At 40.5% G+C, this 60,948-nt stretch overlaps 1 long non-coding RNA gene across 4 annotated transcripts; it reads left to right on the top strand.

Moving 5' to 3' along the window:
* Nucleotides 1-2,443: 2,443 nt before the first annotated feature.
* Nucleotides 2,444-43,631, top strand: LOC116579648. 4 transcript variants are annotated; one of them, XR_004281360.1, is made up of 10 exons: nucleotides 2,444-2,548; nucleotides 2,646-2,825; nucleotides 14,634-14,784; nucleotides 16,466-16,599; nucleotides 19,894-20,006; nucleotides 22,442-22,562; nucleotides 25,565-25,682; nucleotides 30,842-30,995; nucleotides 34,320-34,432; nucleotides 37,435-41,314. It is a non-coding gene; the product is annotated as an uncharacterized LOC116579648 (long non-coding RNA). The 4 variants fall into 4 exon arrangements; XR_004281362.1 differs by lacking the exons at nucleotides 2,444-2,548; nucleotides 37,435-41,314 and adding an exon at nucleotides 43,478-43,631 and having other exon boundaries at nucleotides 2,583-2,825; XR_004281359.1 differs by lacking the exon at nucleotides 2,444-2,548 and having other exon boundaries at nucleotides 2,583-2,825.
* The last annotated feature ends 17,317 nt before the right edge of the window (nucleotides 43,632-60,948 follow it).

Genomic DNA, 60,948 nt, shown 5'->3' with positions numbered 1-60,948 from the left:
CAAGAGCTAGCGTAAAAAGCAGTCTGATCCTGCAATTAATTCCATGATTTTCGTGACATTCCTGTTCTTTCAAGAAGGCCTTTTGTCACCATGACCTCTAATGGGGAAATTTCTGTCTCTGAAAACTGAATGACCGCAATTAATCTTTTAGCATCTCAAGATAATTCTGATGTTCCCTCTCAGCTTTACCTCAAAGCATTGGCCCAATCTGTACCTGTGTATTTATTTCTGTGCACACCATGTAAACTTAGCCTTTTTGTAGTCTGTGGAATTTTCATGACTTTTGAGTGTTCTCATCATATGCATCTGGTCTTAGAACCTGACTGATGGAAATTACTCCGGTCTCTTTGAAAAGACTTTACTTATAAACAAAATACTTGAAACTGGTCATGAAATAGGCTATTCAGAATCTTCTAATAGGATGACTTTCCAAGAACATTTTTCACAAAATATCTGAGAAATCTCTCTTTTATCTCTTGTATATTCTCTTTGATGGTCTATAAATATTACTAGCAACATGAATCGGTGGGGGGGAATCTGTTTTTCATGTACTAGTGTCGAGTGAAACTTCTCTTTCTCTATGGTTTACCCTGATGGTCCTTTTTGAATTTTCAATGATTAATAATGTTGAAAAATATCAATATTCGTCTGAAAGTGAAGAAAACCTCAAAATGTCTATAGCCTCTTCAGAGTCCCTTGGTAGGAGGGTAAGAGTGAGAGGAGAAACTGAACTGGATGGAGAAGCCAGTCTTCAGCCATTGTGATTAGAATGTCTTCTATGAATTTTATGGAAACATATGATTATCTCAGATCATTCCCAGCATTTTAAAAGTTGCGTTTACACCCGAGGCATCCAAAATCTCAGGTATCGGTGAATCTCAACCCTAGTCTTATCTTCTTACTCTTAAAAAATAAAAATTCCCGTGGCTCCCGTAAATTATAACAAATAGCCTTCATTTATTGACTACAAGTATCTAGCCAAAAATATACATCAACACTCCCACTGTCACTGAGTCCTTCCTCCAGGTGGGCTGAGAGAAAGGGCAGTCTGTCACATGGGAGAGAGAGAGTGGCAGCTTCTCTCTGTGACACACACCCTCACACACGCCCCCCTCCCAGACCCTCACGCTCATTCGCTCACACTGAGAAGCCACCACGTCTAATGGCGTCTCTCTGATGGAACTGAGGGAGGAGAGAAATGGGTGGTAGAAAAGTTCTTCTTTACCTGGACCTGTTGTACATTGGCTTTACCCTCTCTGCACCTGGAACATCTTCAAAGCAGGTGCTCTGTCTCACATGGGTGTTTTCATCACTTCTTCAGAGCCCTCTGACCCGTCAGCCTGCCGGTTGCCCCAAATTGCAGTCTGGGTGATGTCTTCTGTGATACGACTGCCTCTCCTCTCTCAACCCCTAATTTTCAGAACCTTCAAAGGAGGCAGATTCTCTGTTGGAGTTCTGTCTTCTTCCCAGGTGGTTTACTTGTTCAGGTGTCCAAACAGGGCCGGGCTGACTCTTAGTGTCTCACAGATCTCATCTGGTTCATGAAAAACATCAACTGCCCTAGGTCCCTGCTCAGCCTAAGTCCAGAGCAGTCCCTGTGTGGTCACCTTTGTGATGGTTTTTCTGCTTTATTTATAACTTTTTTTAATTAAACTTTTTATTATTAAAAAAAAAAAAGTTTGTTCTGTAGACCTGTAAGCTTCAATGGCAAGAGTCAGTTTCCATTTTACCATGTTTACCCCTTCCAGGAAGTAAGAAGCAAACTTTTCTTCAGGCTCCACTGGAACCTGGCCTACTTTCTCTCAAGATAAAGGAGGGAGATGTTGTGCCTCACAATCCCCTACACACACACACACACACACACACACACATACACATACACACACATAAACTTACACCAAATCAACTGTCCTCTTGTATGTTGGGGGGGGGGTAGAATGAATGGTGCAGAGTTCACTGAAGAAACCACCTTCATAAAACTCCTCTCTCTCTAACTAAAAATCCTAGCCATTTTCTACCCTCCAGCTAAGTGAGTATCAGTTCCTAGCATTTCCTTTTGATATCTACGTCGTGAACGACCCCTGACACACGTCAGCACACGGTGTCTTTTTTATATCTGTGTACCTCAACCAAAACGTACAGCACCCACCATTTGCTTTTTCAGGAGGCTGAAGTCAGAAAATCTACTAAATTACATTGATTTGGGTTGGAAGAGATTCGCACAAAGGTAGCCCTTGCTGATCCAGACTTGCATTCATCACTGAATTTGAAAATACAGTTATGAGTGGGGGGGGGGGTCATTAAACCAACCTTTCAATTAAACAAAGACTATCTTCCTAGACTAGCTCCTTATACACAGAAGTAGAAAATGAAAAGTCGTCCTTTTCCTTTTTCTTTTTTTTTTTCACAGTTTGATCAAAATAATCTCAGGAGCTTGCTGGCTGTGGCAGCACTTATACGAAAATTGGAAATACAGAGAGTTTGGGCATGGTCCCTGCACAAGGGTGATGTACACATTCATAAAGAATAATTTCAGGAGCTAGATCAGGTCTAAATTTTTACTTATTTTCAGATAGGAAGATTCTGTATCTTATTTTCCACAGATCCCTTCAGAGACTGTCCTTTCTTCTGGTGCTCTGTTTCAGCTAGAAGATGGCTAACTGCCGGGGGAAGATGCAGAGCGAGACTGGCACTCAGTGATCCGAAGGCTCTGCTCACCCTTGTCCATCCGTTTTCTCCAGAGTACCTTCGTGCTTTGTAGAAAAGGCAGACCTGATTAGTATAAGTCACAAGTAACACAACAAAATCATCATTTCCAGACTTCGGTGAGTCTTTAAAAGATCACATTAAAAAGCTAGTGTTCTCTGCAGTAACTTAAGGCAAAAAAGACTTGATTATTTATTTAGTGTTTTCCTCTCGATCTAAGCTAATTTATCTATTGTCACCAACAGCCCTGACATATCGGTGAGGTAAGTACAGTAATTCAAACGTGTAAGCTGGGTTTGATACAGTAAACCAACTTTGTAATCCAGAAATGTCTAAACAAAAACCTATCTCCTGGCTAAGACTTTCAGGAATCACATTGGCCCTTTTATCCCCTAATAAAAGAACCCAATATTTAGACGTGTCCCCTGCCTTCTTGCCAGTCAGGTACAAGCTCCAATAATATGTTCTTTTCCGGATGTAGGGAGAAATTCTGTGTGGTAATGGCAAAAAGAGCAAACATCTTTCTTTTCTTTTCTCTTTTTTTTTTTTTTAAGAACAAACATCTTCAGGGGCGCCTGGGCGGCTCAGTGGGTTAAGCCGCTGCCTTCGGCTCAGGTCATGATCTCGGGGTCCTGGGATCGAGTCCCGCATCGGGCTCTCTGCTCAGCAGGGAGCCTGCTTTCCTCTCTCTCTCTCTGCCTGCCTCTACATCTACTTGTGATTTCTCTCTGTCAATAAATAAATTAAAAAAAAAAAGAACAAACATCTTCAGTGGGGAAGTTTATATTCAAATTTGGAACGAGCTAGCAAATACTTGCATAGAAGATTCAAGAGGGTCTTGGGTACCTTCGTATTCATTGTCGTGCTGTTTATGATAGCAGGCATTCGACAGCCTAAACGTCTAGCAGAAAGAGAGGTTAATTAAATTGCTGTACAACCACGGCAGTGGCGGATATTGCACATCAAGTTTTTCAAGGACACTCAAAACTATAGGAACATATCTCGTTGTTTACATGCTGTGCAAGGATTAAGTCAAGCATATTTTCCATATGATGGAAAATTATGCAGCCTTAAATATCATTTCTCAAGATTACTTAACATGGGGAGATGTTTGTGACATTATGTGAAACAAAAAAGCATAATGTTCACTTGCACAGAATGTCAAGACGTGCGTAGAAGAAATCTCGGAAAGAATACGTGAGAGCATGAAACACTGCTCTACCATGAGTGGCGAGGACATGCGCAGATTTCCTCTGCTCCTTTTTATGTGGTTGAAAGAGTCTACAATAGAAAAGTATATTCCTGGTAATAGAAATGCGCTTATAACTTGTATTTCTACAAATAAAGCCAAGCCCTGTAGAGACGTCAGTAACAGGAGGATTGGGGAGGGCTCCTTGGCTTTGGCATTTGGAAGGTAATTGAAGAACTTAGCCAGACCATTTTCTGCAGAGTTGTTGGGGGTAGAAGTCCGGTTGCTGCAGATTAAAAATTTTAAATGGGAAGCTAAATGTGTTCCTGAATGGAAGCCCTATTTCCAAGGGCTTTGAAAGGAGGGGGGAAGATAAAGGAGAAGCTCAAGAGGGACATTCGATGAGGAAAGGACCGTATCTGTGTGTTTAATAAGGAGATATTGGAGGATATCCGTAGAGAAGCAAACGTTTTGAATATAGGTTAAAAGCCTCAATTACCTCCATGAGGGAAGAGAAATTATCAGCAGAGAAAAGTGGCTGGTGGCAGGTTTTGGGAGGAGGTTCATAAAGAATTAAAAACGGGGGTGCCTAGGTGGCTCAGTGGGTTAAAGCCTCTGCCTTTGGCTCAGGTCATGATCCCAGGGTCCTGGAATCGAGCCCCGCATTGGGCTCTCTGCTCAGCAGGGAGCCTGCTTCCTCCTTTCTCTCTGCCTGCTTCTCAGCCTACTTGTAATCTCTGCCTGTCAAATAAATGAATAAAATCTTAAAAAAAAAAAAAAAAGAATTAAAAACGGTTGCTGAGATGACCAGGGCAGGGAGCTGACCAGTGGGCGTGAAAATATTGCGGAGCGGCGCTGGAGTCCAGCGGCCACTGTGTTTCTGGAAAGCGTGATGACACCAATCTGCTCCAAGGGGTGATTTAATCTAACAGCCCGCGGGAGGCTGGGGGGCGGGGCGGCAGAGGTGAATAATGGGACGGATTGAGAAGGGAGAGGTGACGCGTGCAGGGAGCAGACAGGGACCAGAAGTAGAAGTCCTAGGCCAGTTCGGTGACGTGGCAGCCAAAGGAGTTGGGGTGGGAATTAGGAGTTGTAAAGCGGTCGAGGGGCGGCACTCGACCCCATCGGGAAGCAGACGGTGTCCTCGGGAACCGTCGGGTGAACTCGGGTCATTATACAGTCTCGAGTCTCTTTGTTGCTGGTGGGTCTGGTCAGTCATCCTTTCTTTGGCAGGTTTTGCTGTCAACGTGACCTAACTGGGGAACATTTTCGAAGCTTACTTTCTTGTTATTTCTTTGTCTTCAATTTCAAATTTTTTGAATAGTCAAGCCCCAGCTAATAGCAGGTGTCCTGGAGAAATGAGCGCTCCTTGACTACTGAGAACAGAGCTGCTCGTCAGAGCTGGTGAGTGTCCCCTGTGGTATTTGCCCATAAAGGAGGCTTCTAGAAAGAGACAGCCCCAAGGCTCTGCGTCTTGCTGGGTCCTAGGCCCCTCAACTTTGCTTGCTTGAGCATCATCTCTGACAATCAGAGTTTGTGTCAGCCGTGAGTTTAATTATATGTAAAGGCTGGAAGGTGCTATTTCTCTCTCTCATTGGACGAAATAAGTTAGGAGAGTATCTTTGTTTTTAGTTATAATTTAATTTATGTGTATATAATATAATTTAATTATAATACATAGTTTCTCATTAGTGTGATAAAAAAAATTCACATGAATTGTCATCTCTTATGTCCCAAGACATCAGATGGGATTTTTCTTCTATATCATCAAGAAAATCATTTTTAATCATTGCTGCCATGGCATCTCTGAGACTGTCTCGTTCTTTCTGATCACATGATCAAAGGGATATAGGAGATTCATGGTAAGCTACTGTATCTATAGAACCATGTCCAGATAGACTGTGGGATAGGTTATGGCCTCAAAGTATGGGAGGGACTACTGTAGCATGTCTAATGATTAATACGGATTATTTCTTCCACATCTACTTATGGGGCTCCTTTGCACGTATCCTGTGATATAACTAGTAATAGACCCTGTGGATTGGAAAATTTAGCTGTGTTCTGCGAATAAAAATTTTTAAAGATTTTATTTATTTGAGAGAAGGAACGAGCAGGCTCAAGGGAGAGGGGGAGGGAGAGAGAACCTGAGGCAGACTCCACACTGAGCACAGAGCCCAAAGGGGGACAGATCTCATAGCCCTGAGATCATGACCTGAACCCAAACCAAGAGTCCGTCACTTAAACGACCGCACCACCGAGGCACCCATCCTGTGAATAAATTTAATAAATGTTTCATAATCAAGCGGAGAGAAAAGGAAAATACCATGCACACTTTAATGTACTCAAATCCATATTCGTGCTAAATTTCCACAAATAGCTAGAATGTGTCTTAGAAAATACCCCTAAAAGTAAGTACTTATTAAGACCATTTTTTTTAAGGTATTTATTTATTTGAGAGAGAGAGTAAGTGAGAAAGAGATCATGAGCAGGGAGACAGGCAGAGGGAGAAGCAGACTCCCGCTGAGCAGGGAGCCCAATGTGGGACTCGATCCCGGGACTCCGGGGTCATGACCTAAGCCGAAGGCAGACCCTTAACCAACTGGGCCACCCAGGTGCCACGAAGAGAGTTTAATAATGATGATAACATATAATCTGTAACTGGCACTATTAGAAGTGCTTTATATGTATTGTCTCATTTGATCTTTTGCTTAAACCCATCAGATAAATAGTACTATAGTCACTATTTTAGAGGAAAATTGATGTCCGCCACCATGCTAGAGATCATACACCCACCACCAACTGCCCATCCCTACCCTGTGCAGGTGTACTATGCCGTTCTCTGTATTACTCACAATAGGGTAAAGTTAATAAATTTCAGGGTTTCTCAGAATTATCAGGGCTTTTTTCCACTTACCTGGTGGGATTCATTATTTTTGCTCTCTAGTGTGGTGGTAATACTCCGAGCTTCTTTTCTATCGAGGGGTATACTCTTTCAAAAACCAAATTGATACAGACAGTAAAATCTAATGACTGTGTGTCAGTGCCATTCATTGAATGGTAAAGTTAACCTGATGCATCTCTCCGTACAGAACAAGAACCTATACCAAAATCTGTTAATGCTAAATATTAAAAATTTAACCATTCATACATTCCAACATTAACCGTACGGTGTTATGTTTGATTCTGATTTTTCCTATTTAGGTCCATCTTACCTTTAAAGGTTCATTGAATTTTAAGGTACATCAATATAATGAAATGCACACATCATTTTCCATGCACCATTGAACATAGCAGTTGGAATTTTTTAAATGCATTTGCAAGGAGAAACTTAAAGAAATTTGTGTTCTAGTTTATTTTTATTAAAACTCTGCATGCACACGTAAATTACTCTCCTGAGCAGCACGTGGCAACTATCTAACAATTTAGGCTTAAAAGAAGTTTTGCAAGTACAAATTAAATAGCATCTCAGGCAGGCTAATGGAGTTTTTATCAAGATTCTCTAGTGGTGTTGGGAGGGGCAGTAGAGTTGGTCTAACTGGGGGAGAATAGCCGATTGGAACTCGAAAGCCAGAACTGGCCCACTACTGGAAAACACTGAATGATTTTTGTCAAATTTTATGAATTAAACCTGTACCCTTTCCTGACCTCGCCCAGCATGTCTTCCCTGTAGCGGCTCCCCACTGAAAGATTCGTAATAGGATTCCCTAATACATTTAGTCTCTGCATTTATCCTAAGAGGGGAAAAAGATGTCTAAAAAGGAAACTTTTCTCCAGAGGTCATTTCACTATGGCCGTGACTTTCTTCCCTTTTCTCATCTGCTCATGTCATCAAAAATTACAGCCATCCCTCAACTCCCGGTGACCACTCAAGTTGTCCAGTCCAAATAGTTACTCTTACTGTTGTGCCTCTCCTTGATACGACAGAGTTCAAGTGATCCTTCGGGAGACTGGAGGTTCAACATCTCCTGTGCCCCAACCCAGGCTTCCCGAGCTAATGGCTCCCACACAACCCTTCCAGCTCGGCTGCCTGACTACATCACTAGCCTGCTGGTCAGCTGACCTCGGTTTAGATCCTAGATCTGTCACCATCCCTTGTGGGATTTGGGACAAATCACTATTTCTCTGAACTTCAATACGTCCATCAAAGTAGTGTTTAATTAAGGAGGATGATTGTGAGGATTAAAGCAAATATTGCGAATGAAGAGTCTTGATACATTATAATAGAAGCCCATGTAATTAGGGAGGACAGAAAATAAACCCAAATTGGAAAGGATAGAAATGCGAAGTTGTGGTATGTAGGAGAAACATTCTATTGAGATAAAAAGAAATCGACAAGGGAAAAATGAGAAACAGTGACTTCTACCATGAGGCTGTCATAAACCATCATATTTTTAAAAACAGTGTGTTAGAGTTTGCTTTCACTGCACAATGACAGTTCAAAATGAGGGCGTGATACTCTCTGAGCTTTGACAACCTGGAATTGATAGGTATTTCACGTTCAAGTCAGTGATAATTTATTCTTAAGAGCAGCCTATAATTAACAGAAGTAAAATTACAGACATACCTCTGGTGAAAACAGTAAAAAATGTCACAGCTCTAATTCTCATGATAATAATGAAGCCTTACATGTATGGACAAGAAATACTGTTTGAGAAATTACCCTCTGTCAGACGTTCTAACCATTTTCACATACATCAGCTCATTTCATTATTATTATACCAAGTTTATGATGTTAGTCATGTCAAAAGCTCCACTTTCGGGATAACAAAGCCGGGGCTCACTGAGGGTGCGGGGCTTGCCCACAGTGGCAAGGCAAATAAGCAGCAAAACCAGGATTGGAGGGACGCCTGGGTGGCTCAGTCGTTAAGGGTCTGCCTTCTGCTCAGGTTATGATCCCAGGGTCTTGGGATCGAGGCCTGCATCAGGCTCTCTGCTCAGCGGGAGGCCTGCTTCTCCTTCTCCTATTCCCCTTACTTGTGTTCTCTCTCTCACTGTGTGTCTCTCTGCCAAATAAATAAATAAATAAATACAAACAAACAAAAAGGAAAAAAACAACAAAAAAACAAAAACAAAAAACCAAACCCAGGATTGGAATGTCCCTCCCTAACTACAAAGCGTGGATCACCAGTCCCTAGAAGGACCCCTCGCTCTGCTCCCCCGGCCTCGGCTGTGCCAGAGAGAGCTGGGGCTCGAGCTCGAGTGGCTTGCAAATCAGTTGTTAAATTATGAGCAATCCTCTGTGATGGCTGTTAAACACAGTTGGCATTTTGTTTTGTTTTGTTTTAAATGATTATTACAAAGTACGGTTGACATACAATGTTATATCAGCTTCAGGTGTACAGCGGAAGGATTCAGCAGGTCTGTGCATCACTCAGTGCTCGCCGGCCGCCTAGTCCCCATACAGTGTTACTACGATATGACTGACTCTGTTCCCTCTGCGGTACTTTCCAGTTTTTGTGACTTACTAATCTCATGACTGGAAGCTTGTCCCTCTGAATCCCCTTTATGTCTTTTGCCCATTCTACCCGCCCCCCCCAAACCCCCTCAAGCCCGTAAGCATCAGTTAGTTGTCTAAGTCTCCTCCTGGTTTATTTGCTCATTTGTTGTTGTTGTTTTTAGGTTTTTTTTTTTTTAATTCTACATTTAAGTGAAATCCTATGATATTTGTCTTTATCTTATTTATTTCACTTAGCATATGTTCTATCCATGTTGTTGCAAATGGCAAGATCTCTTTCTTTTTTCTTTTAAGATTTATTTATTTATTGGACAGAGATCACAAGTAGGCAGACAGGCAGGCAGAGAGAGAGAGAGAGAGAGAGAGAGAGAGAAAGGCAGGCTCCCCCCTGAGCAGAGAGCCTGATGTGGGGCTCCATCCCAGGACCCTGAGATCACCACCTGAGCTGAAGGCAGAGGCTTTAACCCACTGAGCCACCCAGGTGCCCCAAGATCTCTTTCTTTTTTAAGTCACAAGAATAAAAGGTACAGCCTGGGGAATAAACTCGTCTTAATGGGAGTATTTATACCACAAGTGTTGGCCAATATTACAAGTCAGAGACCCCTCCCTGCCACCAAAGTCAGTGAAACATTTCCCTCCTAGCACCGAGTTAAAGTTGTTGATGTCCTTCTAGCTTCTATTTGTGGCTCATTATAAACGCCTTTTATATCCCCTCATAAGCAAGAGAGAAAACTCATCAAAATGACCCCTAAAATATTTTCATCAGAAAAGTCAGATGTCCATCAGGCAGGTGGGATTACACCCTGTTAATGTTCGATAACCTTCATAGAAATAGGACAGTTTTTAATGTCTAAAGTTTTCATATAGACTTTCATCTTTGAGAATTTTTCTCTCAGTAGAACCGATTACTTCCAACGAATGGAAATATTCCTACTTTGCACGCAGAATGAGATGTAGTGCTTTACCTTTACAGTATTATAAAGAAAAAAGATTTTATCGCGGGAGTTATTGTCCTGCTATATGAATGGAAGTACATTGATTGACTTCTCTCTCATGCACAATGAATATGTCATCCCTCGATAGTTTCATCCAGTGTGTCCAAAACTGATTCAAAATGTTTTTCCTCTAAGTTTAACAAATATTTGAAATTTCAGGTAGAATAATGATTTCACGTTCAGCTAAAATTATTCTATTGAGGGATTGGATTTGTCACTAATAGAGGATGATTGATAACTGATTTAAATAAATCTCAAATACAAATGCTATGTGTTTATTAATTTGCATTCATGATTTTAACCTTATTGATTTAATAAATGTTATGCAAATGGAATTATTCTGCAAGTATTTTAACTCAAGAGTATCGAAATATTCAGTCTAAAAAATTATCTCTACAATTATGGCATTTTAACTCATTAATATCAATTTGGTCCAGAAACATTTGCCAAGAAAATTACCATGATACTCATGAATTAGTGGTTTTTTGTTACCTCGCTTGAGAACTCTGTCTTAACATTGCATTGTTCATGGTTTTCGAACACCTCAGGGAAAAATATCCTGATCATAGCTGACAAAGTGTATCATGGCCGACAGAGTGTGTCACCGACTGACCCTTTCTTCTGTGAACAGGTGTTTTTCTTTATTTCTCATCAACATATGGAGAGGCTTATCATTTCTGTACCTTTCCATAACATCTAAACCTTTGCCTGAAAGAATCATAATTATTATTTTACAGATCTTGTCCATCTTGGACATGTTAAATTAACAAAGTCACCGTTAATTTAAAGGTTGACCCAAAGCTATAGTAACTCTCCTTGGACTACGTCCATGTCTTTGTGAGAACCCCATAACATTCCTACTGCACTTGGGTGAGCCTTTCCATCTCTTCTGTTGGAGTGTAAGCCCCTGCAGTTTATGATGTACAAGGTCTGTGAGTGTTGGAGTGCTTCGGATGGATTGATGATTCTTTACAGCATTTATCATTGAAGAACAAGACTGGGGCACCTGGGTGGCTCACCCAGGTAAGCGGCTGACTCTTGGTTTCAGCTCAGGTTGTGATCAGAGTCATGAGATCGAGCCCCACAGCGGGCTCTGTGCTTCATGCAGAGTTGGCTTGGGAATCTCTCTCTTTGCTTCTCCCCCTGCCCCTCTCCCCTGCGCTCTCTCTCTCTCTCTCAAATAACTAAGTAAATCTTTGAAGAAAGAAAGAGCAAGACTCTTAGGTTTATTTGCTATTTTAAGATACTAAACATTGATAAATATGTGAATAATGAAAACAGTAAATCAAGAGTCGGTAGTTGAGGGACTGTGGAGCTGTATTAACCTAAATATTTTGGGCACAGTAGGACTTACTGCAAAGGTGATAACTTCCCGGGACAGGGCCTTCCACACACAAGCTGGTAAAGCCACTCTATTTTTAGAATCACTAAAATCATTTTTTGAAATAATTGGACGTCTCGATTCCAATTATCCCTTTTAAATAACCTAATTTTTTTTTAAAATAACCTAAATATTTTAAAGCATTTTCTAGGAAAAGCCAGTGCATGTCTTTAACCTCTAGGTAAAGCCATTTTTATATGAAGTCTTTTTATAAAAGATCATAAATCTAGTATTTTCAAACATCTGGTTGTCTCTCAGTTGAATCTGCTAGATCATTCTCAACCCTGATTCACGAGCAGACTGATGTATTTTTATATTCTGCCTTACGTAGTAGAGATTATGGACACTTTGGTATCACATGGTATCAAATTGTTTCATTGATAACATAGACCCACTCAAATGAGAGAATCTGTGTAATCATGTCTTTTCATTATACTAGTGTTTCTTTTTCTCTGGATGATATATAATCTATAAGTTATATATAAACATATGTAACTATATGTTAAGTATAGTGATATATAATAAATAAGTATATATATTTCATATAAATATATATGTGTGTATATTATAGATTGTAGATGTATACATTATGTGTTGTATATATATATACACATTTAGATTATAATACATATACATCTACATATAAATTTTGCCTTATTGCTTTAAGTTCTTTGCAAGTCAAGGAAATAAATCTTTTCTCATATGGGTTGCAAATTTTTCCCAATTTATTATTTCTCGGTTTAATTTTTATAGTTTTTCATTTGGCATTTAATATATATGTGTATGGAAAACAAAAATTATGCATGGATTTGGATTTTTAAAATATTTTACATAAGTTTGATTTTATTCTTAGTGCGGCTTTTATCACATTCCCTAACATTTTAGAATTTTGAACAAGTCTGATTTTGTAAACTAATTATGTAACTATCTTTTTTTACAGTTTGAAATGTCCCTCTCGGAAATGATTCTGGCTAGATATTCAAGAGGAGACAGAAGAATCCTAGCTCCATGAATATATTAATTTCTAAAGTCATAAATGTTCATTTTTTTGTTTTACATCGCAGTCTTTGGCATAAAAATTAAATCCAAACCTTAAAAAGTAGGATAAAAATCCTAAAAATAAAGGGAAATAAAAGTAGTGAAATGCTACAAGAATAGAATTTAAGACGTGTTTTCTTTAGTGTCAAGGGAGGTTCGTGATGCGTTGACCTCAAAAGCTCATCTGCTAACTACATCATGGCAAGGACATCACTTAAGTGGCTGGTCTTCCGTTCTCCCCCGATGAAATGAGAGTAGGACTGACTTCCTGGTTTCCAGGCAATGTGTGGAGGACTCTGGAGAGCAGGAAAACACTGAGACAAGGAATACACTTTGTTTTCCACTCTATGTATCACTAGCAGCTCGGGTTAACTCTTTGACAGCTGAAAAATAGAAAACCAAACAAAATTATTAGATCTCCTCTTTCTGCCCAGTATAAGCCAGCTGCAAGTAAGTAGACCGTGAGATGTGCTTCTGTTCATGTGTGTGTAAATGGATAACAGTCTTCACGAACATCGAATGGTGGTATTGAACATGTCTTAAATTGCACACCTGTGTGAAAGTCGGAAAAGGCCTTTGATACTGGTAATTATTTTTATAAAGGAACAGATTCGTTTTGCTGAATGCACTGATTTCTAAACTCTGTCCCTTTAAGTTTGCTGCTCTTCAAGGCTGTCTTGATGAAGATATAGGAGGGAATTAAATCGATTCAAGTTGGATTAATAAGGCGCTGATTTGAATGGAGTGTTATCCTATGATATTTGGAATTTCCTGGCTTTTCCTTCACTTTTTAAAAATTCTTTTTCCTTACTCCTTGAGTTTAAATATATGATTATTATACAGAAAATGCCCATATAGAGTGTTTTAGCCCCACACATGTGGCCATTTTATATTGGCTGCAGGATCCGGAAATTATAGTTTCATTATCTCCTGGCCCGTTTTTCAGAGAGAAAAATATGTGTATCCCCACCATTATAAGCTTTCGAGGCTTTGGAACACTATTGAGATTGAAGTGCTGTGCTTGCAAAAAAAAAAAAAAAAATTGATTCTAACAAATGGTGTGCTTTGAATTTTCCTTTCTACTGCATTTTTATTCATTTTTTAATTCTCACATAGTGTTCTGAAGCAGTTACAATGAATCACGGGGCTGAATTCAGCTTTGCAAATATGTTAAAAGAAATTATCAGGCACTTCACTTCATCTAGAAATATCACCCAAGGAAAAAATAATAAGCCTTTGCCAGCTAGTGTTGCACAACAAGCAAAAAGAATTGAATCAGTATTATTGCTTTCCATTTGACAAGCACAACACTGTACTATCGTGAGAGAGGAACTATTTGTAAACTTCTCTGAACGTAGTTACCGTCATGTGCATTACTTACTAAGATCCGGAAGGCGCCTCGGTAATTTTGGGGAAATGCCCCTATATTAGAACATATATCTTGTCCCTTGTTTAAACTTGTCTGCGTGAGACATGGATGGTGATTAAGCACTTGCTGCCTGCAGGCAGTAGAGTGGCCTGCGAGTACCTTCACCCAGATCCAAAGGTGGTAGAAACTGCTACATACATTTAGGGCCCACTGTCCCTGTTGGACAGAATGAACTGTGTTGGCTTCGGGAAGTCTTTCTAGTGCAACCTCCTGGATCGCGAGAACAGCGTCCCCAATGGTGATTCCTAACATCTTTGTCTGTGGTTTACCAGTCACTCTTGCATGGTGTTTCAGTTTCTGAATGTTACTAATCAACTTGTAACTAAGAAGAGCCTTCGGCTGGTGGGCTCTTCCTGATGGTGTGTTCTACAATAATGATGAAATTTACCAAGCTGGCTTTTACTTATCCAGAGACTGGTTTTTCTTTGTGTTTTTTCTAGGCAGGATATTTGCTTTCCCGTCATTTTCCTATCAACCGTCACACTGAACTTCGGTTTTTGAGTCAAAGAATGTTGATAAAGGGAAAAGAAAACAGAAGTTACATAAAATCGTTTGGAGTCTTGGGTTCGTGATGTACAAATTCACGAGATGGTAGGTTTCTCAGTGGCTTTGTGAGTTTCAGGAATTGTCCAGTAGCCTAGCCATATTTTCATTGCCGTGGGTAATACAACACCATATTTTATGCTACTCTGAAACAGTGGAAAACCTTTTATTTATTTGTTTGTTTTTGTTGTTATTTTAGGGAGTGTGCAAGGTGAGGAGGGAGAGGCAGAGGGAGAGAGAGGGAGAGAATCTTAAGCAGCCTCCACACCCAACATGGAGCCCTACACAGGACTTGATCCTGCAACCTTGAGATCATGACCTGACTTGAAATCAAGTCAGATGCTTAACTGACTGAGCCACCCAGGTGCCCCTGGAAAACCTTTTAAATCTGAGTTACCATAGAATCTGTCTGTATCCTACGTATTTCCTCAGATCCCTGCTGTTAAGACTTATCAGTGTCTTCCTTTTACATAAATTATTAACAAACTAGGCATTTTCAGAGATCATATTGATGTAAGTAAATTCGAAGTTTTCTTCACCTCTTGATATATGAACTAAACACTTTTTGTATTCTATTTCCATTAAGAGGCCCAAATGTCAAGTACAAAAAAAAAATGCAGAAATTGGTTTCCTTTTATATTGCAAAATAATTTCTTAGACATGGACACAGACAGGTATAGACGCAGATGGGCATTCGTGTATACCTGCGGAAGAGTGTACTTAGCCAGTTTGAGACCTGTTTTAAAGCTGAAACTGTTCAGGCTTTTATGGCTGTTAGATCAGCTCTGAAAACCACCTTCTTTGTGATTTGAGTTCCTCTGATTTCTCTGTAGAGGCTACAAATGTCAAGACTTCAGAAGGACTCCAAATGTGCTCCTCTCTTTCCTTCAGGATGTTTTAGTGATGACAACATGATTATAGATACTCTGTTTTCTTCCACCACCCCCCCCCAAGAAGTAGGGGGAGATTAAAGCAAACAGGCAACTGACGTGAAATTGCCAAGGTAAAGGTAAAATTTGGCACATCTTAAATAGTATTTTTTAACATAAATTTGAATTCATTAAGAAAAAGCTCCTTTTAAAAAAAAATGGGTCCTTAAATGGTATGCTTCCATGTCATTAAACATTTATTTGTTTCAAATACATCAAGAAGGTCATTCATACAAAGCTTTATGTTATCTTTAATCATAAAATACAACTAGGCTTAGTGAATAGAAGTACATTCTGTAGTTTGATGCATTCTAAAATGCTGTCCTCTGCTCTTTCAGGGGAAAAAGAAATCTCCTTTTCATTGTAAGTTTGGCTTATGAATATTGTAACGGTTCTCTTCTGCTCACAGTCAGTGAACCGAGACAACCTTCCTTCTAGTATTTGGGGTGTCTTTCCATGCTTTTGTCTTACAAGGATGCATATTCAGTGGTTAAGTATTTCTGAAGAAAAAACTCTGGAGACCTCATCATCCTTATGGGTACTCTAGGTTTTGTTTTTATTTTTCGGTATCTCACAGGCAAGAATTTTTATTGGTTTACTTTTCAAAGAAAGGTTAAACAGATGTCACAATCAGAATAGATAACACCACTGTTTTTCCCACCAGGACAGTTTTATTTTGGCATGTAACATACCTAGCAATTATCTCCCTCAATTAACAGCCCATTCAGGGTATCATCATCACTTAGGTTAGACACCAATTTGCCGTCTGAATGCTTCAAATATATATATTTTTTTCCTAGAACCTACTCAAAGGCTGTCTTTGAAATCTCAGAATAAAAAGTGTTATCTTGTGCCATTAAAATCTGAATTTAGAGACCGCAAATCAGAGAACACTCAAATGATAGACAGTCTTGGGAAGTCTAGGACAGTAAAGGTAAGAACTGTTATTATGGTTGGAGAAATCTTTTCCTACCTCTTTTTTGTCACTTGATAGTAACAGTGTCCCTTGATAGTAACAGTGTCTATATGCTAAGTATGTAGTCAGCAAAAAAGGAGCTAATAACCCATTAACAAGCTTCAACTGGGACAAAATATTTCACATTTAGGAAAACAGGTAAAAAGTAAAATGGCATCTGGGCTTAAGCCGGGAGGGATGGGGCCTCTCAAGGAATGTGCCATGAGCTCTTAGCAGCTAATATTCCCATCAGTGGGGCCCAGTGACAGATATCTGCTGGAGCACCACAATATCCCCTCTGGCCTCCGTGAATCCTTCATTTGTGTGGCTGGAGGAGCCAATTGTAGCAAGAACAAGCCAACAGGCTTCACGGGGCATTCAGTGATCCTCCAAAGACCATCCCCCATGGCACGTGGATTCCTGCTAAGTGGAAAGAGGAGTCCGTGGTCGGTTGTCTTCAGTTCTGCGCATCACTTGCAGGAGGAAGTGCCCGCGAGGCTGGAAGGCTACAGGCCTTCCAGAAGTGTATCTGCCACGCTGAGCCAAGACTTCAGATCTCCACTCCCCTGGCCGGGCCCCTCATTTCGGGTATGATAACCTTAACATTTTTAGCTAAAGCCTCTTCTTTCAGCATCACAGGTGATTTATGGGGGGAGACTTTTTTTATATGGACATATTGAAGAACTGTCAGATTGTGTTGACAAAGTACTCAGACTCCAGAGGCAGATTGCCAAGGTTAAAAACAAGGTGGTAAAGCATACTACCGTGGGGTCTCTCGGCAGCTTCTCTACGCTTGAACTTAGTTTCCTAATAAATAAACCAGGAACAATGGTGGTAGTGATAGCAGTAATGAGAGGAGTACCTACCCTACAGGATTGTTTCCAGTTTTATATGAAAATAATCTATATTATTATGTATTCAGGGACATGGCAAACAGACCATTAGCTACTAGGTTACTCCAAGTAGATTGAGGTAAAGTTCTATTCTAAAAGTAACTTTTATTTTCACACAGTAACCAGTCTTCATACTCAATGTATTTTTGTAGCATCTCTGCACTAGAAGTGCAGCCCTCAGAGATCCAAGAGATTAAAGGTTGGCACCTGAGATAAGTAAGGGTTTGTCCTCAAGCTTCTTTTAATTTTTTTATTTTTATATATTTTTCCAGATTTTATTTAGTTGTCAGAGAGAGAGGCAAAGGGGCAGGCAGAGGCGGAGAAAGAGGCAGGCTCCCTGCCCAGCAAGGAGCCCAATGTGGGACTCGATCCCAGCACCCTGGGACCATGACCTGAGCCGAAGGCAGCAGCTCAACCGACTGAGCCACCCAGGCGTCCCTGTCCTCAAGCTTCTTTCTGGCCACTCCACCAAAAGAAACCAACACAGGGTGGGGTGGGGGCCTTAGAGCTCAAAGGAGGCCCCCAGACCAGCCTGGTAAGGTAGGGCTTGTAGGGGAGACAACTGGTCGCCCGGCTTTCTGAGTTGGTATACTCACTCTCCCTGTCAAATCATCCCATTGTAGTGGCACCAAACGATATAAGTGTATTGTCTTAGATTTGTGGAGGTGAGAAGTCTATAATGGGTCTCAGTGAACAGAAATCACCATGTTGCCGGGGTTGTGTTCCTTTTGGAGGTTCTAGGCGAGAATCCGTTCCCCTGCCTTTTGCTGGTGAAAGACCAGCCGCATTCTTGGATTTGTGGCCTCGCGCTTCATCGTCAAAGCCAGCAACTGGAGGTAGACCCCTCTCACGTCCCAGGACACCATTCTCACCTGTGTTATTCCCGAATAATCTCACATTACAAAGTCAGCTGGCGCACAACCCACATTCCCTCCGCAACGTAAATTTCCCTTTGACACGAAAGGTAACAGAGCCACAGGATCTGGGCATCAGGACGCGGCCGTCCTTGGGAGGCCTTCATTCTGCTTCCCACTGAAGGCTATGTGTCACACTAGGAAGTAAAACGGAGTTGGAAGGAAGAAATGCAGCACTGGGGATTGCAAATGTTCTTTAATATACGAGGATCCAGAGGGAACACATACCGCACACATTCAAACACACACAAAGGAACTCTGCAGAGCAAGGCCTTCCAAGATCAGTTGCTTCAATTTTCTCCAGAAAGTCGGTATTACCGATTGCCACCTTGTTTCTTACGGTGAGAGAAACACGCAGGGTATAATGAGAGCATCTGATCGTCAGATTGTTTGCGGAATGAATGGAAATTGAGGGATGATTTCATCTTTGCCCTGCACAGATTTGGCTCACATTTTATTAGCATTAATCTGCCAGCCTGTGTCCTCCTTTTACTGTCCATCATTCTTATCAGGGGAAAAATTTAAAAAAAAAAAGTCCCTCAGCTTCCAGGTCATCAGTGAAGTGAATCTACACAGAGAAAAAAAAAAAAAAAGAAAGAAAGCAAGGTGGAGGAAAAAGGTATTATTGGTTATATTTGAGCTTATACTACTTCTCCTTTTGCTTTAATATAAAAGTTTAAGGTAAAAACAGAGTTTTCAAAAAAATCAAGCATGACACGAAGCGTGTTAAATCCTAGTTCACAAGTCTACCAGAATTCCCAATTCTGGTCCCGATTCGGTTTTTTTTTTTTTTTAAAGATTTTATTTATTTATTTGACAGACAGAGATCACATGTAGGCAGAGAGGCAGGCAGAGAGAGAGGAGGAAGCAGGCTCCCCGCTGAGCAGAGAGCCTATGTGGGACTCGATCCCAGGACCCTGGGATCATAACCTGAGCCGAAAGCAGAGGCTTTAACCCACTGAGCCAGCCAGGCACCCCTCTGGTCCCAGTCTTAAATTGTCATGAATATTTGGCATACATCTATTCCAGACATTTCTCACGCACACACATGTACACATTCAACAGTGAGGATGAAGAGCTAGATTGTTTCCCAGCGTGGTGTGTGGGTGTGGACCCTGCGGCTGGTCTGAGGTGATGTCGGTTGACTGGGAAACATTTATGTCTTTGATGTATTCAGTGTGCCTTTCCAGGAAGAAGAGATGTCTCTATGCTATTGTAGAATCTCTTTTTTGGGCCTTCCTTATCTAGGAGAGTTGTAAAGCTTTCTACACAAGAACCAGACCTTCTTTGGAGACTCATTCTTGGCACACTCTATTTTTCTTCTCCTTCCTTTTGCTTTTTTGTTGATGGGCTCCTCTCATAGAAGGTGAATGACTGACCTACAGGCATTACCTACTACCTTCCTTCCTTTTGGAAACATCACATCCTTGAATACATTGTTTCCTTGATCTGTTCTCTGTTTCAAGGATACTGGTCATCTGCACCTGGTCTCTTAACCATCCTCTGTGGCTTTCCCAAGCCCACGAGTGAGGCTCTCACACCTGCGATTCCTGTGACAGAACCAGAAGGATCCAAGAAGGTACTGTAGATTACTTTTGTGGATTAGATATAAAATAACTGTGAAATTTGCCTTAAATTAAATTAAGCCAAATCCTCATTTACTGTTTACTTCCATTACAAAAACATGGAAAAATGTGTGTGAGTCTCTGCATTTCAGTTGATTCAACTGCTTTTCATCCCATATTTGTATTATCAAAAAGCCAATACATTTGGGGGCACCTGGGTGGCTCAGTAGGCTAAAGCCTCTGCCTTCGGCTCGGGTCATGATCCCAGGGTCCTGGGATAGAGCCCCATATCGGGCTCTCTGCTCAGCAGGGAGCCTGCTTCCTCCTCTGTCTCTGCCTGCCTCTCTGCCTACGTGTGATCTCTGTCTGTCAAATAAATAAATAAAATCTTAAAAAAAAAAAGCCAACACATTTGAAAACATTTTACAACTGAGCACATTTTCATCACCATAAAAATTTTTATCTCTTTAACAACTCTGTGTTGTTTTTTCTATCAACTACCTCCCAACCCACTCTACTTGACCAAACATTAATTTCTCCCAGTCATGGAAATCTACCAGCTCAAAACTCCCACAGCTAAATTTCTATATTTATTTTATAATTACTTTCAGTTGTACTAGACTAGGGATGGTGGAGAAAAAAAAAACTAGAGGTTAATTATCAAGAATGTAAGTAGCTGTATCTTTTGGCTCTGTGTGTGTACGTGTGTGTGTGTTCCTTGTCTTGCTGCTGTGGCTGTGGCTTGGGGAGTTAATTAATCTCCATGTATCTCTTTTTTTCAGAATCTCTAAAATGCTGCTATGAGAGTTAAATGTTAGAGTTTACATCTTAATCACTTGTCACAGTGCCTAGCACATAGTAAACTGCAATTGGCTGATAACATTGAATTATAGGATTTCTCTGTCTGCCCAGGAACGTGCCATCCAGTGCCAAACAAAAAAAAAATTATATATATATATATATATATATATATATATATGCACGTGCACGCGCATGTGTGTGTATATGTTTTATTATCATTATTAAAAGAGTAACTTGGAACTATTGAGGTATTTCTACCTCCTATATTTTAAATGAATTTTTTAAAAATTCATGAAAGTGTATGATCTCATTGTTTAATCATAGAATATATAATCCAAACAAAATAGAATTTATATAAAGAATACCATGGAGCAGATAATGCAGTATTTTGGGGATACCAAAGCAGAGAGAAAAAATATAGAGTAACAGGAGCCAAAACACCTGTCTAGCCCCCAGAGCAGACATTGCTGAAATGATAGAGCCCTTCTTTTGAGATATGCAGAATTATCTTACTAGGGTGATTGACTGCACGCGCACAGAGTCAGATCTACCAGAAATGCATGAGGGGTGAGTCCTATTTATCACCCCATTCTAACGTAATGTTATGAAGAAGGGCTCAAAATACATAAAGAATGTCAAGGGATTGATTTCCTTTAAATAAAAATAATAAAGCATAAAAGCAACAAGTAGTAAACTAAAAGATGTTCATACAATGAAAACATCTTTAGGAAAATATTCCTAAAATGAATAGTCAATCTGCTAAAAGAAGAAAACTGGAAAATAAATGAGATATGGAGCTTATTTTTTAAATCTATGATTTCAAAGAATAATTTTTACCGCAATAGAGGATAATTATGAAGCAATGAAGACTCCGTAAAATACATATTAATCAAACACTGAATTTGAATGTACATGTGAATTTATAACCAGTGTGGAGTGAACTTACTTCATATTCAAAGATACAAAGTAAATTCCTAAATATTGCCGTTTTATTTAATTTCTCTCAAGTCCTGAAAACAATTCTTGTAAAGTATATTCTGATTTAAATAAATTCAGAATATAATTTCCTTTAAAGATGCATTTTTACAGCACATTTATCAAGTCACTGGATGCTGTACTGGAAAAGCATGAAAACAAGAGGCCCAGTAAAACTCCTGTAAAATAAATCACATACTCATTTTCAAATACAGCATCCCAGAATATTAGAACTAAGCACATTTTTAAGGATTAACTGATCCAATCTTCCTCACCTTGCTTTCAATTTTTTAATCTTTGTAATAACATTTTCCCTTTATTTATATTTTTATCTTCTATGTGAGATTCCTATTCTATGTAAGATAAATATTTTTATATGTAAAACTATGGATTTCTAGAAATTCCCTGGGATTCATTTTCAAACATGGTAAGATATAATGTCTTCTATCCCTCTTTTGCTTGTAAAAATTAGATCAACTGACTCAGGCAAGCAGTTAGACCATCAGAAATTAGGAGAAGCTCCAAAGACCCAGGGATCTTTTTACACTCGTCTCCTGTTGGTACATTTCAATCAGCAGGAAACTGCAGCCCATTAACTATATGCAGAATCTGTTCATATATAAAGTCAATACATAATATTGTATATAATTTGTATTTATGTTTCTTTTTAAAGATTTGATAGAAAGCACACCTGCGCACATGTGCAGGGGGGAGGGGCTGAGCGAGAGAATCTTCAGCCTCCCCCGAGCCCAGAGCCCCACACAGCTGGACCCCATGACCCTTGAGATCATGAGGTGAGTTGAAACCCAGAGTCCAAAGCTCAAACAACTGAGGCACCCAGGCTCCTCTAACATTACATTTTAATACAGGATGTGCTACATTATATGCATAAGCTCATGTATATACAAAGGTGCACTTTTCAATGGAAAAATACATGCAAAGATTATTATACTGACATCCATTCTGACTAAATATGGGAAGATTCATCTTAGGTAAGGCTGCCCCAAACTTAGGAAAATACAGGAAACTCTGTAAGTCATGGCCATTGCATTTGAATCAGTATTGAAATGAATACTGTAACTTTAAAAAATGAATGGAGCTTTCTGTGATAGCTTTTGCCAAATTGTGTTCCTTGGACTATTAGTCCTAGAGCAGGTTAACAAGCGTTTCAATGGAAAGGAGAATTTTGGTCGAAATACATTTGTAAACTCTTTCGTGAGACACCAGTATCCACTTTCCACTGTTGCATAGGAGTTCAGTTGCCTTAAGGTGCAGACATGCTCAGTGCCTTTCCCAAAGGGAAATTGGACAGCAGTTCCCTGTTCCATACGACCATGGGACTCTTACGTAACAGGGGATCCTCACCAGAGTTGTGTTCCTTGGAAGATCTGTTGGGGCTGTTTTACACTATATTGTCTGTAACTGTCACTTATTACATGGTTTGTGTGATCTCTGCATGTAATTCCTTAAGACTTGAGTGGACATATTTCATATACATATAGAAGTATATATGTATATTTTTCAATAGAACATATGTGTATATATAGTTAAGTACAGTTTCTAGACAGAACCTTTATTTTTCTCTATAGGAACGAATCCTTTGAGTCCAGACTTAACAATAAAAATTTAATTTCAACTTGCTCTGTCTAGAATAGACATTCCATAAGGATGAATCAGATCATAAATGACAGTAAAACGGTGCCGCTTATTCCAGGGACTCCTCTTTTTTATTGCCATGTTTTCTACCAGGTGAAGATTTGTAGGTGTATGAAAGGTAAGTCAATGGATTACTTGTACTTTGAGGTCTTGATTCCCACCTCACCGAGAAGTATTGTTTCTTACACGAGGGTCTGTGGGAAAGTTAGTGATTCTGCTTAAGAACGCTGTGCACATCTTAAATCACCATAGAAAAGGAGGCTGGTCTGGGGAGACAATATTTTAATGAGCTAACCTCCAGGAATGAGCAAATTCAGGCAGACTGTCGAAAATCCGCCACTGAGCTCCCCAGGTGGTGGTCTCCAAATGCAAGTCATTTTAGATTTTGCTTCTTTGAAAATAATTTAACACCAGTGTTCCGGTTTACCTGCAGCGAGCATCACGGAGGAGGTGTCCACGTAGCGCTTCCGCTTCCACAAGCTGTACGTGCTGAAATTGATCCCCCCAGCAGGCTGTGTGTGATGACACATATGAGAGTCAGGAATCACACACAGGCCAATTAGACCGCTTCTTCAGAGTCCGTGGGTTTGCTGTCTTTGCGGTTGTATTGTGTCCTCTGTAATTCACACTGTATCACAGACTATTAACTCAAGCTGCCTCTCATAAAATGTTGAGATAAATAAAACTAAGATGATTTTTTTTTTTAATGACTGGTATAGCTATCGACTTCCAGATTGAGGTGAAAAGGACTTTCTGTTAGGGCAGCCCCGAGTCACAGATGGCTATTGAGGTTTAAATTAATTACAATCAGGGGGCTCCCGGGTGGCATCCAACTCTCGATTTCTCATCAGCTCAGGTCCTGATCTCAGGGTCATGAGACAAGGCTCCGTGTCTGGTTCCAAGCTGGACATGGAACCTGCTTCAGACTCTCACGCTCCCTTTCCTTCTGCCCCTCCCCACTCCTAAAAAGGTAAGAAAAATAAATTAAAATTAGATGTTGCAAACTGTTTGGTTTCCCAGCTCAGCAGCTCTCGTTCAGCATGCAGTAACAACATGGAGTTTTGGACTGTTGTATTGGATAGGTACAGAACATTGACATCATCACAGAAAGTTCTGTCAACAGCCCCACGGGTCCTGTTGTTCCTAGATGAGATCCCAAGGTGTGTGACGATCACATTTCTCGTCCAAACACATCAGTGATTTGTTCAAGTTCACTAAGTTACCAAATTTAAAAGGAATCTGGCTGTGTTTATGAGTGAAGATATTCTTGAATGTGGTTGTAAAATGATTGGGGATTATCACTAGTCTTAAAATTTTCTGAGGGGCTCCTGCTTGGTTCAGTCAGTACAGCTTGGCGACTCTTGATCTCACGGCTGTGAGTTCAAGCCCCACGTTGGGCATAGAGATTATTGAAAAATAAACTTTTCTGAATTTTCTGAAATGCACTGGGATATCATTTACTTAATATATCCATGCTAAGTGTAGATGTCCATGAATTAAAAAAATACACATACTAAGGACTCCTGGCTGGCTCAGTTGGTCGAACATGTGACTCTTGGTCTCAAGGTTGTGAGTTCAGGCCCCACACGGCCAAGGATCCTAGCTTAAAAAAATAATAAAATGAGTTTTAAAAAATATACATGCTAATACAAGCACCAACACCTCAAGATACAGAACATTTCGTCACCTCAAGGGGTCCTTTTGTGACCCTGCCCAATTACACCTACACCGAGGTCCAGCAACCACTTGTATTGAATGTGCTCTTTTTTGTTTGGTTCACTTTCTGTATCCTTGCTAAACTCACTTTCTTTGGTAGATTTTTAAGTAGATGCTAGAAATTTCTATGTAGTTGATCACGCTATTCGTAAAGACAGTTAGATACCTTCATTTCCAGTAGTGTGCCTTGTATTTGTTTATCCAGACATATTTCTTTGGCTAGAAGCTCCAGCGGAACGCTGACTAGAAATGACAGGAGTGAACATTTTATATGGTTCTTGAGATTAGAGGGAAATGTCCAATCTTTCATCATTAAGCATGAAGTGGTCTCTAGGTTGCCTGTTTGGCTGTCTCAGGGATTTGAGCTTATCCAATTGTGGGAACCAGTAAACAGTCTCTAAGTCTGTTGTTTTTGATGCTTCAGGTTGAAGTCAACATGACCGACAGTTAAATGAGGAAGAAGAATGTAAAATGGCATCATCATGGACAAGACAGAACCCGCAGACAAGAGCCGGCACCTAGGAGGATGGGCAGGAACCTGTGTAAGTCTGTGATGTCCTCAACCTTGATGATGTGAGTATCTTGCCGGAGGAGCTGGTGCCCTTGTGTGATGGGGATAAGCAGGCATCTGGCCTGAAAGTCAAAGGAACTAGAAGGTTCTGGGATGGGGGGCGGGGGGTGCTGAGTGGCAACTGCAGGTCTGTCCGCTGCTTGGTGAAGGGGAAGAATCACATTCCCCGTAAACACTCCTTTCGCTGCATCCTACAGATTACGGTAAGTTGTGTTTGCACTTTCATTTAGTTCAAAATATTTTAAAATTTCTCTCTTGGGATCTCTTCTTTGACCCATGTGTTACAAGCATCTTTTTTAATTTCCAAGCGTTTGGGGATTTCTCTGCTATCTTTCTGGTACTAATTCTAGTTAATTCCATCATGGTCAGAGTGCAGATATTGTATAGTTTCTATTCTTTCAAATTTGTGAAGGTGTGTTAGGGCCCAAAATGTTCTCTGTGAGCTTGAGAAGCTGTTGTTGAACAAAGTGGCCTTTGTGTATGTTGACTTCAGTATGTCCGTACTCGCTTTTTGCCTCCTGGATCTTTCCATTTCCAACACAGGAATGTTGAGGTATCCAACTCTGACAGCAGATTCATCTCTTCCTCCTTGCATTTCTGTCCGTGTTTGCCTCATGTAGTTTCATGCTCTGTTATAGGCCCTTCGCAAGTAGTGCAAGTACCTTGTAATAGTTAATCTATTAATTTAGAATAGGAAAATTAAACTTTTTTCTGCCTTCTCCTATTCCTTTATGTGCATCTGAGTTTCAGACTTAGATCATTTTACCTCTCTCTGAAGAACTTTTGGTATATTTTGATACCTTCCCACCCTGCTGTATATTTCATCCCTGTGACTTATTTCTTTTCTAACTGGAAGTTTGTACCTCTTGATCCCCTTCGCTTGACTTACTTCAGCTGCTCCCAGCTCCTTCCCTCTGGTAACTTACAGCTTGTTTCTTCTATGAGTCTGTTTCTGTTTTGTTTGATTTTAGTTACATGTAGAACCTAAAAAACAAAATGAACAAATGGTATTTGTCTGACTTATTTAACCTAGATAATACCCTCTAGTTTCATCTACGTTGTCACAAATCCTAAGATTTCATTCTTTTCTAGGTAATATTAGTAATATTCCACCGCATGCACAAGTGTGTGCGTGTGTGTGTGTGTGTGTGTGTGTGTGTACTCCGCATTTTCTTTATCTATTTATCTATTGACAAACACTTAGATTGCTTCCATATCTTGGCTGTTCTCAGTAAAGCTGCAGTGAACATAGGGGTGCATCTGTCATTTTAATTGGTGTTTTCATTTTCTTCAGATAAATGCCCAGCAGTGGAATTGCTGGCTCATAGGGTAATTCTATTTTTAACTCTTTTGAGGAACATCCATACTGTTTTCCATGGTGACTGCACCAATTTACATTCCTCTCAACAGTGTACAAGAGGTCCCTTGTCTCCACATCCTGGCCAACACTTATGTTTTGTCCTTTTGATAAAAGCTAATCTGACAAATATGAGGTGGTATCTCACTGAGGTTTTGATTTGTGCTTCCCTAACGACGAGTGATGTTGAGCATCTTTTCATGTGTCTCTTGGCCAGCTGGATGTCTTCTTGGGGGAAAATGTCTTCAAGTCATCTTCCCATTTTTTAATTGGATTGTGGGGTTTGTTTTAAATTGTGCAAGTTGTTTATATATTTTGGATAGCATCCCTTTGTGAGATGTATGATTTGCAAATATCTTCTCCTATTCAGTAGGTGGCCTTTTCATTTTGTTGATGGTTTCCTCCCCTGTGCAAAAGCGTCTTAGTTTGATCTAATCTCCTTTGTTTGTTTTAGCCATTTTTGCCCTTGCCTGAGGGGAGTGATCAGAAAAAAAGAAAGAAAATGCTAAGACTAATGTAGAAGAGCTTACTGCCTATGGTTTCTTCTAGGAATTTTATGGTTTTAGGTCTTACATGCAAGTCTTTAAACCATTTTGAATTTATTGTTGCATACAGTATAAGATAGTGGTTCAGTCTTTCCAGCACCATTTATTGAAGAGATGGTCTTTTCTCCATTATATATTCTTGCCTCGTTTGTCCTAGACACTAACTGACCATATAATTGTGAGTTTCTCTGTGGGCTCTCTAGTCTATTCCACTGATCTGTGTGTCTGTTTTCGTGCAGTACCATACTTTGATTACTACAGCTTCATAGTATAGTTTGAAAGCAGACAGCATGCTCCCTCCAGCTCTGTTCTTCTTTCTCAAGATTACTTTGGCTGTTCAGGGTCTTTCGTGGTTCCATACGAACTTTAGGATTCTCTCTTCTAGTTCTGTGAAAAATACCACCGAAATTTGACAGGGATTGATTGCATTGAATCTATAGATTATTTCGTGTAGTATGGACATTTTAAGACTATTCTTTCAATTCATGAGCATGGTATATCTTTGCATTTGTGCTCTGTTCGGTTTCTTTCGTCAGTGTCTCAGAACTTGCAGAGTACAGGTCTTTTACTCCCTTGCTTAAATTTATTCCTAGGTATTTTATTCTGTTTGATACAATTATAAAGGGAATTGTTTCCCTAATTTCTCATTCTGATTGCTTATTTTTAGTATATAGAAATGTAACCAGTTTCTGTATGTGATTTTTATATCCTGTGACTCTACTGAATTCATTTAATAGTTTTTTTGGTGGTCTTAAGGGTGTTTTTTATATATAGTATCATGTCATCTGCAAACAGTGACAGTTTTACTTCTCCAATTTCAGGGCCTTTTGTTTTTCTTTCTTAATTGCTGTGACTGGGATTTCCAATACTATATTAAATAAAAGTGGTGGGAATCGACATCACTCCTTTGTTCCTGATCTTAGAGAAAAATCCTCCAGTTTTACCCCATTGAGTAGGATGTTAACTGTGGATTTGTCATATATGTTCTTTATTACATTGGCATACATTGCTTCTATACTCACTTTGCTGAGAATTCAACATTTTTTTTCAAAGATTTTATTTTTTTTAATTTGACAGAGAAATCACAAGTAGGCAGAGAGAGGGGAAGCAGGCTCCCCACTGAGCAGAGAGCCCAATGCAGGACTCAATCCCAGGACTCTGGGATCATGACCTGAGTTGAAGGCAGAGGCTTAACTCCCTGAGCCACCCAGGTGCCCCAGAATTCAACATTCCTTGCAAAGCAAATCCACTGGCAACAAATTTGCTCAAATTTTGCTTGTGTGAGAAAGTATTTCTCCTTACATGCAGGGTACAGAATTCTAGATTGGTGACTTTTTTTTTTACCCTCTCATCACTTTAAATGCTTCATTGCTTGTGTGGTTTCTGAAAGTGTTTATCTTTGATTTTCTGAAGTTTGGATAGGATATACTTTGGTGTAAGTTGTTTGTTTTTGTTTTTACATTTATTGTTCTTGGTATTTGCTGGGCTTCCTCGATTTGTGGTTGGGTATCCAGCATTAACTGGTGGAAATTCTCAAACTTTATTGGTTCAGATATTTCTTCTGTTTCCTTTTTTTCTATGGTATTCCCATTATGTGTATATTATACCTTTTGTACTTGCCTCAGGGTTCTTGCATATTCTGTGAGAGGTGTGTGGTTTTTTGAGTTTTTTCCTTTGCTTTTTAGTTTTGAAAGACTCGATTGAGAGGTCCTCAAGTTCGGAGACTGTTTCCTCAGTTGGTCATTTTGTTCCAGTGTTATTGATCATTCATATTTCTTTTTCGGTTCATTCTAAGAATCTCCATCTCTCTTCACAAGGTACATCTATTCTTGCATACTCTCTACTTTATCCATAAATGCCCTTAGCATATCAATCAGTTGTTTTGAATTCTGGTCTTCTAATTTTAACATCCCTGAAACAGGAGTCTGGTTCTTATACATCATCTATTTCTTCAAACTAAGATTTTTTTCTTTCTTGCTCTTAGGACATGAGGTACTGGGTAAAAGGAACCCAGCTCTGGTTCCAACCAAGGTTTCTGCTTGTGAGTTTCACTCTGTTAAGTTGTGATTCTGTTTCCACCTTTGTCTCCAAATTTGGCACTGCAGTTTCCCCAGCGACCTCACATCTCTGACAGATCTGAGATGAATTTTTGATTTTCTTATGTGTTCCATTATTTCTACTTATTGTTAAGATAGAGTAATGACTTCCAAGCTCTTTATATGTAAGACTGGAATATGGAATCCTGTATTATAAGATGTTAAAAAATAATTCAGAACCCATATGATAACAGGGAAATACTTTTCAAAAATCTGTTTAGTTAAAAAGGGAAAAACTTCTTTTCCTATGAAATACCATTTTATATTAACTTTGGATAGCAATTTCTATATTTGCCTCAAATATCCCATCCAAAACAAAATGTAGGGTCTTTTTATGAGAAAAAAAGAGGTCATTTAAGATATTAACATCCCACAAAGGCACAAAGTTCTGTTAAGGTGAATATTGCTGCTGGTGTGAAGAAATGGATACAGGTAACCTCTTAAAAAACAAATGTTCTTTTCCACTAGGACCATAAATAAGAAAGACAAAAGCCTACAATGATCCTAACCATAAGTATCCTAAATATGTAACTGTGAATCCAAGTTGTTAGAATAAACATTGACCTTGTATTCCTCTCAGAACATTTCTTGACTTGTTAAACTTTTTGGTTGAAGAACTGTTGGCATCTAGTCATAAAAATAGTGAAATTTCAACAGTATTTAAAATTTAGGTAATATTTAATGGAATGTAAATGAAATATATGACCTCCATTTTTATGAGAGTATATTAGAATGCCTTTTTTTCTTAGCCCTGGATGATAATAGGATGTACAGCACAATTCTCAAAATTTTATTAACCTCATCAATGAGGGAACCATCAGGAATACACGAACTCACTTAACGACGGAGAAGGAAGGCGATTGTTTGGTTAGTCAAGAAAGAAATGTCTAAGATTGCTAAATTATGTATGAGATTGGCTGTCTAAAGGCCAATAAATTATATTATCAATATTTTCTGGTTAACCTCTAACTTTATTGAGCTTGAAACTGCCTACACATTTATCAGTTGTGGATTGTTAGTCAAATACATGGTGACCGCAGAGTTACACCTCCAGGAGTATTAGAAGAGAGTCCAGCAGAATTTTTATAAAATGCTCTAATGTCAAAGTAATCACTACTTTGTCTCTTTCTAGATGCAGCTCCATGGTTCAGCTTGTCTTCTACTCCAAGATGCCTTTTGGGTTCAGAGGGATGCAGTGGAAACTCCCACCCCCTGAACATCCTTCCTGGAGGTTTACATACAATATATAGCCCAGACAGAGCAGGAATAGCACGCTGGGAAATAAGGTAAGAAATCAGTGTACAGTAGCCCCAGAAGACCTTCATTTATCTTCTAGGTAGTAAATTCCATCAGTGTGTTTAAAGGACAAAACTGCCCGAGTTGTCCCAGAGGAGGATAAAACAGAGTTGCAGACCCAATGTTAACCCTTCCTTACCCACATGTAAATAATGTTTCTGTGAAGGGTCTAGCATTTGGTTTTGGTGGTGATAAAGGTTACGTTTTTTTTAAAGGGCAGAATCATAATTTTCATGCGAATGTAAAAAAGAATACTTGCCATAGATCTTATAGAACTCAATTAATGAGTAAGCCAGCCAAATGTTCCACTGGCTCAAAGGACAGTTCAAACAATATATCTATATACATAGGCAATCAGGAATTGGAGGGGGGGCACAGGGAATGAATTTACACATAAAAAAATGCTCAATTTGTCAACATTTACAGGACAATAATCAGTTGCATTCCACAGATTAAACTCATTAGCATGTCTATGGAAAAATAATTTACAGTACTATAAGAAAGTATAGATGATAAAATAGCTTAAAAACCAAGAACTGGATGACTGGGAAGGGTGAAGGAGGCAGAGACCCAGTCATCTTCTGTGTGGGTGTGTGTGCATTTCAGATGTGTCCATTTCTGACAGTAGGGACTTTTATCAAGTATGGACCTAGAAGTGGATTTGCTAAATCAGGGGTATTCATACGCTTCGGTTTAGTGGATATTGACAGGTTTCTGTTCCCCAGTGATGGTATCAAGTGACACCCTCATCAGCCACATAGGATTCTTTGCCCCACATAGAATTCTTTATATGCTCTTGAAAATTAGGAAGTTCTGAATCTCGGTTCAGATCTACAGAGGGTGAATCTTTAAACGGTCTCCTTTGTGGATCTCATGCATCCTAAATTTTTAGAGCTATCAGCTGTGCTATAATAAAGAATATACTTGGAACCAGAGGCAAAAAACAGATAAGGAATTTGTAAAACCCTTGGAATTGGGAGACAGGTGTGTGTTTATTATGCCAATGAGGGGACTGGAGGTGGGGCCCTAGTTGACGGCAGGATGAAAGCTGGTCCCCAGAGAGACTCATCCCTGGTTCAAGCACTGCAACTTTGGGCATCCTCAACTTCTGGGAAGAAGAGGGGGTTTCGAGATGGAGTTCCATTCCAGGTCCCAGGGTTTAATAAATCATACCTGCATTAACGAAGCCCTGCTGAAAACTCTAGACCCGGAGCTCAGTGAAGATTTCCAGTTTGTGAACACACTGTGGCTGGTATGAGTAAAAACACTGCTTCTACCCCGAGTCTTACATCTAGCTCTTGAGTAAATCGTTCTAGAAGTATCAGTTCTATGAGCACAGGCCAGTCTAGATGGTTCTTGATATTCTGTCCATGTAGACAGATTCTAGAAGGTTTTTGGCTAAACAATGTGAACACTTGTGTGGGAGGGCTATATATCATCATAGCAAATGACACCCTCTAGAATAGTAATTTTCCGTTCAAAGCAGGTCAAGACAAATCACCACCCCACTTGGGGTCCAGACAGTGGGCCCTGACCTAACAGGACGAAGAGGAGGCCATTGTGTCTCAAATTCTCGCAATATGGAAAGGATTCTAGTCTATAATTCATAAAATATTCTGCTGCGAGGCTTCAATTCAACAGACAAAATGTTTAAGTATTCAGATTGGGGAATCAGATTGGCCCAAGAGGAGAAAAATAATCTAGAACTGGTTATTAGGCCAGTAAACATTCACAAATAGCACAATATTCTGCAATATCAGGATGACACTTCAGCCTTCATTTCCTAGCAGTACATAATTTCGGACATAAAGAATTATGTTGGACTTTGGGTATCTGGCTTAGACATTTTGATTTGAACCTCTGTTCCCAGTGCAGAGTTAAGTTTTGGTCCGTGGAGTGAGACGTGAATGCCACAGGAAAGAGGCTCTAACAGTAGCCCGGTAAACTGAGAACGGTAAAGCCAAGAGAGGAAATTTACAATCACTATGTTTTTTTAAACTCCTAGGGCTTGCATTCACTATTTACCTCTCCCATGCAGAGTATGCTTCAAAATATATATATTTTTTAATAAGAAACTTCATTTTCAGGCAGGTACACAATTCTTGAAGGACTGAAGAGATCTGGCTCTCCCACAGAAACCCCACAGTTGTCTTCCAGCCAATTACGAGTAACCTCAGTACCAAATTCAGGAAGGAGGAAGTAGTCTGTCCGTATCACCAAAGCAAAGACTGCAGAGAAGTTCAACAGGGAAAGAGATGTTCTAGGCGGTTACTGTAGGGAAGAGAGACCAGCACTTAGTCTGAGCTCAACCTCACTGAAACAGAGGACCGGAGGGAGTTTTTAAGTGCTGGCGTGAGAAGTAGAGCAAGTCATCTGTGTTTGCTGATTGGCTTTACCCAAAGAAAAATGATACTCTGTGAAACTACTTCCCGTCACAAAACTACCACAATCCAGAGCAAGGCCCATGGGTGACTTACTCTCGCAAGCTCTCCCAGAAACTGGGGAGTGCCCGTTGTTATCTTCCTCGGTGTTTTACATTCAAAAAGATGGGATGCAAAACTGGGAAGAGGCTTTCTAAAAGATTTATCATCTCAGAGAGGCAGGAGAAAAAAAAAAACCCCGACAAGCTTTCTAACATAAATATTCTAGAAAAGGAAGATCAGGTGCCTGTGTAAAGCTTGATAAACTGAGGGTAATGTGGAGGCCCTATAGGTCATTGTATTGACAAGTCTTTAAAAGGACTGAAGCTGGTGAACAGAGGGGCGGTCTCTGAGCCAGAGTTGTACGGAAAAATAGATTGGGAGGGATTGGCTGGCGTTATCGTGGGGGTGGCAAGTCTGAAACCTGCAGGACAGGCTGGCGACCCAGGGACGAGTTGGTGCTGGTGTCTGAGTGTCGAAAGGGGTCTGCTGGCAGAATCCCCTCTCCCTTGGAAGTCCTACAAGGCTTCCTCTTAAGGCCTTCAACTGATTGGGTGAGGCGCACCCACATTAGGACGGCTAATCTGCTTTATTCAAAATCTTCGGAATTAAATGCTAGTCACATGTAAAAAAAATACCTTCATAGCAGCATCTGGACTGGTATCTCGTAGCATTAATTCTCACAGGCGGTGAATCTGATACACAGAAAAACCCTCTAACGGACTAGATAGACGAAGAAGTGTCCAAGAAATATTCCTGTGCTACTGTTATTGAATAAATCAGCTGGTTAATGGGGGAAAATTCAGGTGACTGGAAAAAGACTGGGGTCTTGTGAGTTTTTACAGTTTCAGAGAAGCCAAGACAATCATAATTTTTCTTTTCTGGATAATGAAGCTTGCACTGAAATACAGGAGTATGGCAAGAGTGCCCTCAGGCAAAGAGAATGTGGCTTTTTGAGAAAAGGATCCAATTTGGGAAGTAGGAAAGGCGCTTCCCGGGCCACACAGGTAAGGAGATTCTGACCTTCTGACAATAAGCGAATATTGTTCCAGTAACTGCAGGGGACCCAGCACACAATCTGAGAAGGAAAGACCTTTGTCATTTACATTTTCACTGTGATACGGTAAAAAAAAAAAAAAAAAAAACAAAGAAAGCCAGAGATCTGGAAATACAGCTTTTTGTAGAATTCATCTACGCACCCAGGCTAAGAATTGGATGTAGTTAGCCTTAAAAATGGTGACTTTAGGTATTGGGCAGGACTGGGTACTTTGGGAAAGTAGCACATAGAACTGGATAGAAGGATGCATTCAAGCACTGAATAGGGATGCTGAGAAAAGCTTGCAGCCACTGAACTACGCACCTGATGGGCTGCAGGCTCTCAGACCACTGGGTACACCTTCAGAAGCCAATTGCTGTTTTCTGGATAGTGGCCATTGTTTTCTCTACATGGAGGCCCGAAGATAATTTGGGCCACATTCTACCTGTGACCTTGTTTTTGAACTTCCAGAATTCTGTATAGAGGTAAAGTTACCTTAACCTGTTCCCAAGGGTTCCTCCTCCTCCTAGAGTCTTCCTTATCTCCCACAGTCTGCTCAGGACAATGTTATTTTTTTTCTTTTTTTTTTTTTTTAAAGATTTAATTTATTTATTTGACAGACAGAGAACACAAGCAAGGGGAGTGGGAGGGGGTGAAGCAGGCTTCCCGCTGAGCAGGGAGCCTGATGTGGGGCTCGATCCGGGGACCCTGAGACCATGACCTGAGCCGAAGGCAGCGGCTTATGGACTGGGCCACCCAGGCGTCCCTGCCTGTAACAACTTCTAAGGAAATTAAACCACTCTCTAAGTCAGATTTCTGGAGATGTATTTGCAAGTATTTACGTCTCTAAAATCAGCAGTCTGCCGACACAGTCAGTTGTTACTGTAGTTTCCAGAGCCCACACTCTCGGTCCTTTTTCCCTATTCTACCTTCTACTTCCTTTTTTTTTTTTTCCCCAAAGAGGGTGGGTGTTGGGAGAGGGGCAGAGGGAGTGCAGAGCCTGACCTGGGGCTTAATCTCACAACCCTGGGATCAAGACGTGAGCCCAAATCAAGAGTCAACTGAACCCCCAGGTGCCCCTCCTTTATTTATTTATTTTTTTAATACTTAAATTTGACACTGAGGAGTAGCGACTACACCACTTTGGCACAAGGATTATTTCAAGCTAAAGGCAACCGAGCAACAGGAGACGAGAAAAGCTCTCTGTCCTCCCATTTGCCTAAAAGCAGGACGTCCATTTGTACAGGTGTCCCCTCTCCCTTCTCTGCCAGGAAGGACAGATGTCAACTGCTGGAGAAAACTCTAGACCCCAGTCAGCTCCGAGATGGCATGAGGGGGACCTAACAAACCTGACCGAGTAGCCCTTAGCTTTGCACCATTCACTGCCCTAGAAACTCAAATTCCTTTGCCTTAGTCTTGCCACCTCTCTGAAAAGTTATGGTTCTTTATCTTCCGATGCTCTATAGAAGCCCAGGTTCTTCGGGTTCCTGATCACCAAGGGCTGCCCCGTGCAGGAGACGCACATGGTCATAAACTTCTCTCTTTCCCTGCTGGTCTGTCTTTTGCAGAGGCCCCGCCAGACGGGCTAGGAGCCTGGAGGAAAAATTGTTCAGTGTGAGTGTTTGAGGGGGGAGGAAAGTGCTACAGTCTTACTCCGCCCCTCCCCTCCAAATGCGAAATATTTCATTCTTTGAGTTCATAAAAATGCCTCGTTGGCCTTACTTCCTAGATCCTAAACCCCTGTCCATGGTATGGCACTTCATAAATTTAATAACGTTGTGGGATCAAGCCTGATTTTAGCGTCTTAAAACTAAAACCTAGTATGATAAAACGGAAGTAAAGCAAGTTAATGATCAGCAGGGAAAATGGGCCTCAAAGGAACCAGTACAGTGTGATTTCTGGAACTGAGTAGAGGTACCAGGTTTTTCTTATAGTTTTAAACAAGTATGTTAACTATATTTTTATATGCATAAAATGCGTTATATGCACATGTGCATAAATTTATAATCTATGTACTCAGTGTATTTCATATACATAATTACGGAGGACATCCACTCACTGGTGGATTTAGGATTTAGATGGAGCCTGGGCTAGACCTCTCCCTTGAAATTACTTTTCTTTAGTCATTATTTATATAATTCGTGGATTGGACGGCTTTTGAAATGGACTTTCTCCAACTTCTTTAGGAATTAACATTCCATAATATTACTTCCCCAAGATCATCTACTAGAAGCCCTTCTTCCTAGTTATATAGACTGATCAAGATAAAAATGGTATCCCAAATGTATTCCACCCCACCAGTCTTGTTAAAGAATTTGAGTGACCCTATCTATGCTAGGTTGACCCTGAACCTGACTGTAGACTCTTTCCTAACAAAGGAGCATTAGGATTTGTTTCAACTGGTCATGAACAGCCCAGTGGATGCCTCCTGCCGGGTAGGTCTCAGTCCTTCAGGGGAATGCCCACCGGGAAATTTCCTTTGTCACCCCCCACCCCCAATCTAACTACTCAGCAAGAGTCTTCCCATGTATCTTCTTCAAACTGCCCAGTAAATACAACCAGCTTTAAAAGCTGTCTTGTCCCGTCTCTGGTTGCTTCTGCAGTACTTTTGAAACCCACATCCAGGATTATTAATTGAATTTATCATTTAAAGGGATCTGAAAATATACCGCCAAGAATGAAGCAGAAATTCTATGTAGTCAGTGTTTTATCTCGCATCAAGTCTGGCGATTACAAGATTGTCTTCTTTTTCATCATTTCTTGGAACAACTATCCTATCTCTGAGAATTTGTCAACACAAATGCAGAAGCTGAATTTTTTTTTTTACCGTTCTTTGTTTTGTTTTTTTTTATTTTGTGCTCATGGCTAGAACACCAGTGGTTTGCTGATGAGGTTTGTGTGTGTGTGTTGTTATGCTCAGAGCTTTTAAAAAAAATTCAATGCCAAAACCTTTGTTTTTGTCCCCTGCTGCAGAGAGCATACATATCGTGAATGTATCCAACTGAGCTGTTATACTGAACAAAGCAACTGAACTTGGGAAGTGCTTCTCTCTGTGCCGGCTTCCCCCCAAAAAGGAAATAAATTGGAGTGGTCTTTTCGTGGACTGAGCGTGGCCGTGGTGGGGGCCGTGAGAGTCCAGAAGGCCAGGATTGGAGTTCCATTTTCCTAACAAATGGGTAATCTGTCCTCAATCCGAATTGGTTGAACACTACAGCCTTCATTGTTTCCATGTCATTTAATGCCCATAAAAATGAATTCACTGGAATTCAATGGCTGTCGGCTCAGAATGTTTGCAGTGTGTTCCTGCTGGACTCCAGGACCGATCGGTTCGGTTTTTTGTTAATTTGCTTTCTCTGAAAGAACATTAGCCCAAGAATAAAGAAAGTAGAGAGGATACTCAGGATTCCATCACAAATTAAATTATTTTCAAATTTCTTTCCACTCCAAGCTCACATACTAATTTTATACAGCTATCATCAATGCTTTCATACGGTTATGTTAACCATGTATTTTGTAATGATATTTAGTGGGTACATAATATTACATCAGGTCGATTAAGCAGTTTCCTTAAGCATTCTGTCATCCCGGGGAGTGCAGAGTGAAGCTGTTTCTACTGAAACAAATGATTAAAATTAACCTGTTGTTTAATAGGAATGCAAATGGAGTGTTCTCCATTGCCTTTTTTTTTTTTTTTTTTTGAGAGAGGGAGCGCGCGCACACAAGAGAGGGGAGAGAGACACAGAGAGTCTCAAGCAGAATTCCTGCTGAGGGCAGAGCCCTGACAAGGGGCAGGATCTCAGGACCTATACCAGAATCAAGAGTTGGAGGTTTAACTGTCTGAGCCCCCCAGACCCCCTGCCATTTATTTTCACAGAAATTCCAAACAGTGGTCAAATGCTGTGTACTTTTCTGATGACCCACTACGAATTTCCAAATATGTAGGTATATCTTTCTGAAGGACTTGAGCATCATTTACAAACATCACATCTCTTTTTCCACAAATAAAGTCCGAGGCTATTTCCTGAATATGGTTTTTTTCACATGCCATCACAATATATCAAAACCAGGATACTTAACTCAGATCCAAGACTCTCATGTATGCTACCGTTCCTATTCCAACGTTACCAGTTGTGCTAATAATGTCCTCCATCACAATTTTTTCTTGGCCCAAGCCCAGTTCAGAATCACATTGTTAGGTACCTTCATTTGCCTTTGATATGAAACCATTTTCATGCCTTTGTCTTTCATGACCTTGTTGAAGGACAATTACGTTACAGAACGTCCTTCAACGTGTATTTGCCTGATGTTTCCTTGTGACTGGATCCAGGTGATGCATTTTTAGAAGGAACGCCCCAGCCATGATGCTGTGTCTTCCCACTGCATTATTTTACAAGCTGTCAGCTTGTCCATTGGTTAGTGATGCTAAGTTGGTCATTTCATTAGATGGTGTCTACCAGTTTTCTTCCCTCTAAAGTTACTATTTTTTCTTTTGTGATTAACAAGTAATTTGAGGGAGATACTTTAAGATTATGTAAATATTCTGTTCATTAATATTTTACCCACTGTATTTAGCATCTATTAATGATACTTGCCTGCATCAATCATGACTGTGATGGTTGCCAAAAAGTGATTTTTATAATAAACCATTATTTCTATATTTATTAGTCTTCTGCTCGACATGACACCTTTCTCTTTCCCAACATTCATTTATTTCTATCAGTACGGACTTGTATTTGCTTATTTAATTCAGTGCATGTTTTGTTACTATCGATCATGTTATGCGCAGATTGTTCCAGATGTTGCCTGTAGGGAGCCCCTGCAAATGGACGCCTGACAAATCCCCGTAATACTTTAAACACTGATTTACTTTTTGGCACAAGATGCTTTAGGCTTATCCTGAAGTTTCTCTATCTCCTCCAAGAATCCTTGATTCCTTTAGTGAGTATTGGCATGTAGAAACCAGGGCCTGTGGGCTTGGTCAGAAGAGTAAAAATCTGTGACCTTTGACCCATGACCCATGCACGTGCCCTCAGCTCCATGTGGAAAAAGCACTACTCTGTGCGGCAGCTGAAAATACGAGGTTTCCCCTTCCTGTAGCTCACAGGCTAGGACTAGAGTTCTTTACAAAAGGGGTGAGTCACTAGCATTGCTGATTTCTTTTAGCTCCAGATGGCAGAAGCTGTTTTCCTAAAAGACATAGCTGAGGACCAGGCTCCCTTATCCCCACATAGGATGGAAGCCCTGCTCCGATTGTAGCAACCCAAGCATGACTGGCCCTAATTGTCTTTGCCCCAGCTGACTCTTAAGATGGACTTTTTGTGCTGCGGGAAGAACCCAAGCCAACAAGATTATACAAGGAGGTTACACAAGCCATCCAGCACCTGCTTTTAGAGCAAGGGATCACACAGGAGAAGGGAGCCACTGTCCTTACCCGCAGCTCCTAAACAAAATGACAGGTTCTGTAGATGAGGGACTCTGCTTTTCTGCCCCAGGGGACTTGTTTGGGAAAGAATATGGAGCTATCCAAACTTAAAGAGATCAACCAAACAATGGGGATCTTGGTGGAGTATTTAACTAGGGAGCAAATAGCTCCATGATCATGGTAGCAAACTGATGGGGGCACTTAGAAATTGAACAGAATCAAGGCAAGACATAGACATTAAGAGCCATCCTGGTTTCCTGTTCAACTCCGAGGGTCCAGAGGGCTGTGCGGGAGTGCTTGGTGGTACCCACTCAGGGGAAATTAAAACAGTTTGACGCAGAGCTAAGCAAAAATAGTCCCCAAGCCACATAACTGTCAGCAAAGGACAGAAGCCTCACTGTCACTAGAGGATCCAGTTTAGGCTCTAACCAAACACTGGCTGAACAGTAAGCCACCCAGGGGAACCCATAGGAAACTGGGCTTAATAATAAAACCACAGCCATCCCTGGTGGTCTTGGAATATTGCAGGCATGCCCAAGAGTGTGCCCTTCCAGGAGTGATTGGAGAGGGATGTCCAAAGTGCTAATCCCTGTCTGAACATGGGACAAAGAACTAAACTTGAACTATGGTAGGAACCTCTAAGCTATACACACATAGAATGGTGAGGGCTAAAATCTAGCTGGCCAAGAGAGCTTGAGCACAGACGCTGCGCAAAGTGTGGCTTATGCTGACCGAGGGGTAATGTCTAAGTAGCACTGGACAAAATCCAATACTTTTCAGACTAAAATGTAAAATTAAAAATCGGAGTACAGACTAAACATTATAGATATCTTGGACATCCAAGATGTTCACAGGACAAAAATACCATGTTTAAAGAATTAAAGGAAGATATGACTATGTCTCAAGAAAATAGAACTTACTGAAAAGCAATAAACGGAAATTCTGGAGTTGAAAAGTATAACACAACTTGAGAACTCACTAGAAGAAAAGACCATGTCAGGAGAATGAGAAGACAAGCCCCAGGCAGGGAGAGAATGTTTGCAAAAGGCACACCTGAGAAAGGACTGTTATCCAAGATATACAAAGAACTCAACGATATATACAACAGCAGTAAGAAAACCATCTGATTAAAAAGTAAGACCCAGACATCTCACCAAAGAAGATACACAGATGGCAAGTAAACATGTGAGAAGATGTTCCACATCATACGTCCTCGGGGAGTGCGCCACATCCAAAACACTGACCACACCCAGTGCTAATGAGGACAGGGAGTACCCAAACTCTTATTCGTTGCCGACTAGAATGGAAAATGGTATAGACAATTTGGGAGAGTTTGGCAACTTCTTCCAAAACTAAACATCCTTATAATAAGTTCCAAGCAGCCTACTCCTCGGTATTTTCCCCAAAGGAGCTGAGAGCTATGTCCCAACAAAAACCTGCACATGGGAGCATGTGGGTGGCTCAGTTGGTTAAGCATCTGCCTTCAGCTTAGGTCATGATCCCAGGGTTCTGGGATTGAGTCCCACACAGGGATCCCTGCTCAGCGGGGAGCCTGCTTCTCCCACTCCCACTGCCCTCCTCACCCCCCACTGCTGCTCACTCTGCTCTTCTGCTCTCTCATGCTGTCTCTAAGGAGTTAAATAAAATATTAAAAAAAAAAAAAAACAGCAGAGGGATGGTTATAGCAGCTTTAGCCGTAACTGCCACAACCTGGAGGCAACCAAGAGGTCCTTCAGTAGGTGTGGATAAATAAACTGTGGTCCATCCAGACAACAGCATGTTACTCAGTGCTAAAAAGGAGGAAGCAACCAAGTCATTAAAAGACACGGAAGAACCCAAGTGCATATTGTTCCATGAAAGAAGCCAATCTGTAAAGGCTATGTACTGTGTGAGTCCAACCACATGACATTCTAGAAGAGACACAGCTATGGAGACATGAAAAAGGATTCTAAGGATCTGGGGTGGCAGGGGTGGCCAGGCAGAGCACCCGCGCTCAGGCGATTCTTAGGTCAGTGCCAATATGTGATCCTGTAAGAATGGCTACACGTCATTATACATTTTTCCAAATCCATAGAGTGGATGACACCAAGAATGACCCCTAATGTAGATGACAGTGGTAATGAGGTGTGACTTAGGTCCATCAGTTATAGCAAATCGGCCTCCCTGCTGATGGATACGGATAATGGGGAGGCTTTAGGGGCAGGTGTATGGAAGATGGCCGTACCTTCCTCCCCTGTTGTTGGGAACCTAAAACTACTCTAGGAGGACATCTATTGAACATTGTACTAGAGGATCTAGTTGGGAAAATTAGGCCACAAAAAGTAACATAATTCATAGATTGAAAGAAAGAGCTCTGTTCAAAGCTGGCATGATCTCCTATATATAAAATTCTATGGGATAACTAAAAGCACTATTAAATAAACTAATTCAACAAGGTAATGGGATACTAGAATATTTTAAAAATCAATTTTAATTTCTATACGCTAGCAATGAATAATCCAAAACGAAATTATTAAAAACAAAAATACATTCACCCATAGTGCTATAGGAAATTGCAGTATCCAAGACGAGTAGCCCCTAGGCCTATGATGTAGCAAAATATTTGCTTAAGTATGGATTTTGTTATTAAGATGATGCAGATGTCTCTGAAAAGTCAGCATCTCCTGTGTGAGAAATTCTGAGTAACTACTGAATGAAATCAATTTGTTGCCAGAAGGAATCATACCAGTTTGGAAGGAAAATTAACAAATATTTACAGCAAGAAAGAAAGACAACTTGGGGTGAGAAGACCCAATAAATAAAAAAGTGTTGCAGATTTCCTTAGAACCCACTCAATCAGCAATTTTGTTAAAGGAATATGCTGTAGATACGGCCAAATCACTTCAGGATCTCTAAGAAATAACTAAAAAGCAGAAGCATGACCTTATCTAAAGAACCTGTCAGAAAATACATTTCACTGGACACACATTCTGTCTCTCAATGTAAAAAAAAAAAAAAAAAAAAAAGTGTTTTTAATCTACTTAGACATTTAACAATGGGTTGAAGCCATACCCTTGATTTGATCCTCACTACATAAGCTCTATCGTCCTGTCCTGAACAGAGACCTTCTGAATTTTATCCTTTACCACTTGAGGATAAAAAGCTCTTGCCACTTTCAGCTCTTCATGTCTACAAAATGGGTTCTGTGAGCTTTCACCTCCCAAATTATTTCAGACCACACTCTGTTTTATCAAAACTTTCATCATGGAATGAGACAAATGGCCCTTAATACAGTGTTTGGTATCAGTTTACCTCCAGTCTACCTGTTAACTATCTTCTGTTGGTGTTGATGCCACCTGAAAGCAGCCCCTCCTAGTCAGAACGGGCCAGGCGTGGGAAGAAATAACCCCAAATCACAGTGGCTTGGTTATATCCCCCCCCCCCACCCCTGCAACAGGTGGCTCTGCCTATAGGTCATCAGAGATACAGGCCAATGGGGGCAGCCATCTTTGCAACCATTACCAAAGGGCAGAAAAGGTCTCAGGAGGGTTTCACACCAACAATTAAACTCTCTGATCAGAACCACAGGTCACTTCTACCTTCATGTCATCACAGATCACTTGACTTCAGTCAGTCACATGGATTTTTGGAAATGGAATCCTTACATGTGAGAACCAGTATTAATGGAGGATTTATACATCGGTGGGGGATTTATTTATCCCTGTAAAGAACCTAGATGCCCATCAACAGATGAATGGATAAAGAAGATATGGTGTATATATACAATGGAATACTATGCAGCCATCAAAAGAAATGAAATCTTGCCATTTCTGACGACATGGATGGAACTAGAGGGTATTATGCTTAGCGAAATATGGCAATCGGAGAAAGACAACTATCATCTGATTTCCCTGATATAAGGAAGTGGAGATGCAACATGGGGGGTTTGGGGTAGGAAAAGAATAAATGGGGCGCCTGGGTGGCTCAGTGGGTTAAGCCGCTGCCTTCGGCTCAAGTCATGATCTCAGGGTCCTGGGATTGAGTCCCGCATCGGGCTCTCTGCTCAGCGGGGAGTCTGCTTCCTCCTCTCTCTCTCTCTCTGCCTGCCTCTCTGCCTACTTGTGATCTCTGTCAAATAAATAAATAAAATCTTAAAAAAAAAGACTTTAAAGAATAAATGAAACAAGATGGGATCAGGAGGGAGACAAACCATAACAGACTCTTAATCTCACAAAACAAACAGGGTTGCTGGGGGGAGGGGGGAGGGAGAGGGTGGTTGGATTATGGACATTGGGAGAGGTATGTGCTATGGTGAGTGCTGTGAAGTGTGTAAACCTGACAGATTCACAGACCTGTACCCCTGGGGCTAATAATACATTATATGTTTATTAAAAAATAAATAAAATTTTTTAAAAAGTCATCAGGATTTCAGAAATCATAGTTAAATTAGAAAACCCTTCTTTTTGTGCTAAAGCAGAGCGTCACGTGGAAGTGTGTGCCAGGGCACACGACCTGAGAAAAATGTGAAACTGAACTTGCTGAAAATGGAGGGAAACGTGAGTGACACGGTACAGTGGAAAAATATATTTCAGTTTCAGTTTAAAGATACGTTCTTCCCGGTTCCTCTGCTGGAACGATCACATATAATAATACCTCTGTCATTTAGCAAAACTCCCTCTCACCTATCAAGATGAATCACAACACTTTTCATTGAAATGAACTACTTACTATCTCAAGTTTGCCATGTCTGCCGCACAGAAAATGAGCCCAAAATAGAGTTAAAGGGGATATTACAGTCAATTAGCAGCGTCACCGTAAACATTATTGCTTTTATTAACTTAACCCCAGACTGCATAAAGCAAAAAGGAGCAGAACGGTAAGTCACTCAATGCCCACACGGTCATGCTGGGGTTAAAAATCAGACCAGCCAGAATCAGCGTCCCTGGTTTGACTAGATGCAGGAGGCCCTTTGAGATGCCAAAGTGAAAAACAGGAATTAATTATTCATTGGTCAAAATCAAAATATCAAACACCAAAGACTCCCATTCATAACAGTGAAATATGCTGTGAGAGAACAAGAAACAATTTTTAAATACTACATTTTAAAGGACCACAGGACGCATAAAGAGACCAAACAAGGGCCTGCTGACCACAGACGCATACTCTGTGTGGGTGTAGACCCGGCTTCTGAAGGAGGCAGTGTTATAAATCACGAGAAATGATGGCTCCATGTTAAATGCTAATGGGAAAACTTAACAGCCAGAGGGAAAAAATACATATATTCCTTGCTCATATTACATACCAAAGTCCAGCCCCAACAGTCCAACCACCTCAATGAGTAAAGCTAATCTAAAATGTCTAGGAAATATATACGTAATTATCCTGTGGATATTAGGGTAAAGAAGATTTTCTTAAAGAAGCACAATCATTAAGGAAATCCTGCTATATCTGCATAATAAAATAAGTTATAAACGAATTCAAAATGTAAGACACAGACAAGGGATGTCTTTATAGATTTTTCAAGCAGCCGGTAAGAAAGAAGTCCTAAAAATCGGTAATGTACAAAATGTGTATGAGCAATTCACCTGAAGAGCCATAAACACGTGGCAAGAAAATGTTCAACCTCACTGGTAATCAGGAAAAATGCAAATGGAAGCTGCTATTTCCGTCTTACACAGGAGAAAGTGTAGTATATTTTGAGGAAATTGATCTTCGGAGAGAATCAACAGTTTGTTATTAATGGCTAATATGACAGGAAGAGAGAAAAATTCATATTTTGCTTTGATATTATTTGTAGCTTTTTTTTTTTTTTTGCCTTCCTTCACTACATCAATTTTTACTATAAATAGTCCAGGGACAGACAGCAGAGGGGATATAATCATGCCAGAAAGTAATGTGTGTAGCAGTCTTGAAGGAATTTAGAGGCTTGTAGCCCCACTGAGTTGACAGCCCCGCAGAAAACATACACCTACACAAGAAACGTAGCCTGAAGTAGAGACACTCTTGGCATACCATTTAACAGGGTGCTAATTAGATGAACAACAACAAGAAACATGCCAAGAAGATACTTTTGGAGGTTTTTTAAATGCTGCCTGGATAGGATACAACGCTCAGTATTCTCACTTGAAGGCAAGATGTCTGGTTATCTACGGCCGCATAACCTACATCCCAAACATTTGGGTCACACAATACTTCATCACTTGTCATAGTCATGCGTGTTGACTGGGCTCAACGAAACAGGTCACACTTAGGGTCTCATGGACAGTTGCCATCAAGGGGTGGCTGGAACTAGAGGCTCCCATGCCAGGCATCTCGGCTGAGGATGGGTGGAACATCTGAGGGGCGGCCCAAAATCCGTACATGGCCTGGTTTTCCCCAGAACAAGAGTGAGATGGAATCTGTCGGCTTCTTGTCACTAGCCTCCAAAATTCCAGAACATCAGTTCCATTACCCTCTAGTGGTCAAGCAAGTCCGGAAGGACAGACCAAATTCAAGAGGGCTGGGGAGGGGGTCAATTGTATGCCATCACTTGCACATGAGCAGTTCGTGCAAACAAGACGAAAGGAGGGACCCGTGGCTATCTGTGGAGAGTAACCACCCCCAGGGGGAACTTCAACACCACTTTACTCTCCAGAGTTTATTCTGAAAATGGTTCTGAAGGATGAGCCTCTCCGTGTGTTAGCACCATGTGTGAATGGACAGTTCTTCAAGCTTTTATCCCCAGGTATGCATGGGCACAAGCTAACACCAAGAAAAGTCTGAGTCATGAGTGCCGCCTTGAGAAAGGGATCATGTCATCTCTATCTTCCTAAAATAACTCCTCCTGGGGCAGGTTAGTCACCTGGCTTGTCAGGGAATCATCTGAATCTCACTGTCAATCAAATCAAGTCTAGGAAATCCAATTGATTAAATGATCTTCTAAAAATAGTTTGTGTCTGAAGAAATTTCCTCCTCGGTATTATTTCCCTCAAGTATCCTCCACTTTCTTTACAGTGAGATAAAATGTTGGTTTGTTTCCCTGAAAAGCAATTAATAGGTCAGAGTGTTTTCTTCTGATACTCATTTTCTTTTTCACCTTGTCTTCCAAGAGAATAGTTAACTATCATGTCCAACTAATAGCATGTGGCATTAACTATCATCAATAATTCATTCTTAACTGACTTTTGGAGATACTGCGCAATTTTTCATTTATTCAAAAAAAAATTCTTCCTCCATCTATCTCAGAATTTTTTGGACTAAAAACTTTTATAATTTATCAGTCACTAGAAATATTTTATTTATGAAGGGCATGATTCAGTACTATTGACTATGGACCTAGTGCTCTGCCTCAAGTATAAAGTATGTATATATATATATCTATATCTATATATATATATAATTTTATTTATATTATTTATATATATATAGTTATATAACTATTTATATAAAAGTATAAAGCCTCAAGTATCCAAGATTACTCATCTCATCTTGGATACTTGAGGCTTTATGCCCATTGCCTAGCAGCTCCCCATTTCTCCCTGCCCTCAGCCCCTAGGAACCACCATTCTACCATATATGATGCCTCCGGTAAGTGGAATCATACAGTATTTTTGTTCTTCTGTGTCTGGCTGATTTCACTTAGCATAATGTCCTCCAGGTTTATCCATGTTGCTGCATATGGCTCCCTTGTAGGTCTATACCGCTCTTTCTTTAGGCATTCATCTGCTTATGGACATTTAGGTTGTAGCCTATCTTCCTATCTTGGCTACGGTGAATGATGCTAAAATTAACATGGATGTGGAGGTAGTTCTTCAAGTCTAAACTAAATTATTTGGGGTAGATATTCAGAAGTGGGATCATAGGGTAGTTCCATTTTTTCTTTTTCTTTTTTTTTTTTAAGATTTTTATTTATTTATTTGAGAGAGAAAGAGCATGAGAAGGAGAAAGAGGCAGAGGAGAAAGCAGACTCTCCACTGAGCAGGAAACCCGATGCTGGGCTCCATCCCAGGAACCTGGGATTACTACCCGAGCTGAAGGCAGATACCGAACCATCTGAGCCACCCAGGTGCCCCCGTTTTTAATTTCTGAGGAACTTCCATACGGTCTGTGTTCCATAATGGCTGCACCATTTCTCATTCCTACCAGTGGCACACAAGAGTTCCCTTTTCTCCACATCCTCACCAACATCTGTCTTTTCCTTTTTGATAATAACCATCCTACCTGGACTGCGGTGATACCGCGCTGGGATTTTGATTTGCATTTTCCTGAAGATGAGGGATGGTAAGCATCTTTTCATATTCCTCTTGGCCATTTGTATGTCTGCTTTGGAGAAATGTCTATTCAAGTCTTCTCTCCATGTTTTAGTTGGTTCTTTAGGATTATTTATTTTGCTACTGAATTGTAGAAGTGCCTTTTATGTTTTGGAGATACCCCGCTACCACGTGGGTGGTTTGCAACTATTTTCTGCCATTCTGTAGGTTGGTTTTTCATGGCTGATCACTGCGCAGAAGATTTTTAGTTTGATGCAGTCCCACTTGTCTGTTTATCCTTTTGTTACTGGTGCTTTCGGTGTCCTGTCCAAGAAACCATTGCCAACACCAACGTCGTGCATCTTTTACCGTTTTCTTGTAGGAGTTTCTTAGTTTCAGGTCTTTGTTTGAATCCTAAATCTGTTTGGAGTTGGTTTTCCTCTGTGGTAGAAAATAAGGGTCAAATATTTCACTCTTCTGCGTGTGGGTGTTCAGTTTTCCCAGCACCTCTTGCCAAAGAAACTTCAGAAGTCGTTCTTATTTTCTTTTAAATCATTTCAGTTCATTCACGTCTTTTTGCTCTCAGAAGCTTTCTTTTTCTCATGAAATTCAGGGATTACAATAAAAGTTTAGCCACACAATTCAGCTTTTAGACATCTCAATCTTGCAGCTTGGACTTCTGATCTTGGGAAATTCTGAGCTCAAAATACTTTTCTTTTTTGCTTAATTTCTCTTTGCTGTCAATCAAGGGTCTCTTTTCTACATTATAAAAGACTATTCTTTACAGAGAATGGTTGATATTTAGCTCTTTTCTCTAATCCATCCCTCTTTTATCGAAAGCTCTGTATCCAAAAGACTAAAGTAATATTCATAATGTCAAAGTGCCACAGGACACTCGGCTACAATCCTGCCATGAAGGGCAATTCAGATGATCCCATCAGTCTCTTTGTGTTTGGATAATTAAAGCTATTTCACAAAACAAATTAATGAACTGGAAAAAAATAGTCTTATTTCTTCATCTTTCAACTGTATTTGTCCAAGTATAATCTGAACAGTTTTCTCTATTCTCAGTGTCAAACTTTTCTCCAAAATGGCTTATGAATAAAAGGTTCCCATAAGCAGTGGGCAAGAGATTCTGTTGTTTCGTGTCCATATAAACACTTGGTTTTGTCTAGTTTTTTAAAAGTGTAATTCTAATATCTGTGATTAACAGCAATTCTTGACTCAAATGTAGTTGAACTTCTTAATGATTCACTCTCCATAAAAATTGGAAGAAATCTATATCTTAATATAGGAAGGAAAAAATATCTACAATATCAAGAATTTTGCAGTGTTGGTTTCCCAAGTATTTTTATAATTTCATACACTCTAAAGAAATGAATATATATGTGGGTGTATGTATGTGGGTGTATATAGATGGCATATTATCGCTATATTTTGTTATATTTCTAATCACTATGTTTTGTTTATATCATTATATATATAGCATATTATCGCTGCATTTGGTTACCCCTAACACTATACAAGGTCTCATATCTACAGATCAGGCCAAAAACTCTAGCCCCTTAACTATCATTGTCCTCCATTTCAGAAAAGGCAAACCATAGATCAATGAATTCATATATGAACTCTCTTCAAATGTACAAAGATAATTCTGCAGCGTATTAGTACTTACAAGTGTTTAGGTTTGTTAGTTTGTTTTCCATAAGAAGGTACAGTAGGGGCACCGGGCTGGCTCAGTCAGTAGAACATGTGAGGACTCCTGATTTCCAGGTTGTGAATTTGAGCCCCACATTGGGTATGGATAGGACTTCAAATCTTGGGTTGGGGTAGAAAGTACAGCAGCTTTCCTTTAAAAAGTTTGCATTGAGGGACAGTCTTGTTCTGAAAGGTGACGGCATTGTCACAGAAACAACCCTGAGTACAAGAAAATGTTTATCCTAAAATCTGCCCTACTTTCTCCTTGTTGTTGAGGAAATAAGTTATTTTTTAGGAGCAAGTTTTCTATTTCGTGAGTATGTAGAGGATTATTGACCTTCTAAGTTTTTCACTCCCAGGAGTCCTCTTTTTGAGCATCTCGAGGCTTAATTTAAGTCAGTGTCCTGCATCCTAAACATTGCTGAAGACCGTGCTGTCTCCTCACAAGATTGATTTTAGAAATTGTGTGATGGAACAGAACAGGCTATTGTTTGTGTTTGAGGGGGAAAAACACCCATGATATTTCCCAAGGCAAGTAATTATCTTCAATAATATTTATCCTTGGTGTATTCAGAGTTAACAGAGAAGCAGAGGAGTAGAGAGACGTGTAAACACTGCATTTGTTTTCCTCCATCTGGAACTTTACCTATTTTTCTTCTAATGAAAATAGGCTTTGTTTGATTTTACTTAAAATATCAACCTCTTCATACTCCTACCTCTTTAAAATTTTGTCTCCATGACCACCTCATAAATATTTTAACAGCGGTGCCCAGTGCTTAAAAATATGTACCCTAAATATATGTATGTTTTAAATGTTTAGGCTTATTTATATTTCATATAATAAATATTTATTTCTAAAGCTAAGTCCAGATTTGTATTTTAAATGTACATATGTTAAAAAGCACTGGACACAATTTATTTACACATGTATTATTTTTCCTGATGTTTTAAATGTTAGTTATCCAGGGACACCTGGGTAGCTCAGCTCGGTTAAGTGTCTGACTCTTGGTTTCGGCGCAGGTGATGCTCTCAGGGTCACGTCATCAAGCCCCACGTGGGGCTCCACACTTAGCACAGAGTCTGCTTGAGAGTCAGTCCCTCTGCCCCTCCCCCTGCTTGCACGCTCACTCTCTGACACTCTCTCAAGTAAGTAAAATCTTTAGATAAAATTAAAGTTCTCCTAGTTTCTTCAAAAAGTAGGTTTATGGCAACTTTCAAAATATATCAAGTATAATGAAATGAAGAACTTAAGTGGGGGAAATCAGGTGAAGTAAAACAAAGATGTAGAATACAAGATGAAATCTGGTTCGCATAAAGTTGCCAGAAAGGACAGTTGCATTGACTTTGTTTTCTCCATCAGTCAGCGTAGTGAGGGGAGCACGCTGACCCTACCGCTGGGCCGTATCCTAAAGATGCCATCAAAATCAATGCTCAAAGAAAACACAATTATCCCCACTTCTGCTGAGAAAAAACTTTCCCCAGGAGCATCCTGGATCCTGTGTAAAGCACATAATGTTGTCAGCATTTTATACTGAATCACACAGGCTTTAACTACATGTTAAAACGTCCTTCAAAATTGTAATGACAATGATGGAAAACTACGTTTTAGGAAAAGTGTCTCATGATGGTGTCAGAAGGCTGGGTTTCTGGCTCAGTCCTCCTCTGGATCAATGTAAGGACAGAGCTATGAGCACCCAGGGAAATGAACAGATCAAACCAGTCCAGGTCTGAATGTGTCATTTTCGCTCAACGACAATCTTTGTAAATTTCAAGGAACCACGTTATATTTACTGATACTAACTGGAGGGCAGGTGTTCTGTTTTACCCTTTCTAAGTATATTGTTCCAGTTAGCCGCAAGTAGAATCTCATTCTTTGTCAGGAGAAGATGTTGACAAAGCCAAAGGCTGTGTATAAATTAGCCTCCTACCTGCCCATGGAGGACTCATAGGCAGAGCCTGCTAGTGTTCAACACATACGTGTGTGTACATGCATGCACACACAGACACACACATGTGCATGCGTGTGCCCAGTGCACTGAAACCTCAGAACTCTATCATAAAGCCTAGCCTTGGCAAAGTGTAGAGCAGACACACAAAGGCCATGAAACGCTGAATAAGGACCCAAATAGTAACAAAGTCTGAAAATAAATATCCTAGTATAACCAAGATTAATGTATGAAAAATCTATGCTAGCCTAGACCTCTAGCTCTTGGACTCCTGGGTCTAAAAAAATCATTCCATAGTAGAACACACACACACACACACATACATAGCACATGCGTGCTCACATGCATAGAAACATGATAACCACCTACTCACTACCTTTTAGTGCAGATTAAAGCCAGAGAAGGTGGTGAAGCATGCAAACATACATGTGCATGTGTGCCCGTGCACATTCATGTGGGCTCGCTCACACACACACCTCACCCTGGCTCCCACTGTCATTTAAAAACATGAAGGTTCTGCTAGGGGCCCCTGAGCAGCTCCAGTCATGATCTCAGGGTGGTGGGAATGAGCCCTACCCTCAGGGATTCTCTCTCTCCCTCTGCCCCTTCCACCCACCACCCACTTTGCGCTCTCACTGTCTCACCCTCTTAAAAATAAATAAATAAAAATATGAAGTTTATTTTAATGAATCAAAAAAGTCAATTTACTACCAGAGGATATGTCAGCCTTAGAGCATTTTGATCTGTGAAATTTGTTTCCTAAGATGAATTTCACCTATCTGTCATAGACTAACCCAAGTGTTTGGACCAACATTAGGCAAGGTCTGCCTTGGGAAACTGAATGGGTGACTTTACTCGTTGGGGTTCAGTTAGTTATTTGCAAGCTCTGGCCATGAAACAGAGCCCAGGTTAGACACAAAGTATAGTCTGATAAATAATAAACAGATAATCCCTCCAATGGCAAAGACACCTCACTTCCATCAAGTTCATTGAATGAGAAGTCCCTGGCACAATGAGAATTCTTAACATGACTTCTCATCTGCTCAGCCACCTCCTGTAACCTCCCTGGGGAGCAGTACAGTGGCAGGGAGATGTCCTGCTATGTTTTTGCCATAGCTATTTGATCCTAATCAGACATGCATTCAGTGATTTGACATATTTCTTGAGCACCTACTGTTTTCCTGGGACTTTTCCAGGTGCTCCAAATAATTTGATATTCAATGACAAACAGATTAGCAAATGGCTTATTATTTGGCTCGGTCTTCCTAACCCCTAAGCTATGCATTTTTTTTTCCCTCATTGAACATCTTAGAGAACACCCTCCAGTTACATCCAATAGAAATAACATGACATGGCTTCAACAGAAATGACAAAGTTGCTAGGTTACACTTACATTCTTAGTTTACAGTGATTTTATCTGTATTATATCTAGTAGAAAAGCCTCAACATTATCATTTTCCTTCCTATTAGCCTTGATATATGTTTACCTATATTCTTATCCTATTCTGTACTCCCTCTGGTAATGTCCATGAGGATGCAGGAAAAAAGAAGACGGATTCCCTTGCTAACTTGACATTCTCCCAAAAGTTCCACAGAGGAATGTAAAATACATATCTATTATATATAAAACGATGGGTAGGGCCAGATTTCAATATCTTTACATTTTAAAAGTTTGGGAAACTTCACGAACATTTACATAGGGACACACCAATGTCAAGAGGTGAATTTAATGGTCTCTTTATCTTTATATACTTGATGACGATGATAGTAAGCTAAAAAGTTTATATTCTTGTTTCTGTTGGATTAATTTTTGCATTTTCTAGGAGACTGTCATATTATTCCTTATAAAATTGATAACAACTTAAATGTAGAAGCATCTAGTATGTCATAATATAATTATGTTTTTCCCAGATATCTTTTTCTCTTGGATATATAGGTTTTTAAATTCACATTAAGGATATTTCTTTGCTCACTTCCTGGAACAAATGGACATTTTTTGGCCTAAATTGATCACCTACTGCTCACAATGCAACATCTGGTATTTTTCGGTTGCCAAGGCTATGGAATCTATGCTTTTAATTATAAAGTTTTATCATTTCAATGAGCATACGTTCCCATTAGGATTCAGTTTAAATTGTATTTATATTCAAGGCTACTCCTTCCCTTCCAACTTCCCATGTTCCCTATACCATCGTGAAATGTCCTTCTTCCCCATTTTTGTCTTAGTAGGTCCTCTCCCCAGACTTCCATCCTAAAGCCGGCCCAGGGAAGAGCCTGCTTCACTTTGGTCACTACTGATCTGGAATATTTAATCTAATGGGCGGATCCAGATCATCTTCCATAGCTTAATTATTTGGGGCCAACATCAGTAATAATCTACTCTCTGTGCTCTGGCACAGTCTCTATTTTCAACTACTTCCTTCATGACCTAGGAAGCAGTACCCTTTTCTTCTTGACCTATGGAGCAGTTTTACTTTTGAGACTACCTCAAGTCCCAACCTGCTCAATTAATGAGCTCATCTTCAAAGCCAACTGGACAATAACCAAAAAATGAGCGGAGGGGCACATCAGAATGCATGCATTTTGCCTTAATACATTGAGACTGTGCTTGTATTCTGTATTTATTTCTCCATAACAACTTGCCACGGATTTAAAGGCCAAACCAGCACAGGTTTATTACACTTCTTGTGGTTCAGGAATTTGAGCACAGCTCAGCTAGGTCCTCTGCTTAAGGTTTTCTCACAAACTTGGCAACCCCATTGTCAGCCAGGGTTGTGGTCTCACCTGAAGTCTTGACTGGGAAAGAGCTGGGTTGTGAGCTCATTTCTATAGTACCGGCAGGACAGTTTCCCTTGGGCTGTTAAGCTGAAGATCTCAGTTCCAAGCTGGCTGCTAGCTAGAAGTTGCCCTTGGCATGTTGGCCTCCCCAACATGGCAAACTTGCTTCACAGAAGGCAGAGAAAGCCAGCATCTACTAATAAGATGAAAGTTACATTGTTATGTAACTTCATCACTGAAGTGTTAACTCCTAACCTTTGCTATATTCTGCAGGCTAGAAGCAACTTTCTAGGCCAGCCCACACAGACGGGAAGGGGACTAGACAGACTTGTACCCAGGGGCAAGGATCATTGGGGATCACCTTAGAAGCTACCTATAAGAGCATCAACAGAAGACCATAAACACTGAAGCTTTCCCTGTCCACCAGCAGCTGATGGAAGCTTTGTCCATGGGCAAGTGTTTGTTATCACAGAGAATAATATCCGTTTCTATAGAGGTGACAAACACAGTCTGGACCTTGCTCAAAACCACAAGCTTTTTTTCTGTTTGGGCAGTATTACAGGGTACTGGCTGCTGGCAGTCCAGTCTTCCTAATTGACCTGGCTGAGGCAAGAATTAGATTTCAGGGAGAATCTTTCCACATAATGGCCTTTTAGCTATTATGTGAAAGGGTAACCATAGGCCTGTAATTTATTCCTCCCTCCTTGGGGATCCCTGAAGAAGTTTGACCCTGACCAGAATTCTTTGCAAGTATCGACTGATTCGAATATGCTAGCTCAAAGATAAATGAGGGTCCTGAAAGGGTTTGCTATGCACTGATTACTAATTTAGAAATGATTTTAGCATTATATCCTGGTCCATCTAGATTGCGCGTGTTAAATTATCTTGCACATCACAGGCTGAAGTCATGCCCAAGCATGGAAGTTAGACACAAGCCCAGGAGCCTGGTGAGACTCCAGAATTCAGCAACTTCTCTGGCTAACTTGTCATATATTCTTGACAAACTCCAAAGCCAAGGCATGTCTGGTGTGGGAAGGGACACTGGGGAAGCTCTGTCTGCAAGTTTGGAGCCTCCCAGAGGCCATGCGTGTCGCTGCTCTGGTCTCATACCCATTGATAATTATGCATCAAGCCTGGTGCTGGGCAAGTGGACGTCATCCTTCTGGGAAGCAGTAGGAATGATAAAGAAAAATGCAACTTTCGGTGAGATAATGACCATTGGAGCAATGTACCTATGTAACAGCTTTTTACAGTTTGAGTCAAGATAAACACCCTGGAAACCATCACCACCATCAAGAAAATGGATGCATCTAATTGGATACTATAGATGCAAACCGTGGAAGGTGCTAGGATTTGAGGTGCTCCCCAAATTTTGGCTCATGTGCTATTGCTATCTAGGGGTCAAGGAAAGACTTAAGAGACAGCTCAGGTACCCAATGGGGACCCAATGGGGGTCAAAATGTCCATGCTACCTAAAACAAAGTTAAGACTAAGGGGAAAATTACAAAGAAGAAAACAGGGAGTAGTAACAAGGCGGGGCAAAAGAGGAAGCAACGGAGAGCATCCCTAGTAGGGTGTTGGTTGTGTAATCTTGTGGCCTGAAAGGTGAAAAACTGACTTCAGCTCCAGCTGTGACACCCACAAACCTTCAGAGCCCCTTCATTTTCACTGCATATCACCTAACACGGATGAGCACGAATCTAATTACAAATATTGTAATTGGGCATGGAAAAAACCTAAATAGTATTCGCTCCCTTAGTTAAAACAGTAACATTTTAAAAGCACATGGAGGGTTTAGGATTTGCTCACCCAGCTCTCAGAGGGGGAATCCAAGGAACTAGAAAATGATGAAGTTGGAGTATCCTCTGCAAGTAACTAAAATATCTGGAATGATTGCTCTCGGGACCCATAATTCCTGGGGCGGGGGGCTGGATAGGTCACCCAAGTGGGCATAAAGGTTAAACTCAGTATCAACATCTGGTTCAACCAGATGAAGGTTAAACTCTAATGTGGAAAACCTGATGAGAGAGTTTCCTCTGGTCACATCACCTTTATTGAAAGGCATAATCGAGATGGATGCCGTATGTGGATGGAGGGTGATACCCCCTCCCCCATCCTTACATTGAAAGTGTTGCATATCCACTCTCGGCCTGGTTTCAGCTGAAAGGCTAAGTGACAGTCTCTCCAATTCCCAAGCCCTCCTCTGTAGAAAATATTAAACAATATAGAATTCCAGGAGTGCAAGAGGAGATTAATGCTTTAGTTAGCATTAATGGTTGAAGCAGGCGTATTGATCTCCATTAATTCTCTTTTTAACAGCCCTTTCAAGCCAAAAGGCAAAGCAGATGATTTGCAGATACTGATAGTGGACGACTGGGAATTCATGTAGGTAGATCTACCAGCTGCCTCAGACGCACGGTAGAGAGGATTGAACACACACACACACACACACACACTCACACACTCACACACGCTGCATTAAAAGGCAATGGGCCAAGGGAGACTATTACACAACACAGCTTTAACTCAGGTTTTCTTCTCTATGCTTGTTTCAGAGGCCAGTCAAGAACTGTTTGTGTTCATCTGTTCGCCTGCAGCATCTAGCATGGCCACACTTGGTCTTAACAACCATGAAGAGTAAGTCGGGAACATCAATGACGTATAATTGCCTCCTCAGAGGAAGCACAGGGGGACTGAGAGATGGACATCCTCTACCTGTGCCCACAGAGCATGGCAGGTAGACTCCATTAAAATTCAGGACTCGCCCCGGTCTCTGAAAAATCACATGAGCTAGAACCACAAGGAGCTTTCCTCATCCTGTGAGAAAGAATTTATGAGCCAGTCTTGACCCTGCCACTACAGAGTCCCGAGACTGGAAGAAACTGTCTGAGTTACGGCAAAACCGTGTCTCATGTTTGGGGATATTGTTAGTCCTAGTCACAAAGCCACCAGAAAGAAATCGGAGACTGAATTGTGCTCTGATGGGAACAAACAGAAGATTTATAAAGGACTGCCAGTCAGGCATCGCCTCTCCGGCCTCAGGACCCCAAAATACAAATGACTGCAGAAGCGTAAGCAGCTAGGACACACACAGACGGGAGCTTTTGGCAGAAATCAATACAGCTACTCAGTGGAGGGTCCAAGGCAGCTGCTTGGTGCAGCCATTTAGAAACAGAGCCATAAACTTGCTGTTGGGCAATTGCTGTAGGGCAATTGTTGTAGGAATCGCTCCTACCACAGGAAAACTTTGGACAGTCCTGAAACCAGAGGCGCCCATCATGACTTGGGTGACAGAGATCAGATACATGTTCACATTGAGGAAGCATCTCATGGTGCTCACGGACAAGCCAAGTGGTAGCCTTGGGAGTACACGTTAGCCAAGGGTCCAAAAGCACCTTGCTGCATTTATGCACAGATTTCTTCACTGCATTCAAAGCCTTTCATAACCACCCCCCACCCGGCTGTCACTGCTAGATTGTTTTAACCCCAAATTCCGCCCCCCGCCCCGGCCATGTAGAGTAGAGTGGTTACTAAATCTACTGATGGGATTTCCCCAACTGAAAGTCATGAAGCTCTTTGGAAAGCAGTTCTTACACGTTCTACAGATGGTGAATCCTTGGTGGAAGACGGAGAAATGCTGACATGGCATTCTGAGCAGCCCTGTGTTAGGCTGGAAACGATTTGCTAACCCAAGTAGAGACACTAGAGGGAGCTACCCTTCAGGAGACCAGAGAGGGCTGGGCATCCGCCTAGAGACCCGGAAAAGCAATCTGAGAACACAGTCTGTATTATTAGACTCATCAAACATCAGTCTTGCCAGCAACTCTGAGGAAGAGCCCTTACTCAAGGGACATCTTAATAGTAATGAAATCACATGTATTTAAGAGGCAATGGTGCTAGTGGGAAAATGTCACTAAGACATGTAGCTGAAAGTCACATGACTAAAGTGGCTAGTCTGAATAAGATGTGTCATAGGTCTAAAAAGCACACAGTACTTCAAAGACAACACAGAAAAACAATGTAAAGCACCTCATTCATTTGGATTACATTCTGAATTATTTTGGATATATTTGGAGAAACACAATATATTATTCAAATAAATTTCATTTTTTAAACTTTAAGTACACCTCCAGAAAATTACATGTGTGCGGTGTTATTTCATTTTTCTAAACAATACTCTTCTAGATTGCTTTTTATAAATAACTCTTTGTATTAGGGACCTCAGCTGGGCCATAGCAGCTAGAAGAGGACTACCAAAAGATCAAGACACATCAACTAGCCGACCCCTAGACTTGGCTACTTCCTGTGCTAACTTGTTCCACATGTGGCCAGCTCTTACCACTATAAAATCAAAGTATTTCAAATGTCCAATGGAAAAAAGACAGCCTCTTCAATAAATAGTGCTGGGAAAATTGGACAGCCACATGCAGAAAAATGAAATTGGACCATTTCCTTACACCACACACGAAAATAGACTCAAAATGGATGAAGGACCTCAATGTGCGAAAGGAATCCATCAAAATCCTTGAGGAGAACACAGGCAGCAACCTCTTCGACCTCAGCCGCAGCAACATCTTCCTAGGAACAACGCCAAAGGCAAGGGAAGCAAGGGCAAAAATGAACTATTGGGATTTCATCAAGATCAAAAGCTTTTGCACAGCAAAGGAAACAGTTAACAAAATCAAAAGACAACTGACAGAATGGTAGAAGATATTTGCAAACGACATATCAGATAAAGGACTAGTGTCCAAAATCTATAAAGAACTTAGCAAACTCAACACCCAAAGAACAAATAATCCAATCAAGAAATGGGCAGAGGACATGAACAGACATTTCTGCAAAGAAGACATCCAGATGGCCAACAGACACATGAAAAAGTGCTCCATATCACTGGGCATCAGGGAAATACAAATCAAAACCACAATGAGGTATCACCTCACACCAGTCAGAATGGCTAAAATCAACAAGTCAGGAAATGACAGATGCTGGCGAGGATGCGGAGAAAGGGGAACCGTCCTACATTGTTGGTGGGAATGCAAGCTGGTGCAGCCACTCCGGAAAACAGCATGGAGGTTCCTCAAAATGTTGAAAATAGAACTGCCCTATGACCCAGCAATTGCACTACAGGGTATTTACCTAAAGATACAAACGTAGTGATCCAAAGGGGCACGTGCACCCGAATGTTTATAGCAGCAATGTCCACAATAGCCAAACTATGGAAAGAACCTAGATGTCCATCAACAGATGAATGAATCAAGAAGATGTGGTATATATACACAATGGAATACTATGCAGCCATCAAAAGAAATGAAATCTTGCCATTTGCGACAACATGGATGGAACTAGAGCGTATCATGCTTAGCGAAATAAGTCAAGCAGAGAAAGACAACTATCATATGATCTCCCTGATATGAGGAAGTGGTGATGCAACATGGGGGCTTAAGTGGGTAGAAGAAGAATCAATGAAACAAGATGGAATTGGGAGGGAGACAAACCATAAGTGACTCTTAATCTCACAAAACAAACTGAGGGTTGCTGGGGGGAGGGGGGTTGGGAGAAGGGGGTGGGATTATGGACATTAAGGAGGGTATGTGCTTTGGTGAGTGCTATGAAGTGTGTAAACCTGGTGATTCACAGACCTGTACCCCTGGGGATAAAAGTATATGTTTATAAAAAATAAAAAATTTTAAAAAAATCAAAGTATTTCATAATCTGGAAAAAGGGACTTAGGATATGTCTCAGCCCAAGTTCTCCTTGACAGTGACATGGAGTATGTGTCATGCCTGCCTGATGTTTTTTGTTAGTTAGATAAACCTTTACACTAGATGGGACAGGTTTCCAGGGAATCGAAATGACAATTTGAGCTTTGTGTTTATACAAGGGTTGAAACATTTGTGGGTTTTGCCATTTTTATTCAGCAGGGTAGTTAGATCTTGCTGATACTTGGTCTTAGAAGACAGCATTAGGCCACCTGACATCCATTTGTGTTATGGAACATTTGAACGATGAACAGAACCATGGGATGGGTCTATAAGAAAACCAACCTTGAACTCATGTAGTTTCTCTGCGGTCACCTCCTAGGACATGACCCACAATTGCCTCTGTATGCTCTGACCACGGCTCTTAGATTTACACTTAGAAACCTAGTTCTCCACATAAGGGAACCGTGTCCTATATAAAAGGAAGATTTTTTTTAATTAAATAAAAAGAAATGAGATCATTCACTAAAATTTATTTAAATAAGAAATTCTCCTAAGTAGAATAGAAAGTTGATGAAATTACTGGAAAACTAAAGGATTTCTGGCCTGGTTTTCACAGGAAGGCAAGGAGGGAAGGACTGACCTGCTTAGAAAAACACAGGCTTTTTTTTTTTTAATTAATTAATTTATTTGACAGACAGAGATCACAAGGTAGAGAGAAAAGCAAGCAGAGAGAG

The sequence above is a fragment of the Mustela erminea genome, chromosome 19 (genome assembly GCF_009829155.1).
Source record: "Mustela erminea isolate mMusErm1 chromosome 19, mMusErm1.Pri, whole genome shotgun sequence".
Lineage (NCBI taxonomy): Eukaryota > Metazoa > Chordata > Mammalia > Carnivora > Mustelidae > Mustela > Mustela erminea.
The sequence above is the reverse complement of the archived record's forward strand: the minus strand, read 5'-3'. Positions and strand labels throughout refer to the sequence as shown.